Source organism: Halictus rubicundus, chromosome 4 (assembly GCF_050948215.1).
Source record: "Halictus rubicundus isolate RS-2024b chromosome 4, iyHalRubi1_principal, whole genome shotgun sequence".
NCBI classification, from domain to species: Eukaryota; Metazoa; Arthropoda; class Insecta; order Hymenoptera; family Halictidae; genus Halictus; species Halictus rubicundus.
In genome coordinates, this window is record NC_135152.1 from 4,584,017 (window position 1) to 4,656,105 (window position 72,089).

General features: G+C 42.8%; 2 long non-coding RNA genes across 3 annotated transcripts; one reads left to right on the top strand and one right to left on the bottom strand.

Annotated features, from left to right (window-relative positions):
* Positions 1-508: 508 nt before the first annotated feature.
* Positions 509-50,243, top strand: LOC143353254 (uncharacterized). Of its 2 annotated transcripts, XR_013082095.1 has the most exons (4): positions 8,523-8,646; positions 21,944-22,009; positions 46,552-46,722; positions 49,714-50,243. It is a non-coding gene; the product is annotated as an uncharacterized LOC143353254 (long non-coding RNA). The 2 variants fall into 2 exon arrangements; XR_013082096.1 differs by lacking the exons at positions 8,523-8,646; positions 49,714-50,243 and adding an exon at positions 509-1,050 and having other exon boundaries at positions 46,552-46,585.
* Positions 50,244-63,339: 13,096 nt separating this feature from the next.
* LOC143353879 (uncharacterized) lies at positions 63,340-68,313 on the bottom strand. Its single transcript, XR_013082221.1, has 5 exons — positions 67,739-68,313; positions 66,855-67,163; positions 66,428-66,500; positions 65,583-65,746; positions 63,340-64,407 (listed from the first exon to the last, which is right to left on the bottom strand). It is a non-coding gene; the product is annotated as an uncharacterized LOC143353879 (long non-coding RNA).
* Positions 68,314-72,089: the final 3,776 nt, after the last annotated feature.

Sequence of the window (72,089 nt, forward strand, 5' to 3'; positions counted from 1 at the left end):
AAAATCCTCCAGCTTACAAAATTAATTTTCCTTACAACTTACAACTTTAAAAATGAATTCACCGTTCCCAAAAAATCCGAAAAATTTCGAGGACCGTTCCCATCGTATCGCCGAGTCTACCTCATCAGGGTGGTTGGTTTCGTGCCACCCGTTATGCAGAGTCGATGAAGCGTGCCTGGTGGGGGTTTCTGATGGTCGCGTAGCCGCGCGCCGAAGCAAAAGGTTGCTGGACCAGGAACCATGTCTGGTGGGGGAAGAAGTGTCCATGGTGGGGATCCATGTTCCAAGAGCGGCTCCATGGTTCTGTGGATACCGGAGGGGGTTCGAAGCTCAGCAATCGCGTCGGCAGGAGGTCTGGTAGGGGTTGAAGGGTGGGGCGAGGAATCTGCGCGGTCGAACAACTGGTTCAGTGCGCGGCACGTCCCATCCAGAAACCATGAGCCCGGTTTCACCAACGTGGTCCATTATTATGCGGTCGAAAAGTAGCTGCGGAGTACATTGTCGGCGGTACGCAGGCGCGCACCTTTTCCTTTTGTGATCCACGCTCTTCGCCAGGACTTGCTTCCCTTTTTTCCCGCGCGCGACGATCACGAAAACTCACCCCTTAGAGGACACTTCACTGAGATCCCGTTACCTACCCTGCTTTCTTCTTCATCCCTTCACCCCCTTCTATCGCCGTGTCTTTTCATCAACGAGGGAACCGTCCTCCCGTTGTTCGGATTGTTCGGTTTTCGTTGGTCCCCAGTTCGGTTTTCGGGTTCGAGTGAGTGCCGCGAAAGTTGGTATATCGACAGTGATAATGGGGAGGTGGTTGGACGATAGCGGACGATAGTTAGCAGGGTAGCGGGATAGTTAGTTATGTAGGGCCACCCGAACCGGTGGGTAGCTTTGTTTGGTCTGCGAGACGTGAAATGGCCGGGACCGAAGTGTGAGTGAGAGCTACCCTTGTTTGAGGTGACACTTGGCTTCGCCGGTCCTTGTGGATCAACGACGCTGGGTTTCCAGATCTGAGGGACCACTGGGACTGCTGGCCGAGGATCGAGTGTTGAGGTAACTAATTTTATACCTACTGGGTTCGACGATTTTGGGCTCGGGTGGACAGTTGATTGTTGGGGTAACTGATTTTCAACCGGGTTCGACAGTTCTGGCCAGTGCTGGCTCACTAAGGGGTAGTTGAGTCCCTGATCGTGAGAATTTTGAACACTGCGTGTTGAGGTAACTAATTTTCAACTGGCTTCGATTATTCGAAGCATAGCAAGCTAGTTAAGGGGTAGTTGAGACCATAGTCGGGGTGGTTTTAGACACTGCGGGTCGAGGTGACTAATCGTTAACTGGATTAGATGATTCTAGACTGGGATAGCTGTATGAGAGGTAGTTTATGGGATAGTTACGTCCCGAACAACTAACTTAGCTAGCGAAGTTGTCAAATAAATTTCTTGTCAAAACAAACGAACAAAAACCGCATTTCTGAAGGTGCTAACTCTGATCCAGGAACGATTGATCGTTTTTTGAGAAATTTCGAAGCTAAACAGTTGGGGTCCCAAGCGAAGTGCCCAGTAACTAACTAACCGATCCAGTAAATTTACCAAGCAAATTTTTTTGTCGAAACAAAAGAAACAAAATATGTATTTCTGAGGCTACTAATCTCGAATCAGGAACGATGGATTGGTTTCTTGAGGAATTTCAAAGCTTAGAAATGAGAAATTCTGAAATAAATTCTTTCGTCGGAACAAACGAGCAAAACACGCGTTCCTGAAGCTACTAATTCCGGACCTCGATCGTTCGAAGTCTCCGGCTCGTATGTTCGCAAAGTTGACAGACTCGTCGCCTCGCCGACAGAGCGTACGCGCCACGTGTCCGGCCCCATACAATGTAATCGTATCATTAACGGGGTAGAGGCCGTTAATAATTTATACGAAGGTGCGAATTCTAACGCCAACAACGCCGGATGTACCCACGGCACCGGGGAAGGTCGAAGAAGCAAGCTTGACCGGTCCCAAAGCGTGTGGCCGGCCGCTGCACCACGGCGTTAGGTTTTCTCATTAGACCGTTTGCTTTAGCAATTAGGGAACAGTTCCGGAGATGGGATAGAGTCACTGTGCAAACCGTCCTCGTCGGATCTCTATACATAACGGAACGTGCTTTTTCCACCGATATGCCGCCGACTCTCACGCAAACGCACGTCCGTAGCTTTTCGAAAAAATGTCGTCAGACCGGAAGTGTCTTCTTTTGACTCCGCCGTATCTGCAACGAACGTCCACTAGAGTTCCTGTTACATAGTTTATACACGATATTTTTATATGGACCAATTTCTTTCTCGATCGGAACTCGTCTTGGGAATTAGTGACAGACAAAAGAGCGAGTGTTTCTGTATTTGTATGTACTGCGTTGAACATTTTATACAACCGTTGGAAGGATCGAGTTCAGTGTGATCTGTTTAGTATCGTTTAAATAAAATGAGGTTCTCCATTTCTCCAATTATTCGTAAATTTCAGATTCCTATTCAAAACGAAGCTCGTTTTATTTGAAAGCAAACTGAGGCTTGTGCGTATTTGCACGTTTCTCTTGTACAACGTGCAGGGGAACGAGTTATGCGAAAATACTGTAATAAAGTCGGGTTATGGATCATTGTAGTTTAAAGGTAGGGCCGTTATCCTGTGACACGAAACAACGAACGTTCCATTTAACTCGATAGAACCGAATAAAACAAGTTGAAGTAAGAATTTTTGTAGAAAAATTGAACGGACACTTTGCTCCGCAGATTCCGGTATCTTTAAGCATGTGGTCACTAGATAATTGGATTTAGTAGAATGAAACGATCTTTCGGAGACTATAGCGTGTTTTTGTATTTACAAAAATTACAATTCCGAACAGAATAAGATAAAATATGAATTTCCGAGCAATCCAAGAGCTTTCCACGTGTCCAGACATGAATCTCGAAGAGAGCACGCGCGTTTCGGTGTCGTTTTAATTGAAAACCTTGAACGAGAACGTTTTTAATCGAACAGGTGCGCCGAAAAAATGAGCAAGAGATTCTTTTCTCCGTAAAGAAAGCTCCACGGCGGTTCAGAAACTGGTTCCCCCGTCGAACGTGGTACTTTCTCGCAGCAATTACGAGGCGGCTAAATGCGTAATTACGATTAAGCATTACGCAAGCCGAGACCGATTGTCCGCGGCGAAGGATTTACGGCTGCGGCGGTGTCCGCGGCGCGGTGCGACGCGGCGGCCGCTCGTCTGCGAAATTCACCATAATAATTAATCGATGCCGAACGAGGAGGAAAAAAAGTCTCGTGTCTGACCTTCCCCGACGGAATTGCCCGTCGAAGAAACCCGACGACGAGAAGCCCGCCGCCATATCGAGCGATTTTATTGCCTCGTGACGTCAGCCCGTTGCTTCTGCTTATCTCCAAAACCGTATCTCTGCCTCGCTTTCCTCTCACTCTTTCTTTCGGTCTCGTTTCGCTCGGGTCTCTCGTTATCAACGCCGTCGATAGATTCGGCGGGCCGCGGAGCATTTAAACCGAAATGCATGAAATCTTTATTGCCCGGTGCAGCGCGGTGCAATAAATGATGTACTGCTTCGTGACGGGGATTATCTTCGATCGTTACACGCGAGTCCCACAGATACGCCGTTCGATGACTGTGCCCGTGTAGTTTCTCTTCTCTCTCTCTCTCTCTCTCTCTCTCTCTCTCCCTCTCCCTTCCGATTTTGCGAGCTGCCTTCCGAGCCGATAATGCTCGTTATCGGCGAACACGAGCGGCTATAGCTGCTCCGACGTTGCATTCGTAAATGACGAGCACGATAGCGCGTAGGTATTCTCGTCTTTACCTTTTTCCGAGCCCGTTTCGATATGCAACTCGATTTAACCCTCGGACTCCTGCGAGATCCAGACCCACGCCGATGATTCAGTTTTCTTTCGATATAAGCCGACGGCTCGGTACCAGCTTTCGTCGTATTTCGGATAGAGCAGAAGAAGAGGGAATTTTCTTATCTCGAAATAAAAAGCGTCATCTTATATCGGAATAAAATTGTACATGTTTACTTGCACTAACAATTACCCTTTCTTTTAAGTCTTACGATAACCATGCTAGTCTCGTTTAGATACAGCATACCAGAATGCAAAGTGTAGAGGTTCCCTCGTGTGCATGGATGTTCATTTTCTCTGCAATTGATGGCACTTTTCGAAGCCATTTTTAAATTTTGTAGAAAATCAAGGGTTCCTTTGGATATTTTATTGTAAGGGAAATTGAAGTAGAAATGGTAGGGATTATTAAAATACTTTTGCGGGAAGGTTTATGCGAGAAATTGGAATCGTAGGCTGATACGCAGCTCGTCTGTCGGTGGACCAACTCTCTAAAAATTTTAATTGATGTCTGCCTCTTCTTTTTTACTTTTAAATGTCAAATCTTTTGACATCCGACCTTCTCAATTGTCGTAGGAAAGCGACATTTTTATTGGCAACACAATAGATCTAGGGCCACATCTGTCATGGGCAATTAAGCTTTCGCATACCGTCGACCACGAACGACAGAGGTTAAACACCACGTCTCTGCTGTTTTAATAAAAATATGTAGCTGAGAAATTCATCCTTAAAGCGTCACAAAGCATAATATATTTTACCAGCAGAACAACCACCCTTCTCATCAATTATTCCAATTAACCAACCCTTTTACGTAGAACAACAAAGTTTCCACAGAAGCAATGCTTTATTAATGACAGACATTTATTTCTTTTCCCAACAATTGTAATGAGCTGAAATACAGCAAGGTTTTTTGACTCTTTAAATGTTTTCCAATAATTTTCATCGTAAATGCAGAAAATCCGCAGTACAGTAATAGCAAGTTTTTACTCAGATTTATCAGCTGTAAAGTGGCTTTAGATAATGGGGAACGAAACAGTTCCGTGTTCAATGTGTTAATCAATTTCTGCTGTAAAATATTTGGTCGAACCCCCGAAAAATTTGCGAATCTCGTTAGAACTTGCGGGATCCGAGTAGAAGTTAGTCACCGTGACTTTACGGGATGTTTTAGCACAGTGCTCGAGTCGGAGAGAAGCGGCAAAGGTGGAACGCGAACGAGGAAAATGTAATGCGGTGCCTCGACAGAGGAGAAATAAATAACGCGTCTAGCGTGTTTGTTAAATTTACCGTGACGTCTTCATCTTCTTGTCCGGGCATTATCAGGCTCTCTCGGGGTTAGAAGACAGTTCGTACGGAAAGTAACGTTCCCGCGGCGAACGACTTCCCGCAATTTGTTTACTCTGCTATTTTTCCGACGTTAAGTGGCCGGATGATTTGTGTACGTATACACGGGCCCCCGTTTAGTATTGGTAATATATTTGTAGCCTGAATCTCCTATAGGGTCATTCGCGGGGATTTAAAGTCAATAATCTTGTTACAACTCACTACCGTTCACTTTTAAGAGAACGGTATACATAACTCTGTGGGTAAGAGACACGATAAACCTTAAGTGTCGGTTTGCACGGTAATTCCTTCGTCCGTAACCATTATGAACGGTCGTTATCGCATTACCTATTGACCTTATGAACAGGTGAACGATGATTCTTGTTTCTCGTTCGCGAAACTCGAGTGTCGCGTAAATGGGGACACACAACCGCCGCTCGTGGCAACTGCCCGTTGCGTCACACATTTTATTTCCTTTGGCGACCGTGCAAACATGTTCGATTGTATTTCTCGATCCCGTAATTATAGTTCGACGCTGTGTTACTCATTAACAAAGACGTCTAACAAGACACGGATATTTGCGCACGGGCTACAAGAAACAATGCGAGCATTAACCCCTTGAGATGACTTCCCAGAGGCGTCGTCGGTTTCGTGCGTCAAATTTGTTTATTTCTAACCGTCTAAACTAAGATGTGTAATACCATGCCTGAAAATTGTACATTGAAGCAATACTACTCATTTTATTCCTCATCGACGCGTAATTAGAAAGTCGGATATAGTATGAAATTAACGTGGAATTAAATAAGTTGGATTTTTTCTGGTTACCGTGTTGTGTAACAAGAGAACTATTTTGTTGTATTTATTGTTCGTTAGAAACATACATTGAAGACTTTATCAGGAAAGAACAGTCAAAGGTGTCTAAACGCGCGCTGGGCCGAGCGCGTCTGTGCATGGCTGACCTATTCCACTTACAGTAAGTTAGCCCGCACCAGATCGTGCAAGCATTAATTTTCTCAGACCGTTTTACAAAAATTCGAGTCAAATTGCAATCGATAAACCATTATATGAATCAAGTTAATGTTTTACTGTAAATAAATTAAAAATCCACGGTCCAGCTAATAATGAATTCAGAATAACCACCGAGAGATTGATATTTCGTGTAAACTGAACATCGTACGATGCAAATTGGATATTTTGTCGCCTTCGAATAATGTAAAAGCACCAGCTCCTGCTTTATATTGATTAATGGAAAATAAAATTAATTAAATATCCACGGGGTCTAGCTAATAATGAATGCGCAATGATCACCGAGAGATTGATATTTCGTGTAAAGTGAACAGTGTACGATGCTAATTGGATATATTTCTCCCGTTTGCATAATGTAAACGAACGTTATACGGGTTAGTGTACAATAAAATAAATTAAAAATCCACGGTCTAGCTAATAATGAATGCACAAGAGGAATTGAATTTTCGTGTAAACTGCGCATCGTACGATGCAAATTGGATATTTTGTCCGCCTTTGAACAACGTAAACGAGCCAAGGTCCTTTATAGTCGTGGGTTAATGATGGTTTAATGAGACCCCGGCTCTTTGAGGAGGGATTGTCGGATTTATTGGCGATCAGTTTCTTCCGGTGTACGGCGGCCTCGTTGTAAACGCGGGGAACGTCTTTTGGGAACGCCATGAATGAATTAAGTATTGACTGAGCAAATGCAGTCGTCGATACTTAAACCGTTTTACGACTGTTTTCCTTTGCGTTTAGGATGCACGAAACGCCACGGTTTGCGTAAGGATCTTTCGGGCCCCGACTTTTACGGCGGACGACAAACAGGTATATTACTTGCCCACATAGTTCACACACCGGGAGTTCATGATTTTATGAATCCGAGGCTGTGTGTTGTCAGGCCTACTGTTACACCTTTAATTGCTCGTAAATCCTATATACGAGACAATTAATCTGTATGTGTAACATTTCCTCATAAAACAGGATATTAGCGCTCCGGAAGAATAGTGTATGCAAAGACGGGGGATTAAGTGCTATTCCCATGAATTATGCCTAATAAATCAAACGCTTTTGTCTACAATGCGACGATTTTGTATTCGACGCCGACAACCGTCGTCTCCGTAATAGCGGGAGTAATTGTCGTTCCGTTAATAAGTGTTCGAACAACAAGTGTTTACGATTGTTTTATTGAATGTTGGTCGCGGATAATCTTCGTGGCAATTCGCGAAAATTTACAACAGCTCAGCGGCTTCGGCAATGGGGGGAATAATTATCCACTTATAGATATTCACGCGAATCCCGTCGAGAAATGAAGGACGACATTTTTGCGTAATTTTAATCACCGGTTTTTACATTGCGCTGTGTATCGTTAACATTTTTTAAGCTCTTATCGCACGCTATAAATCCATACGTAGAGAATTTTGCAAAATAACTTTCCGTCGAGTTTGTATTTTTTTTTAAGCAATAATATGAGGAAGAAATTTTAATGAAGTTAAGACGACCCAAGTTCTATCCGTGATCAATAAATTGCAATTGTTTATGAATTTAGAATTGGAATGTTTGAGATACAAGAGAACCTGCATTCTAACAAAAATGAAGCTATTTTCATTTTCTTTTTGTCGCTAGGAATTTTCCGATTGACCAAATAAATTTAGTCTGCCTTCTGATTTTTATTAAACGATGCTTATGAAAATAGGAATTTGCATAAAGATTCGCAGTCTCTTGGTTAATACGAGCAATTTATTAGTACTCGGAAAATAATGATTTAGTTCAACAGAAATTGTAGCTGCGAGGTTAGTTTATAAATTACTAAGGGATGCTACAAATGTTTGAAATGTAAACACGATACATTAACAAAAACGTGCAAACATGAACATTTTCTTGATGATAAAGTAAATTTGATTCCGATTCCTACAAATTGAGAATTCGCATGATCGCCCGCAGTCCAGCGATTAATGAAACCAATGTATTATTACTCAGAGAATATTCATATATTTCAAGAGAAATATTTGCCGCAAGGTTTATTTATAAATCGATAAACTTACAGTGGAATGGTCGAAAGAACGAAGGGGATGTCCTGCAGCAACGGCCATGTTGAAATCCATGATGGCCGCTCTGATTTTTCATCATGGCGTCATGGCAGTCCCGCCAATGGCTCGCTAGATGCTTTCGTTCCCCTTCCACAGACCACTTACATCCCCACCTCTCTCATTTCTATCTTTCCCTACTCTATACTCAGTCGACCAATGAACGCTCTCTCACGGCGGCCATCATGGATCGCGTGCGCGCGCATACGACGTTCGTTGTCCTGGGAAAGGTGTTGGTTCCGTGGAACGAAGGTGTGCTCGAAACTTTTAGACGAAACAAGTTGAATTAAAGGTTGATTTCGAGCTGGAAAAGCTGACAGGATAAGCACAATGACTCGAGTTTTGATGCTGTTGAAAGACACGGATGACAGGTAATATGCATCTGTGGTTTTTAACAATTTTGTATTGCAATTGGGTCTGGCAATTCACTGTGGCCCAGTCGCATATATCAATACGGCGAATGAAACTTCATGAAAGATGGATTTTATGTTTGGATACATAGGGGTAATTATTTAAGCAATGTGTATTAATTATTTGTTGTTGAATGAATGGTCCGGGTTAGAATAGTAGACAGAGCTTGTTTGTAACCTTGTTGTTTCGGTCGATTGCCAGTTTTTTTGATTCTATTATACGGATTTTCTAGGTTGATAGAGTTTGTTGTTTAAGCAACTCTTGTAAACAGCTTGTCGTTATTCTATTAAGTAGTAAGCTAGCATTACAAGATAATCTGTAATCTCGTTTATTTGCTCATTTTGGGGTCCCCTGCACTTATGGGGCTTTCTACGTCGATATTACAGAGTTCTAAAATATCGACGACCAGGAACATTTGTAAGTTAAGTCTGAATTCGCACGTGAACCTTGGTGAGTTTTATTAAGTCCTGTCTCCGTTGTAATCCTCAAAAAATATTAGACAAGAAGGGAAATTGCAGATATTTTTTAATGTTATTTACACTTGGTATATTATTATCCTCAATTATTCTAGAATTGATTGAGAATCATGTCTTCATGGCTTTAGCAGTTCTTTTGTGATTAGTTTATGAAACAATGGATAACACAGGGAAACTAGAGTGTTATGTAGCATAGGATAAAAAAACAATTCTCAAATGTCGAATTACTGATAGTCGGAGTAGATTTTCGTAACTCCCGCTTTAATTCAATGATGGTAAGGTAGAGCGAATTTCCCGAGTGCATGTATCGACAGCAGGGGAGACCTTGATACCGACTGCACAGATAGGGATAGTTATGGCGTCTGCCACCAGTTGTGCTATGGGGTTTTCTTTGCTGGACTCGAAGGTACCCGCGCTACCACTATAAATACGCACAACGATTGCTTTTAATTATGTACACTAATTTTTTATACTGAAAACATTATTAAAAAAACCCATACATAGTTTTTACCATTATTTCGTTTTACCTTTTGATTTTGTTCTTGGGGTTTCAAAAATGAGCTTCAAGTGATTTCCAAGTAATTCCATTAATTTACAAAACAGTACAATTACTTCCAAATTTATTTCTTGTTAACCACGTTGTTCAAAATCGCAATTTTTCTTAGGAAAGATCAATTGTCAAGAAAATGTAAAAATTACAGAGAAATTTCAAATCTCCCGGGCTCGAAACAGTTCCTACGACCAAAATTTCATTTTAAAAAATTGTTAAAAAATATCCAGTAAGAGTACGTGAGAAATATTGTTGGAAATACGGCCTGGGGTTCGTAATTTTTATCAATGTTGAATCTTGCGGATACATACCATGGAAGCAAGGTGCAAGGCAACCGCGGCCATCGATTTCTGGTTACCTTGAAGACGCATGCGTGGTTAGGCCCTCGGCTCTCCTCCATTTGCGACTCTCGTTCCCTCGTCCTATCCAATCTTCTTCCCACCACCGCATGCTGCTACTCGAACGAACTTCCTCGGTGCAATCAGCCGCTCCGGGCTGAATTATGGTAGCCTCGATGGTGTCCTGATCAGCGATTAGATCCATCGCAGGATTAAACTGTGAAACGGGATTGTTACGACCGTGGGAGCTTATCTTCGTTCGCGGATTTTAGAGGGAATCCGATTGCTTGGATCTTCTTGGACAAATTCATACACCCCATGAACTAGGTTCGCTAGGAAATCGGACCATTCTGATCATTTTGTGGAATGATCAATTCAACAAGTACGCGAAGTTAGCTATTGTTGAAAGCACAGCGAGCAACATACTGGACTAGAGAGTATTTTAGTAAATATTTTATTTTATTGTTTATCTAAGATAAAGAAAGAACCCTAGATAGCTAAGCTACCACGAGTCGAAATAACAACGCTAATTTTTAAATATTAGAAATATAATTGTACTCTTTATATTCACAAAAATAGTTTACCTTGTAGGGAACAGGATTAATGAAATGGAAAAGCTATATTTGGTACGAAATTAATCAATTGAAACTTGAAACGTATATATTTAGCGAACAATCTCGTGGATCAAGAACCTCTTCGGGACACTCGAGTTTTGTAACAATTTCAGTAGATACTTAAGGATTGTTTAGAGAAGTCTCAGATTGAATTTTGAGATGCAAGAGAATCCTCTACCACGCCAGGGTAGAAAACGATCTAGAGTTAGGCTTGTAGCGTCAGCAGAGCCCTAACCCTCGGGGCGGTGCCGTCCGGAATTCGCATATTAAGTTCCGCCGTGGCCCCAGAAAATTTTGCAGAACATTTATTAAAACCGGGGATTGGCCCCCGTTCAAATAACGGTAATCCAGTTTTGTCGTTCCATTATCCGGCTATATTTATTCGCCCTTGGTGGCTGGTGGAATAGAAGAGAAGCCAGCGACTGGTCTAGCAAGTGAAACGGAACAGCATTGGGAGCCAGAAGAGGATCGAAACAGCCCTGGAGAGAAAGAGGACGATACGGAGGGAGTACAGAAGAGAGAGAGAGAGAAGATTAAGGGGTTGAGAGGGTGGGAGAACGTCGAGTTTTACGAACGCGCACAGATCTCCTCATCAGGCTCCCGCAGGATCCCGAATCCCGGCCTTGTGGGGGCTGGAAATTGCAGAGGGGGTTGAAGGGAAGGGGGAGGAGGCTGGTCGACCAGCACACAAATGAGGCAGCTTGATTCCAATTATTCAGTAAATTAAATACGAGAGAGGGGGCGGCCTTTACGGGCGTTCCCGCGTGGAGTTCCAACGTTATTGTACCGAAGGGTGGTTTTGATGGGGTTGCCCGGGGAAAGGGTTGAAACCACACGCTCTGCCATTGTATCGTGTCGCATGGGGTTCACAGGGGCCGAGCCCCTGTTATCTACAGTTAATACCCGGTGTCCCGAGGGGGTGGGTTTGCCAGCGGATCTGCGACATTTTCGATCGGGGTGCGCGCTTCACCCCCCGATGAAGCACAAAGGGGTTTGGACACACCGTGTACGCCATGATGTTTAAAATTAAATGGTGCTCGCCGGAGGGTCGGCGAATTGATCCTCTTTTTCGAGCGTTTTCTGCTCGCGTTATACTAGTTTTACGCTGCGTCCCGGCTCTAGAGATTGAGCTAAAAAATGCATAAAACCGGGGGTGCAGGATACGCCATTTTCTCTGCTATAGAGGAGAAGAGGGCGCAGAATACGTCCTCTGAATTAAATATTTTGGCGCTCCATTTACTTGGGAATAAATACAGTGTGTTGTATGTACTTGTTCATTTTAGGTGAACATTTTCTGTCTGTCTGAAAAGGGAGTGCAGAATGTTGCCACTGAATTAAACATTTCTAATCTCAGAGAAACAACATGTAACTTTCTGTGTTAATAAACGAATGTAATAAAATGGTATGCGTGAGCACTGACATGGGGATGTACACACTGTCAGTTTCTGAGTCGTAGAGATTTTCCAAGAGGTCGCACTGTTCGATTTACTGAAAAATACTGATCGTCTGTAACAGTATGTGCTTATTAATTTTGGCTAAATAGGCATTTCCGGTGATAATAAATAAATGCTGCGGAGCGGAGAGAGGAGGGACTAGATAGCTGAAATGAGAGTATTCCGTGGCGGTTAGGGGTCAAACGAGTTCCGGTTTACAAAACGGGAATATTAGTTCGTTCGCACAATCAACTGTACAGTAACGTTAATTCCTCAACTTCTTAACGATTCCGCCAAACAGTTCGAGCTGTTAATACTAACGACGGTAGCGTGTCACGCGATCGTTATTTTTCATAATGTTCCCCCGGCTAAACGATACTCGAACGAAATCTAGATGGCACCGATTTGCCAAGCATGTCTGTTGTGCCTCGCTGAATATCGAGCACCGGAAGACATTCCTGCTGTTTTATGAGACAAACTTCGAACAACCATCACCGACCTCGTCCAATTGCAATTTAATTTTACACCTTTCTCCAACCTTTTACAAACTCGCGCATTAGCATAAAAATCTGGAGCCTCGTTCCGCCGTAATGTATTCATTAGAGAAGAGCTTGCTGGTTTTTTTCTTTTACAAACACACGCCTTTGAAATCGAGGTGTGTTGCGAAAGAAACGGTCCTTGTTGGCTCGCTGAAGTTGTTAAGCACCCGCCAATTGGTAGATTTATATAGTCAGTTATTTGAGTTTATTTTCAGTGGCCCTAAAAAGCACGTGTTTTTTAATACCATTGCACTCTATTACATCGCATACAATCTGTAGAGAAAAATTCATAGACCTGAATTTGAACAAATCTGGGTTTCCAATAAGAATTTGAATGGACCAAAACTTCATCGAATTCGTCTTCAATATTTTTAAACGAGATCCATTTTCTGGGGGTAGAAATATTGTCTTTGAGGACGGCCATCGTTTTTTCGAGAATGGCCGATAAAATTGACGAAATCTACGGGGATTTTTCGATTGATTTTCCAGCGTGGGCGTGCAATGACGTCTTCCTCCGATCATACAGAAGTTCCACGGATCGCCGGTTAGCTTCTTTAATTCGTATTTTCTTTGGGGACCGCGCTCGGTCTTTTACGACCGCGTATTTCTCCTCCCTATCTCACGGTTCGGAGGCGAGTTTTCTCCTCTTCCCTTTCCCCTCCCAGGGTTCACGTCGACCATTTCCTTTTTTCTCTCTTTTTACCCTTTTTCTTTATTCTTACCCTGCCCTCTCTCTCTCTCTCTCTCTCTCTCTCTCTCTCTCTCTCTCTCTCTCTCGCCCCTTCTCTACACGTTCCTCTGTTCTCGCTCGCGCGCGTTTCTCCTTTTTCCAATTCCACTCGCGTCTCCACCTTCTTATCCTCGAACGCCCTTTCTCCATTCCACCGGCTCGTCGCCCCTTCTTGATCCCCCCTCAGCCCCCCCTTTCTCTGTTTCACCGACCAACGATTCCACGGTCAGGTATCTCTGCGACGACCAAGGTGAGAGGTTTCGACTCATCGTTGGCCGATGGGGGTTGGAAAGACGCGGACGAGATAGGAATATCGCTGAGTAGCCGGAAAGTTACTCGTATCCCGGCGATTCGATATCTCCGGGGCGGCTTGCGCGGTTTGCCGAATCATTTTTCACGTGACTCATGACTCGGCAACGCGCCCCCTGGTTGGACCTAGACGTTCGTTCAGTGTCCTCTTCGAAGTTACATACCACGAAAACGCCTTTTCTGGAAAATATAAATGCCCGTTGTTTCTCGTTTTTGTCGAGCGTTGCAGTTGGAGAAGATTTTAGTTTTCACAATTACGATCTTTGTAGAGATCTTATAGAGACTCTAACAGAATCTATCTAAAATCTGATTTGATTTCTCGGTATCTTTGCCCGTATTTATATTACTGAATTGTGATATTTTTTTTTGTTTTTGTTGATTCTGATGGAATCGCATTTTTCTGGGGCATTCTGTACAGGCTGGTTTTAGAAGACAAAGATAATAAAATAGAAAATAGTTAACCTTCACACATTTTGTCTGACTGTCACGTGTTTCTAATTTCCCTCCTTTCTACGAAGGTTACAACAGCTAACCCTCCAACCCTTATCCCTTATCCGCGACTCTCGACTCACCCCATTACTCAGCATCCTTCTTACGGAAACCACGCAAGCCCCTATTCTCGTTCAAAGTCGGAGGAAACGAGGCGGGTCCGATACTTGTAAAATACGATCGTCAGAAGCGACGTCCGGAGGGTGTTTACCATTCGAAGTTTCCACGTAATTGTATTCACATGGAGTGCAACGTGGCACACCATAGGGGATGCGATCATCGATGTCTGGGGTAGCTGAGGACACGTTATAGGCGGGAAAGAAGTTTATCATCCGTAACGCTTCCGGCGGAGCCCTGGAGACAAATGGTCCAAGACGGTCAGGGCCTGGGGAGGATGTCCGATGTCCTTGGGGAGAGGGGTGGATGTATTAGACTGGGCTCAACCCTTTGTATTCTGGTGATTTTGTAATTTGAACCTTTGGCACCCTGAAATCAATTTTTGCGGCCGCCTGGAAGTTGAAATTGTTGGATTTATTTATCGAATAATTTTGGACTTAGATAATTATGAATATGGATTAATGTAACTCTTAACGGTGCGAGTGATCTTTGAACCCCTTTTATGGATGAATACTTCTTGCATCTCCTCTGCAGCAAATGTTACAGAAAAATTTTATTTTGTTTCTTAGGAGTTCTACTTGAATTAAATAAAATTCTACTTGGTGGGAATCTTCCAACCTTATTTTTGGGCCATTGGCGATTTGAAGTAATTTTTTCGAGCTACCTAGAAGCTAAAATTTGTAGATTTATAATGGACATTTGTGTGCTTGAACATAGATTACCTTTCAACCCACATCCACAGGGCTGCACCAGAGCGTAATTCAGTCTATGAAGGATTCCATGCTTCGAAGACATTTCATCGGAGAGGCTGACTGGCAACCGGAGTTTCGTATTACAGCTAGGGCCGTTTCTAAAAATGGTCAGCGTCGCGTGAAACACGTTCAACCAGGATTCCGTTCTTTTCGTTCGGTTGTCGGGCGATAAACACTCGGATTATCTGCGTTCTGGACTCTCTCTCTCTCTCTCTCTCTTTTTCTCTTTCCTCTGTCGTTGGTTCTTCGCGAGATAGTCTTGCATTCCACCGGGGCCCGGTTGTGTAAATGCCAACAGACGCACACGGTAGGTTGGCACCATCGTATATTCGGAAGAATATCACCGGGGTTGCGCGGTTCTAGCGGCTGTAGGAGAGTGTTGTACGCCCACAAATCGACCTACACTGCTGCACAAAAGATATGTGGACAGTTCCGATTATTTAACATCCACTGGTCGAACGAAAGTGTTCACTTTTATAAACGAAAGCTGTTCGACGGGCCCTCGCCTTTCGGAACGTTCGCTTTGTTTGAATTGTGTGCTCATTATGTATATACTATTCGACTCTGTTATAGAAGTTCAATTGGCTGTAATCTGAAACGATAGAAAGGATTGAAGTGACTCGAACGGTTATGAAAAGAAATTTTATTACTGAATGACTCCTGTTTCTTGCAACGGATGCAGACAATTTTTAAGATTAAGATTACAAAGAATCGCAATCTAATGACGTGTACCGAGTTAGATGAGGCAGGAAAGAGGGTCTGAGGACATAGTAGTGATTGCGGTGCAACGATCGCTCGCGGAAACGAGGTTGCAGGAGCCGGTGCACCGGCTCACGGCCACACACGTCGCAACATTCTCGCCAGGCGTTTCCATACTTTTATCACCAACATGCTCTCTCCCTCTCTCACTCGGATTTTTCGAATATTCCATCAACGTACGGAAGTCGTATATTACGAGCGGAGAATGTGTACGAAGGCACCGAGCGTGCCTCGCATGCTACCGATTACTTTTTTCCTCGCCCTTTCGTCCTGCGCCGGGCGCAGGGCTAAACGAGCTACACCCGGCGAGAGAGGGACAAAGTAAGAGAGGGACAAAGAGAAAGATAGATAGATAGATAGAGAGAGAGAGAGAGAGAGAGCAAGGAGAGAGGTCCTTCGTCCTGCCCTCCCCTCTTCTCTCCCGGCTCCTGGCCCCTCCCTTACCAGGTTGCCCACCTCCCTCGCGAACCGGATTCTTCCTCTCCTTTCCCAGTTTTCGTCTACCTGAATTTTAATGTCGAATCGCTGAGCTGCCCCGAGCTTTTTACCTTCTTTCTCGACGGTTCCTCGTCCTTTTCTCCAAGGAAAGGACCACGGGAAAGATGGCCGACTACCGAGACGGTCGTTCGCTCGGGAATTTTCGGGTTTTTGGAAAGAGGAAGCCGGATCGATCCTTGCCTCTGCCTGCTCGACGCTGGTTGCTCGAATTTAACAGCATTTTAGCCAGACGGGTTTTATTTTTCTACTGATCGGTCGAAAAATTAAGAATTTTCATACAGAATATATACTTGGATTAATCGACTGTTAGACAAGCACTCCAAAAATTTCTGCAAAATTGTGAAATTTTTTTAATTTTGTAGACGCTTGACTGGGTTCACTGGGTTTAGAAATGTCGCGTTTTTAAAAAGAAAAAAAAATTGTGTACCCTCGTCGCAGTACCTATCCAAGTGAATGTCAAAGCTGTTTTGTTCCGTTTGTATAACGCAGAATAACGAGCGACACCGACGTATTTAAACTGTTAGTGCTGTTATTATAGTGTCTAATAGGATAAAATCGAGTCGTTTATCCGGCGATTAGCGATATGTATAGTCGAGATAAACACTGCCGTTCATTATCTTCCTCTAAATGGGAAGATATACATTCGAATCGGTTTTCTAAACAGTAGCCATTAGCCACGATCATTATCTCAGACTAGAAAAAGTAGAATCTACAATGACTTATAGTATTTTTTCAAATTTCATTGTGTCATTGCCGAAAATGGTGACGACAATAGTGTTCTTAGTAGGCAAAGGAGATTCGGAGAATGCTGGTAATTCGATGAATATGCTGTCAATATTTCTGCGGTTGAGAATGTCGATTGGAAATATTTTTACTGTTCGAAATTTTGATGGCCAACGATAAAAAGATCAATTCGTTGTCCTTGAAGCGTCTCCGTTAGCAATTTTAGACTGTTCCACACAATCTTCTCATCAATTGATCTTCGTCAATTGATCCGCAAATTGATATTCTCGAATCACCCTTCGTCGATAAGACCTTGATTAATTAGGCCGCCATGTAGGCGATCGTTTTCGGCATGATCAATCTTCGAGGTCACGGGCTGGCTCGCCTCGGCAGACACCTTTTACGGCCATCTTGCAAATTGCCCGAGCTCTGACGAAATGTCTACATTGTGTGCTGCCTCGCATATGTCACTGCAAAACGAACACTGAAGACAAACTTCTGAAAAAGACTCTTTGTTCTTAGTCAGGCTCAAAAACAATTGGCGTTTTCAAGCATTGTACAGGTCGATCAAGAAAGTTTTCTGCTTCTTTTAAGAAAAAGAGTCGAAATTATTTTCATTCCAAAAATCAGTGTTAGAGAAAACAGCTGTATTATTTTCCAATGGTTAAAATGATTGAGAAAAGAAATAGATGTCTTCTTGCACCTTGTAATTAATGCATAGACTGCGGGTGTTTATGCAATTTGCAATTTTTATAGACAAATTTGAAGAAAGTGGAATCGAATGAAATCCTATTCTTAGTGGGAACAGACTTTAAAGACCCAAAACGAATAAAAATTGTACCAAATCCGATCGAAATTTCTGCTCTAGCAGTTTTTGAAAATTTTCATAAAGGTAACACAGATCCACAGTCTAATCGATCGAGTCTGATTCGATATTATAGTACAAGGGGTTAATGTCACCTAGTATCACTCAGAAGATGAAACGCTAAAGTAGAAAAAGTCCAATATCCATAACGCAAAATGACTAACAGGAACAGTATACTCACCCTCATAACTTAACGTCCCCGATCGGAAAATTTGCAAATAGCGACAAATTGCTTCCACCCTTCCACACAAGGACAAAATGGCCGCCGAATCCAGCGACCGCGATGTATATCGTTCTAGGGGAGGTACTTTTATCGTCGGCAGCGAATCGAGCATCGTTCTCATCGCGGAAAATAAGCAACGAGATTAAACTTCCCCCTTCCCGCGGCCTCTCTCTCTCTCTCTCTAACTCGTTCTAATCTCGATGGGGTGTAAAGGGGTGGCCGTAGAAAAAGCAAACCGGGGTAGATATCTATGGCGAATGAGACGCCAGGCGCCGCCTACTGTCTCGCGGCGTCACGACGCGTTCGATTTACGAAGTCACGCAGAAAGATGATTGCTTCCTTCGGCGACATACTGCGACCGGAATTAAACACTGCTGCTTTGGGCAAGGACACATTTATACGGGTTCTATTTATTACGGGGCGGGTTGTCATCGTCCATGGGGGTTGCGGGGTGCATCGCTGAATTCACTAGGATATTTGTCGATTCGGTTTTTACGGGGCCTGGGAAACATCCCCTTTCGTTTCACGGTGAAGTGCATCGGTAATGGAATTGTTTTTCTGTGTTTCGTTAACATTTTACCTGCCGGCAATTTTCTAATATTTTTATAACCAGAGATCGGCAGCAATCGTCAATAAATTGGTTAAAAGCGATAGCAGTTTGATTCATAAGTTAACAAATTTGTAGAATTAATATAGCAACTTCTGATATTAATACTTAACAGAAAACTATTGAGCTTCTTTTGCACGCAGCTTAGCAATTAAATATCCTATTGACAGTAGGTAAAACGTTAAGTTTAGATGACTATGTTATTCCAATAAGAAACTTTTGTGGCAGCGTGCCGTCGGATGAATGGAAGAATGTTCTCTAATGTTCTTCTCTAAATGCTTCCAATAAGAAAATTATTGTTCCTTTATTAACATCGTTTACAAACATATTTTCCCTTCATCTGCTGTTTTACATCAATGTTAAAGTAAATACAATGGATACAAAGGAGCATGTTTTAACACCGTCTTCCGACGGACAGCGACCATTTTGTTACTCCAAAACAGACGAAGACACTTTTGTGAGCTAACATTTTTGTTGAACTATTATTAAACATCGTCTTTTATAATCCACATATATACCATGTTCATAATTTGAAACATTTCATTGCCATTTTTTACAGTTTCTTTTTATTATATGTTTATTCATACCTTCAGCTTTAAGTGTATTTTTAAATATTCTTTGTTCAACCATTTTTCCACATATATTTTTGCTAACTATTTTTTACATTTGTTGAAAGTCTAATTTTAACAAGCACAATAAAATAAGAATGTACTTTTCAATCCACGAAAATGCGTTAATTCACGGCATAGTTAAAAATTATTATAAATAAAATACTATTCGTCAGACGTTCTTTTATCGAGTCGATGTTCGCAGAACAATTGCCACACCATCTTCGACAGTTTCCAAGAAAAACCGACGCGTTTCGGAGCGTCAAACGATCCCGTCGGCGTGCGTTCCTGCAGTTCCGTCGGCGAGACGCATCGGAGCGCAAGGCTGCGTATAGTATTTCGTTCGAAGGTCGAGTGGACAATCGAGGCATGGTCGAAATGGTCGTAGAATTTTTTTCCCCATTCCGCAGAAGGTCTCCTTCCGTCAATACTCCAATTTTTTTTGGCATCCTCTCGGACATTAGCCGGGACCTAATAGAAGATCCAAGGCCGTGTCCTAACGATCGGCCCGATATTTTTTCTTCTGTTCTACTTGGTCTCTGCGTGTCTCCTCCGATGGCCATCTTTCAGTTTTCGTCCCGACATCGTCACGAGACGACGCGAATTCATCTTGATTTCGATTTTATCCTGCATAACACGCGTTGTCCGTCGGGGCGCCATTTTATCCGCTCGCGAGTGAACGTTGGGGAATGGCGAAGCAGTCAAAGGTGAATCGGAAACCGTCTTTTTATGAATAATTTATCAACAGTAATAACAGCGCTTTTATTCTATGAAAGGAACTATCGCCATTAATGAAACGAAATTAATTAGACGAACGATGTGCGTGAGTAAAATATAGTGAGATAAATGCGTATCCCGTGCAGGTTCAGCGATTTTATTATTAATCGTAATTTATATACTGCATAATATTGTAATCACGATTGTGTGCATGTAGAATCCACGCATATTCAAGTAAAGTTTTATTGAGTGATCATTGAGTAAATATTTAAAGCTTCCGTTCGAGTTTCTGTGTAGTTTTTTTTTTTTATAGCGTAGCAGACGTTTTGTAGTAGCAGTGAAAGGGTTTTAAGAGCTAGGATAATTTATTCATGGAATTTCGTTTGAGTTCAGCATTTTTGATTCTGCAATTGGACTGTGCGAGAAATAGTTGACGTTTTGTTCAGAGTGTTTTCTAAATGGCTAATGGGTCGACGTTGTGAAATTGTTAATGAGATTCCTGGCAATGAGATTGCTGTGTAAATATTGTTTTCTCGTCTAGAGTGTGCTCTTTTATCTTAATCTTTTGCAAACTCGTTTCTGAAGCTTGTTTCTTTTTCTGATACTTAGTATTTCAAATTGTGTTCAGAGAAAATTGGGTTTTTATAGGTAACTGAACATTCAGAAGAATTCTCTTAACAATTGGAACACTTTCATTACAATCTAAACACTTCCATTACATTTTAAACACTTCCATTAAAATGGAAACAGTGCCTCTCGCTGTCCTAATTCTAGAAACAACAGTCAGGTAGTTGAAAGAGATAATCGTTCAATAAATCGATAATATGTCGGTTAGTCACTTAGACTATTCTCAGAGTGCAAATACCACAGAAAAATGTTAACAAAAGTGATCCTTAAATCACTGTGGCCTTCGATTTAAGATTCGTTAGGGTACTCGTATTTCTAACCACTAACCCTATCGAATTTTTTTTTTAAATCTCAAAGAATAATTTATTTTACTGAGCATATCCCATTTCGAGAACAATATGCGGCACCAATAGAACATTCTTTAGAAATAACACCCTTCATACTTGATCCACGTAAAGAATACATCCCTACATAAATTAAAAACCCGTTATTCTAGGACATCATCGTGGTTTCCATTAATAAAATTTACGACATTAACGTACAATCCATAAACCGAAGATATAAAATAAAAATCGAAGAGTGGCAAACCTAATAATTAAATAGCAAACGTGTACAACAGCATCTTTAGTCTTCCAAAGCTCGATAGAAAAATACCTAAGAACGCGTTTAACGCAATTTTCTTAGAAACATAACGAAACCAATAAGTAATAAAGCAAACAAAATTTTCCTCAAATTCTGTGCTCTGTGAATCAGCTAATATTTGCACAAAGATGCTCAGCCCACTAATCATTAATTCACAGTCAATCCATACTCAGTACTGACTTTATAACTGCTTTCATCACAATTCCTGCAATTCAGTAACTCCACTAAACCAGCAACAATTTCATCATCGACGCGAGAGAGAAACAGGGAGAGTAATAAGTCTGCAAGAGAGCACGCCGTTAAATAAAATAATAAATCTCGGAATATATGAACAACTCTCTACTGAATCCTGTCGGCAAAGGGAGAGAAAGAGGGGAAGAGAGACTTATTTTCCGAATGTATAATTTCATTACCATATTCAACGTCAAAGTGTTTCTGCCTTTCCGCGCGTCGTTATTACAATATTCACGAAGCGGTGTAATGCAGTCGTCCCTGTTCGCGAAATTTTTACAGCACAGAACCGCGTACGTGAGAGCAGAGACAGAATTGCGAGAAAGAGAAAGAAAGAAAGAGAAAGAGAGGGAGAGAGAGAGGGAGAGAAAGAGAGAGAGAACTTAAACGCGTGTCATTTTTGTCCGCAGGTTTCCCCATGTGGCGAACAAGAATTATCACTATTCATTCACCGCCCCACCTACGGCCCATCGAAGGTGAGTACGTACACAATAAAGGATAATTTACAACTGGGTTCTCGCGCAAACTCAGTCGAAGAGAGCGAGAGAGAGGATGATACTTAATTGCGAAGGAACCCAGTCGAACGCAGGTTTAACGAACGTCTAACTAGTGAGAAACACGCGAGAAACGCCAGGACCAGGGGTTCGATAAATCGGCATTCGCAAATTGCCGGCTGTATTGTTAATTAATAAGCGCCGGGGCGTTTCCCGTGGCGAAATTGCTCCCAATTAATTAGCTCGGAAATATACTCGCGACCGTTTCTCTCACGATCGCGGACACTTGGCCGACGCTTTCGACTTTTTGCCAGCAAGTTCCCACAATTTGCCATTTCGTCGAAGTATTTGCGAACCAGTTTGGCGAGAGAGATTCTCTTCTCTTTGGGAGAGCTCTTGCGTTCCAAACTTGTGTTTTACCATGTTAATCTGTTAGTGAGCATCATGGTGGTGCTAATTAAATAACTAATATGGAAATACGTAGCTCGGCACATGATTCAAAGAAAAGGTAACGGTTAGACGATTTCACAAGTGTTTCAGATTTTCTTTTTTTCATCGAAATTGTCACTTTTAAGAGCTCCAGTACGAAAACCCGTTGCCCAGCGATTTTATCAATGGCGTAACTTAATAAGTAATATCAGCATAAATTAATTCATGGTCCTTTCAGACAAAATCACTTTGCTCGTTCAGTAGAATAAATTCTGTAAAGACGTGCATCTTCTTCCAACAAAATTTGTGTTCTAATTCAGTAAAAAACGTTTGAGATTAAAAAATGCTTTCTATGTGAAAATGGAGGTAACAAGGGCGAACTATCGAGGCGGAGCATCGAGTTAATTATTCAAATTTCGCGTTGAAGGGGTGTGTTTTCACCGGGTGTTGTCCATCGCGGGCAGATTAGGCACGTATCATGGTCCCGGATTCTGTAAACGAACGTTACCCAAGCACAGTGGCTCGGTATCGTCGCATCCCGCTACATGCCGCTCATTAAACGCAAATTTGTCGACGTCGTTCGTCGTAAATCTGTTTCGACGTAAACGCACTGCTCGCGCATTACGTCTCCGGCATGATTAACACCGCGTATCGTAAAATTCTAGCTGCAACATAGTGCGACGACAGCGTCGACTCTCCGTCGTTCCATGTCCGACGGCCTCGGATTGTTGCAACCGGGAACGGAAGCGACATCGTGCTGCCTTTTTCAGTTTCGGAAGCTCTTGCCATTTTTGCACCGCCTGTTGCCATTTTCATGTTTTGCTCGAGGCGTCGTAAAAATTAATTAGCATTTTGTGACACTCCTTTTCCGACTATTAAACGTTACCCCGAGAAAATAGTCGTTTCTTCGAAGAAAAAATTGATAAGAATTTTATAACAGTTTACATGCATGCTTTTCTGACAGATTTATTATACCGATTTATCTCTATTAAAGTCCTATGATTTATTAAGGATATGTTTGCAAGAAAATTGTACAGTAGTTTTCTTTTTATGAAATCGTGTTTAAAGAGCAATATTTTACTGCGAGTAGACTTTCATATCATTTAGTTAGATGTTATTTAACAAATACAATGAATTCTCGATATATGTCAGCAACACGGGTCTTGCTAGCGTCAAGTAGCATCCAGGAGACATACCCGAGCCGTGATATGTTTACATATTTTCATTAGAATTTTTTAGTTTCATAAAATGGTCCGATTTCGATTAACTGTATTCAATGTAGTGATTGTGCACGCTGCGATCGATTTGTCGAAGAGATCTTTTACGACCCAGATAGCATTAGACGCATCGGTATACTATGGAAATGTTTCCGGTATTGTCCCAACGTTTACGAAAATTTCGTTTTATTATCCGCGGGCAACGATGGGTATTACAGGGTTGTTCACACGTGGTTTGTTTGATGGGGCTATGAAATTCACGTGTTCTCCATCCCTTGTGGTTAATTCGACTAATACAGGCCCGCGTTGCTTCCATGCTATCTGTTTGCTATGCTTTGTTTCGTTTAGCACGATGTACTTAATTTGGGGAAGTTTCGCTAATTCCTACTTCACGCAAATAACGATAGCTGTAAACAATTAAGGAAATCCATGCCTGAACAATTCTAATGAATTACAAAATACCATAGGTCGTCCTAAAAAATTTCCTGAAATACTGTGAGACATATACTTTAATCCTAAATAGTTGAATGGCTGAAAACAATTTTAACAGAGTGTCAAATTCGGAATTATTTTGCAATCTTCTAGTAGAAATCAGTGCACAGAATATTTTTCTGTGATTTGGAAAACTTTAATGGACTGTTACAGGGTTTAGAAGGATATCTAAAATTTTTGGAGACGGGAATATGATTGGAAAAATAATATTTTGGGTTTCTAAAACGGATGGCTGGTCCAAAGATTTCCTGTGCGAGAATTCTCGAATCGAAAGTTCTTCCGACCCTTTGTGGTTCGATTTCCGACTGTCTGCTTCGGGGGGGGGGGGGGGGGGGGAGGCTACTATGTTCCCCCCTCGAGGCCGAAGGAGTGGAGCAAACAGGTCCGCGAAATCGAGCACATGTGCCTAACCGTAAATTTGCAGGGACACACCTTCAAGGGTTTAGGGTTCCAAATAAGGGCTGCTGGAATATCGTAATAGTCAGTGTGTTATGTTCTACGGGCGAGTCAGGTCGTGTCACGCGTGCCGGGATTTCGGATCTTTTTCTCTTCTTCTCTTCCTATGTGAAAGTTGTATAACAATATCCGAGGACCTCGATTTTTCGTGCAAGTTTTTCCTGTAACTCCAAGAAACCTTCTATTACGTGAAGTTCGGGAAACCGGGAGGAGGTAGAACGATGTCTGGCGATGGTAAAAATGGTACCCGAGGTAAACAAATACTGTTTCACTTTATTGAAGTGTCGTAGTTGGTGTTGGTTTAATTGGGAGCCCTGAAAAAAATTTGCAAAACGATCTATTTTTAAATTTAGTGAACTTAAAAAAAATGAGAGTTCATTATTTGTTAAAAAGTCAAAATGTTCGATCACCTTTCAACTTGTTTATATTCCAATTCAAAGCACTTGGTTGATGCTCATCCTTGTTTTCTTAGTAATCCGTAGATTGCAGATTTTATACATTCATGACAAAAATAAATATCTCAAACTCAAAACAGTAAAAATATCTAATAAAGAATTTAGTGACGCTGTTGTACCGTTTCCACCCCAATAAAATTATTAATAAGTTCAGAAAATGTTTACTTAAGGATTTACTTTGCATAAGGATTCGCAGTCTAACCAACCTTAATATCACAGAATAACAAAAATTGAGAGAATTGTTCTCCGCTCTCCTGGTTTTAATCAATTCGGCAAATCGAGTTATATTTTATTCTCAAGATCGAATCAGCCGATCCTGAAATTATAACCAGCCGAGAATGAACAAAAGCGAAACGTCGGACGACATCGGAGCCGTTCAAGCAAATATTTGTTTACCCCTAAATCATCGAGACGCGCAAGAAAGATCGTAATATCATCGAGGTAGTTCGAAAGTACCGTGATAAGCTGACGCGGCTTATTTATAGCCAGTCGTATCTTCTTCCCTCCTCGATTCATTAAATTAATCCCCCGTCGCCCCCTTCCCCCCACTCAGCGATATGACGCATCCAGGTATTATCCGCAAAAGCTGCGTGGAGTCTGTGCATTGCATGAACAACAAGATATAATCATCGAGAAAATGGTTTCCAGCGAACCACGGCCAATTAGGCATTTTAATACGTGGTTATTATCGAGCGTCGAATCGATGAATTCTCGATACAACGAATTTTCCCCTATATGGGAATCTACTAATTTAAATTCTTCTAATGTTCTTACCAGTTTGCGTTTCACCTATTTATTCTTGTCACGACTGCACAACATCCTAGCAGTCCATTAACAATAAATAACGTCCACAAACGAGACGAGAATATTTTTCTTCTCTATTCTTTACTTCGGTTCTAATGTTCTGAGTGTTCTTTGGCTGACTTTCTTACTCTCGTTAATAAATGCGTAGAATGCATAGTCCATTAACAATAAATAACGTCCACAAACGAGACGAGAACATTTTTGTGCCCCGCTCTGAAAAAAACGACATAACTCACAGACGTGTCTCGGACAAATTCTAGCTCATAAAATGGGAAAAAAATTTCAAGGTTTCCAAAATTTTTTGAAGGACTCTTGAGAGCATGTGGAAGGTTCCCGAAGGATCGTAGGGTCCTGCAGGATGTTCCTCGGAGAAAATGGCGGCGATCGAGGCGTGTTCAGGCTCTCGTCGGGCGATGTTCGGCGTCGAGTTCGGTAAATCGGTGCCAGCCGAGCCGACCGGCGATTGCAAAACTACTGATTTGTTGCATGCATCGCGTCGTAAAACCGGCTCGGGGAAAAAAAAATCCTCCGGCAGCGGCGCGCGCTGCCTTCCGATATTTACGAGCTAGCGTGTGCGCGATTGTATAAAATCCCGGTTTCGCGTACCCGAGCAAATTGCATTTTTCTTCTTTCCGCCTCTCCGGCGAACCGAGCGAGCGAAGGGAAACGGGTGTGTATGCGATACCTACTCTGTCTCTCTCTCTCTCTCTCTCTTTCTCTCGCATACGCTCATACTCGCTCGAGCCAACAACCCTCTCCGGTTTCCACCGTGTGTCTCGGTTTCGACGAATCCAACAGCTTACCGAGGCTTTTCATTGCTTCTTCGAGGGGAAGGAAGTGCTGAGACATCGGTCATGCGAGCTTTAATGCGTTAGTAAAAATTTTAACCCCACCCTGTTGTTTGCGATTACCCTGTGGAAATGCTTTCTCTGTTCTCTGTTTGGGGATGGATGTTCCTCCACGCCTTCGGAAGACATTTTTTCGTTTTACGGTTGGAACTATACTGATAGTGTGCGTCTTGGTCTTTGTATTGTTGATTTGAGTTTTTTTTTTGTTTATCTGGCAAGTTTAATTTCCAGCATCCACCTTACGCAATTTTCCCTTATACCATCTGTATAATCGTTCTTCCTTATTGTTCTCACGACGTGAAGCAAAAATGATAAATTGTCATTTGTTCGTTGTAGATGTTCTTTGTACGCTGGGGATATTAATTATTCGTATTTATTGATTATTGGGAACAATATTACATTTTATTCTTTGTGCAAGTACAGTCTCCCTTCAATGTATCTTAATTTTTGTATCTTTATATTTGTACATTTTATTTGCCCATTTTATTTGTCCATTTTATTTGTACATTTTATTTGCACATTTAATTTTTCCATTTTATGTGTCCATTTTATTTGTACATTTATTTCTGTGCTTTCTTCCGTTCTATATAAGGAAGATATTTGACTGGTTTTTATTATTGACAATATTATTTACAATTTGTCCTTCAAAGAATGAACAGAGTAGTCATGAATACAGATGTAACCATCGTCTAACATCACTTCGACTTTTTATGTCCTTTTCACGTAACTTGTATATTCATTTTCTTCCCTTTCCTGCTGCAGTGTAAGAAAGACAATTTATTTTTTCTATTCTTATTGACAATATTCATATTGACAACAAGAACGAACAGTAAAGTATGATGCAAAAATTAACCCAGTAATTCTATAGAACTTAAAACAGTTGCACAACAAAAAACATACGGAAAGAACGTAATTCATAGTCCATACAAAAATTGCACAGGGGGGTGTTCTAACGGGAAGCAACTTCGAAACACGCAGCAAAAATTCAGCCACCATTTTTCCAAAAATTAAGAGAGTTACATTGAAAATATGAAAGACAACTAGGTCCATAAAATATTTTCGAAAAATTAGCATAAAATGTATTGAACACCAAGGAAAACGGGCGGGAGCTTCACGGTCCACGCATTGACGGTGTCATCGACCCGTCCAATCACATTATCCACAGCAACATCCAATTTGTGGAATGGTCCGGAGCGGCGGAGTAGTTCGGAAAGATTAACATCCTTGGTGTAACTATGAGGAATGAGTTCTCCGTGTTGTGGATTTTCCGCGGCACGGTGGTGTTCTCCAGCCAGTAAAATGCTAGCCGGACCATGATCCCCCATTTCCGCGGACTGCGAGTATCGGAACGGAGAGCGGAAAGCAGAATTCCGTGGCGTGACACGCGTGTGCTCTCAGGGATAGAGAGTGTCGAGCAGCGGCGACCATTATTTACGGCCTTGTGCGCGCGCGAGAGATGCTGCTCGTTTTATAAAGGCGATAAAGGCGAGGCTCGCGTTGCGTTGCGTTGCGTTGCGTTGCGTTGCGTTCTGCTGCGTTGTCGCTGCGTGAGAAACCTAGTCGTTCGAACTGGTGCGCGGAGAGGTCTGTGAACGGATATTTGCTTCCTGGTATCCGATTAAGAAAAATTCAATTACTATCGCGCCCTCGAACAGAGGTTCAAAACTTTCCCTGGGGTAGAAAATTGATAGATTCTACTTGAACGTGCTGTATTCCTTGATGATCAGTCATAGCGAAGGGCGTACACGTAACCTCGAACACCTCGATGCAGTAATCTAGCCGAGAAGAATAAAAAGAAAATCGGCGAAGAAGAGACCGAAGAAGGCAATCCGTTCTGTCCACCGCTGAAAGCACATTCGTCGCGGGCATTCGCGCGTGTCCCGTGATCCCAGGGCCCTGCCCGTACCCACGGACGGCTATCATAAAGCCATTAACTTTATTATACCGAGTCATTAACTTAAATATTACGACTCACGTGTCGCGGGGCTTCGGCTCGGCTGATTTATCGTCGAGCGCCCGGCCAAGAGAGAGCCGGCTCCTCTCGGTTTTCTTGCCGTCTCTCACCAACGTTCACCTGTTCTGGGCCCTGTTCTCTTCTGGGCCAGTTCTTGCCCCGCTGGAAAGGAACCCTCCTCTGCTCGCTTCGTTGACCACTCAAGGATCCGTTTGCGTAATCTTCGAGCGTTACGAACATCGAGGGAAATCCTTTTAGAAGCAGAAATATCGCGCGACTTTTGCAACGCTTTCTTCAAACTTTTGATTTTAATGTGTTGCTTCTGTAATAAGATAAAGAAACGAGTAATCAGTATTGCTGATGATTTTGTCGGGAGAATGTTGCGTCGAAGAGTAGTAATTAAAGGTTTTATTTTTCGTCGACAGCTCACAGAAAAATTGTCCTCGACATTTCCAAGTAAATTCCTGTAAAGTAATGTTGAAGAGTGAAACCGCATTCTTCATTGTCATTTTTACGCATGGGTTGCCATTGTTAGAATGCGGGGTATAGTTGCGGAAAAATTTATTCGTACAGATTACAATCGCGACAGCCATGTCGTGCGTCCATCCTCGCTATGATGTGTTTATGAACTAAACGACAATAAATTATGTCCCAGTGCACGGTTACCGCGGTACGATCCAGGTTAGGTGTGTGGTACCTTCGTTTATGCGACCCAACAGTACTTGGAGCTTCCATTAGGTGTTACGATGATATATTGCGCATTTTTTGCGCATTATTAGGAGCATTATCCTAGTTACTGTGGTAATAAGATCGCTATCGGATTCAGGTAGATTGATCGGGGTCTAACCTTGTTGCTGCGAAAGTACTATGCATTTACGAAAGACGTAACTGAGCTTCTAATCACGACTGTACATTTTTATGCATTTAGAGGATGAATAGATGAAACGCAGAACAGTGAAAACAGATTTTCCTGAACCTGCAGAAAAATTTAAGGATGCATACTATTTTCAACGTGTTACTGTGCACTATGTGTGCATATATGAATTTGTAAATTTCTGTTATGCAGAACTACTTATCACTACCACTTCAATTATTGTTATTATTATTATTCTGAATAACAGCATTTTGAAGTTCTCTATGTATCGAATTAATGTTTACTCCAGCCGAGATGAATTTTCTGTATACTGCACGACTAACAATCTGAGTCACTATCAAAGTGTTAAAACGGAAAACAATAGAATAGAATTTCATTCTTGTTCTGTTATCGGCAACTAGAAAATTCTATTCAGAATTCTCCACGCTATAAAATGAAGATTTGAATACAGTTTGATACGTGCTCAGCTACAAGTAAGATTAGAATGTGAAGAATTCTCTGCTGCGTCTTCGTGTTTAGAAGCAACTGCGGGAAGATTCGAGAAACATCGCTATTTATTTGCAAAAACTTTCTCCATCGTTTTTCCCGGTAAAAACAAAGTCGGTCTGCAGAAAAATCCCCGCGGTCTGTTAACCTTTGCCGGATACCCGTCCATTACAGGCCGTTTCATTATCCTCTCGGTGAAACGCGGCCTTCTGCGCGACTCCCCATCGCGATCTCCATTTTTTTTTTCTGGAACCCAGACACGAGTATACCTCCAAGGTAGAGGAACGAGGAGGCCAAAGGAGAGGCCGAGAGACGTCTTATTTGAAACAATGTTGCCTCCTCCGCCCGTAAATCCTCATTTCAAATCCCGAAACTCATATAAAATCTCGCTGCGCCTGGCCCCGAACCCTTTCTACCCTTCCCGTCGACCTTCGTTCCGATTCCACGGCTCTCTCTTCTGTCTCTCTTTCTCTCGCTCTTTGACCGCCCTTGTAGAATACCGTCGTCCATTCCGTTCCCCTTTGATATATCGCCCGTACGGTTTTTGCGAAACGTTGCCACGGAATTCGAAACCCGAGAGAAGAAGAAGAAGCCGGCTGTGCGACCCCGAAGAGACCCTGCGAATACTCGATTCTCGATTTGAAGTATCGGATACACCCAAGACAGTTACAGACGGAAGTGTTATACGATGCTGCGTGCACAGTATCGTAACACTTCGCCCCGTAACATCGGTGCCGAAGGAAATTGAGGAATTTGTGTGTACTGTCTTTTACGGGAGATATTGTTGGAGTCGTTTGCTTTGAAGTATGCGTTCGACCCGAACTTGACCCTCCTTGAAATTTTTCTGACGTTTTGGAAATTTATTCAGCTTTACCAATATAGCTTAAGAAAACAGCATACGGTAGCAATTAATGTAGTCGATTTTGCATCAATATCCGAAATCTAGAAAATAATGAGAACTCGACGCTCATGGTGAAGACACTCTAGGATCGTCTAACAGTCAGGGATCTCTTAGCCAGTCTTCAAAATTGAATACAGTCGCAGGACACTATCAACCCTTTCATCATGAACCATCAAGCCTAGTAACCACACATAAATCAACGCACACTAGTGTCACCCAAGACCCCATCAAACTCCAGCAAAGACTCGGCACGATGAAGCTCCTAAATCTCTAGAGAAGTCAACTTCGATGCAGACATCTGCTCAGCTTGGAAAGGCGTAGTCGTACAAGCTCGACGCTGAAGAACAGTAAGAGGAGACGAAAGAGCGAGAGAGGATCCCAGGATTGATCCACGGTTCAACGGGCCTATAAGCATATAGATGGAGATTAAGATCGAAATAAGACCGAGAGACGGAGCCTCGATCCTTGGTGTGCGCAGACGAGGAGCAAGCTGGAAGAGGTCTGGGTTCATCCTTGTACCGAAGGAGCGAGGGAGAACGAGCTCGAGTCCGTAGAGGGGAACGAGCCGAAGAGAAAAATGGCGCAAGTGAGAGAGAAAGAGAGAGAGAGAGAGTGGGACCTAGGGGATGAGCCGAGAGAGGAGCAAGGAGTTGGAGAATGGAAGCTGAAGACCGAGGCTGCGTTGGTAGGAGGGTTCAACTTCGATCCGGGTTGGTGTGTGCGCGCCTGCAAGTATGGAAATGGAGAATATTACAGGCGACGCGTGTGAGTGTGCCGCTTCGAAGTTCAGAGAGAGAGAGAGGGAGAGAGAGAGAGAACAAGCGAGAGAGTGAGAGAACGATAAGGTGATCGGCCGATCGCGAGCGCATGCGCCCCAACATCTTTATGAACTCGTTATTATAGCAACCAACGGATAATCAAAGAGCGGTTCCTATGCACGCTCGACGCTCGTTGTTAACGGTCTACGCTCGCCTCTTCGGCTTCCTCTTCGATTCCCGCTGTGCTCGGCCTCTGACACTGTCTTCTTTCTTAGTTGCCTGTCTTCCGAGGCTTCTGAAAATTTACTGCAATTTTTTGGAATTCTTTTTGTTAGGCTATTTCCGATTTTGTTCACTGAGAGGCAAGTGCTACAGCCTTCGAGATATTGAGACTGGAATATTTATGTATTAGGTCATTTTATATGTTCAGACGGCATTTCTTGTTGCTTTTCAAGTATGGGGATGTCAATGTTTTTTTAGTAACTTTGTTTTAGCTTGATGTTTTATAAAAAATATGATTTATTCGACAACCGCAGCTATTCTTTGTCGTTCAAAATCACTTATAAATAGACTGTGACAAGTGTTCACCAAATGTTATTATTATAACAGAGATTTTAAACAGAGTTGTGCAGAATTACAATTGAATTACTCCAGGAATTAAAACTACAAAGTAATTGAATTACATTGTAATTCAATTGAGTTACAATGTAATTCGTAATTGCAATTGGAGTACAATGTAATTCGTAATTGCAATTGGAGTACAATGTAATTCGTAATTGCAATTGGAGTACAATTATAAAATACTCTGTAATTAAACAGCGTTACGTATTATGAACGAGGACGAGGAATAGGAAATACGCTGCATAGACAGCAAACAAGTATATGAAAGAAAAACATGAAAATATATCGCACTTCTTCAAAATTTTGGGCTATAATTTGTAGAGCTGTATATTAATTACATTGTATTTCAATTGCACATCTGATTATAATAATTAGTAATTGAATTAATTGAAAGGTTTGAATTATGTAATTCAGTTACGACGTAGTTGAATTACTATATCAATGAATTACAATGTAATTGAATTGGCACAACTCCGATTTTAAAGCGTGAAGCTTCTGCTTCGTAGGAAAGTTGCAGGTCACCCTGTCTAAAAAAAGGAATGAGACTGGTAAAAAATTCAAGATCATCGCTAATCTTCAAATTGGATGAACTCTTCAGAAAACCGGGTCTACCAAAAAAAAAAAAAACTGTGCTGCTTTTCAGCAACGCAACACACCCTAAAACAATGTTCAACCCTTTCGCTCGAGAAGGAGACACTCGGAGCACCTCAAGTTCGCCTAACCATCACCCCAAAGTGCAAATACATTCTCGAAACTGCATCTTCTCGAAACAGCTCCGAAACAAGTGCACTCCCGTCGTCAACGACCATGCCCACGGTACAGGAACTTTCCGATCGCACATTTCGACAGCGTAACACGAGACAGCGACGCAAGATGGCGTCGGGGCCGTTAAGGGAGCCCTTGATGAGGAAAGTTTTCATTACGCGGGGCATTTAAAATTAAGACGGTCCGCCTTGTCCCGGCACGGTTTCCTACCCCCCGAAGCATCCCGGTGAAATTCCTCGTCCTCTCGCATCCTTCAACCACCCCCTTGTCCCCCCGTTCTTTCCTCGACGTTCCTGCATCTTCTAACAACCCCCTCCCGCAAACTTCGTAGTCTGATGCTCCGGCAGCGGCCATGTTCTCAAGCAAAGGGGTAGGACGGGAGAGGATGCTGGGCGGAATTCCATTTGAAAACAGAAAGGTCCCACGTGTGAGGGGGGAAACGCGACGAGAGCAGCCGGCTTTCCAGGTATTCCCGTGTATTTCCGTGTACACGGCGTACTCGGAAATACCGTGGGGTGTCGTTGCTCGGCGTCCACGTCGTCGCCGCCGCGGAACCACCATGCATTTTTCACGTGGTGGCTGTCAGACGCCACCGGGTACACCCGTAGATAACATCTTGTTAAGGGGACGTCGCAGGCTGCCCGGGAAACTTTGGACCATTCTTTTGTTAAGGATGGTGGGGATGCGGTTGTGGCCGGGGAATGCTCGGGTCTGAAATTTTGGAATACATTGTTTTCGTTGTACATGCTGACAATTGTCAGGGGTGTGCATTAGAAATGTTCATTTCTGACATTTTCTTAACGAAGTTAGTAGTTATAGGATCAACGATAAGGTGTACTTCCTTGCTTTTGTTGTATGCGGCCGAAACGATTAGGGGTGTTCATTGGAAATGTTCATTCTTCGTGATTCTTAGTGTAATTGGTACGTACAGAATCAAGGAAAAACGTGGGTGTTTGGATTGTTCATTTTAAGTGTGCATTTCAATGTTCAATAACTTAGTAAAAAAAAATCGTAAAGCGACCATCGAGAGGTCATTTTAAAGGCGAGACTGCAATCTTCGAACCTACGTTGGTTTCATTCGTCATAAAAATGTTTTAACGACTGCACGAACGTTTGAATTTGCAAAATTTTTTAAACGAAAAAGCTCGCTTTCTCCCCCGTTAGATAGTATAAAATTTTCTCGAGAAAAACGAACAGTGGATTTCGAAAGTAAAGGGTTTGAGAATATTCTTTGAACATGCGAAATTTTTGAACGAAAATTTACTGTCCCTATAATTTTGCACGCCAGTGTGTATACTATCGAAGGGAGAATGAAAATTTCTGAATGACCACTATTCCAACCGATGCAGACAATTTTTCCAAAAAAATCCACAGTACACGAGTAACCACCGGTAGCAAAATCATCAACGCCTACCCACATCAACAGCCCAAACCAAGACTGAAACGCCTAAATGTATAGCGTCCCCGTTTCCCTGGTACAGTAATTGATTACACGCAGAGACGGAGGAAAGTGTATTGGTAAAAGACGCCGAGGATCTCTCTTTCTCTCTCCGCTAGGCGGAGGTAGTCGGGAGGGGGGGGGTGGGGGTGGCAGGATGCAGGCGAAGGAACCGAGCTATCTAATGGATGCGAATATATCGCCGTAATAAATTTCGCAAGAGCCGGTCGTGGAAGGGGCAAGGGTTCGCTCTCTCGGTCGGTCAGCTCGGCTGCTTCTCTCTTCGAAGGGCCTCTGGTGTTTCTTGGAGGAGGAAGGACGAAGAAAAGCCGAAGAAACGCGGTCGAACGAGCATCCTGCCGTGTGTCGGTCACGTTTCCGGTACGTGGCTGGTCGGCCATCTTGCCTGGGCCTCCACCAATCCCGCGTCGGATCCACGTGGAGGGGGCGAAAACTACCCCTTGGCAACAGCTCCACCCCTGGAACGGTTCCTCCGACGGATCAATAGCGAAATGCCACCCCAGAATGTATCTTTCGAAGGGGGAAACCTCGGGGCTTTACCCGAGGCGACTTTAAAACGCGCCTGTTCGAGTGGAAATTGTATCGCTCCGGGGAAATGTTGCTTAAGCGTGTTGCTGTTCTCTCTCTCTCACACTCTCTCTTGTTTCCCCCTTTCTTTACTCCTTTTCCTCAAGACACGGGGGTTGTTAAATTGTAATTCTCTTTGTCTGCGTGGTTCGTCCTCGTCGGGTTGAGGATTTGCGGATAAGGCGCGGGGGTGGAACCGCAGATGCTGCCAGGGGTCTTTGGCAGCCGGAGGAATCAAAGCCGCTCGAGAATTAAGACCGGGCTTGTTTGATGGCGTTTGCTGCCGCAGGCCCGATTTTATCCTCCCAGGAATGTCGGGGTTCCGTTTCAAATTTTCTCGCGTGAAATTCGGCGTGCCACCAGCTGCCAAGGGAAGAAGATCTGAGATTTTGTAATCTTCGATTAACAGGACGTTGGAGATATCAAGCCAGTTGTTTGTAGGTGTTGAGAGCTTGATCCTGGGCAAATATTGACGGTTCCTCTGACTTGAGATCCTTTTTCACCCCAACTTTTGTGTCCACAAATGATTAGACGCTTAGCACACCGGCTATTTTTAACGAGAACAGGGTGCACACTCTACATATCTTCTGCAGTTATGACGTGTATTTTTGGAAGTTGTGTTTCTTCGAAACGCGATGCTTACCCCCGCTTTCTAGTTCCATTTTTTCCCGTTAAAGTAACGTGAAGAGGGCACCGTAAATGTTATTTTTTCGTTTAATACGAAATACGTTATTGGACAGGTCACCCTATCTTAAGGAAAAAAGTGTTAAAACCAAGTTTTCCGAAATGGCATAGAAAATGATGGCCAATACTTCGACGATCATAAATAAACGTAAGTAACTTTCTCGTTGAAAAATAGATTTTCAAAAACGACCTAACACATTAGCTCAACCCCTCGCCTGAAAATGACATCTTTTCCCTGTGTAAACTAATATATTCAATAGCAAGTCAACCATTTTATATTGACTTTGAAGCGGTATACAGATCATTTTATTTAGACACAGTGCACATTTCAATCGGAAGCTTTGGAATAGAACGGTAAGGGGGGTTAAGTACTCCCAAAGCAGAAAAGAGTGCAACGGTTTCAAAAAGAAATCGGGGTCTTCGAAAAATGATGATTGTAGGATTAGAGAACGATTTGTTGATGCAGCACGTGGATGGAAATTTTCACGACGTCCAACGAGCGGAACGCGTCGCAATCCGTCGCGGCGAGTCGTCCGCATAATTTCTGATCGTTAAGCGTGTCCGCGAGTCGCGCGCGTCAGACACGCGGCGCAATCGGAACTAATGGCGAGGGCATTAGCGACGAATTGTCAGAGAGAGAGCTATACACGGACGATATAACGTTGAGAGACCATAAACTGCTCGTAGCCAACCTCCTCGTTGCGCACTTACGTTCTATGTAGGTATATCACACGGCTCGCACGCGCGCAGACTGTGTCATCCTTCGTTCGCCGCCGTTCGGCGTCGTTGTCCCGAGCGCCACGTTGTGTCCGTGCACGTCAAATATTCGTGGACACCTGTGCCACGCGTCTCGGACCCACAAATTACCATGGACTCCTCTCCCGACATCGTCAAGGTGTTTAATGATTTCCTGGCTGTTAGCCCGAGCTTGTACTACACGACGGACAATGCCGCGAATATGAAACCCCTCGAGACAGAGACGCTGCTGTCCCTTAAACGCGATTCATCGCTCGCTTTAACTCGATGCTAGTGTGTGGTACATGGTGGTTTGAGGTATTTATCAAGCCGTTAGAGTATTTATACATTTATGGCTGACAAGAATTTTTGAACATTCTTTTGGGTGGAGTTTGTAGTAAAGTAATCTTTTATTCACTGGATGACTTACTGGACAGACTAATAGAGAAAATAAACATATACTTTCTCCTTTCTTTTTATTTGTACAAGCGTACAGGTCGTACAGTTGTCTAATTCATTTTATCTAAAAAAGATCCGTGCAATATGAAGTATATAAACTTATGTTTCAAAAATAAATTTGATAGTAGATATTAATGGTAATCTTTTCTTTCTGGGTAGGAATTTTATATAAAAAACGATCTTTGCAGTATGAAGCATACAATAGATCACAACCATTTGCTACACTCGATGCACTAACGCGAAAATTAGTTTACAAGTCTGGAGAAATAATTCCGTCTGCCATTTCTGAGAGATGCGGCACCGGAATTAATTAAGCTTGGGGGATGATTGTACCTGTAACAACAAGTTGAAAATCGTAAATGGATAAAATCTACAGGTTCCTAGCAATCTTTTGGTTTTGGAATAAGTATAATGTTTCTGTTCGTAGGGGTAGAAATATTTAGCTTGTTGTCGAGCCATTTTGATCACGGGAGCGGAAGAGCCTGGATAAGGAATGTTTAATTCGCTTTAATTATTCGACGGTATCCACAACCGCCTTGTTTGCCGGTATGGTAGTAAAAGGGTGAAGGGGTCGTGGAGGGTCCTGGAGGTTGTTCGGACTGCAGAAGGTAGGAGAAACTCGGAGGTTGAGGATACTTTGGCCTCTGGGGGCCGCGGTCGATACCGCGTCTCCGCGAGGGAAGCAGTGTTGCCAACTGGCTTGTCTGGAATTTGCACTTTCTTACCAGGCTGGTCAGGCACCACCCTTTCTTTCTCGAACATCCGAATAAACAATCTTCAACGATGCGCTCCTTTCGCATCCTCAACCTTTTGACCGAATCTGGCAATTCCGATTATTGTATTGTACCTTGAGCACTTAAGATCAGACTTCAAATTCGACTATAGATCGTTCGTTTCAGTGTATTTGTGAATTTGTGAAGACTCGTAGAATGCAAGGAAACGTATAAACGAAAAAGAGCTAATAGTATTTTTATTTTATTTCTGAGAAGGTTTTCAGATGGCGAATTTTTTCTCCAATTCCAATTTCCTTGTAGCAACGTATGAAAATGCGAATTTGCATAAAATCCGCAATCCAAGCATAACGATGCTTTGTGAATTTCCTTTTACTTTATTTAATATAAAAATCGTAGCCAGCATCCGGACAGGATCACGACAGTTTTTCAGTGTCAAATGCCTCCGTTTCTCTCTTCATTCGTCACAATTAGACTGCGGATTTTATGCATTTATGACAAAAATGAGTAGGTGTAATTCGAAACAGTAAAAAGATTAAAAGAGTTTAACAATGTCGATATAATATTTTTAACATATAAAAATTATTAATGAGCAAAATCAATTTTAGTAGATTGCAATTGATGTATAGAAATTTTATTTTGCATAAAGATCCGCAGTCTAGTCACAATGCTCTATCGATTCGTTGCCGAAGAGACATTTTATTGCAACAATCTGTACGAATCGCTCGCCTCCAAATTGTTCGAGGTGAACAAGGTCCACGACCCGGTCCAGTTAATCTTTCCGTCCTGAAAAGCAATTGCCAGCCTGAACCCGCCAGTAACCGACGACAAATGCGGCAAATAGAAGCGGTAAATATCTTCTCGCATTCATGAATCTCTTCGCGAGGAGGGAAAACCGGAGGAAACATAGCTGAAGGGACGCGCTCGAAGCCGAGACGTTCCAAAACGACTTTACAACTGGCAGATTCCTCGGCGAGAATAAGAGAAAGAGAAAGAGAGCGCGCGTGAGAGAGAGAGAGAGGATCGTGTTGTCGACGAAATTCCTAGAGCACAGGATGACCGGTCGTATAAGTTATTTAAGCAGATCGTTGAAAAGCGGCCTCTCAGGGTCGCCTTTCGTCGCAAGGAGCGTTTATGGAAGCGGAAAAAGCTCCGTCGTGACCAATCCAAGGCGAAACATCGTTCAAGCGAAAGGTAAACACCCGATGTTTTTACCCTTTCCCCAAGGTTTCTTTTTTTTTGCGTATAACCTCGATGGAAAGCGAGGGAGGATCCGGTTCGAATAAGGTTTACGAGGTCATCGTGGTGAAACGGTGACGTTCTGAGCGTGCTGCTCGGTTTGCGACGACGAAAATATGCAGATTATAGCGTCTCGAGACGTCCCTATCGTCGGCAGGGGCGCAAGGCAATCCTACGGGGGGTTGTAAACTGGTATTGTTTTTTTTCTCCTCTCATTCAGTTGTAAACCGACCTTTCTTCGGTAATGGCGGGCGGAGAACCTTTGAAGGCAACCCTTCGAGGCCTTCGGACTCCTCTCGATGTTACGAAACTTTCTAATTGCCGGTGATCATCGGTTTTCGAAGCCGTTGGCTGGTCTCGGGGAATGAATTAGCCTTGCGACGGAATGAGAGGGTTACGGCCAGTCGCAGCATGTTGGAAATTTTTTTGAAATTTCTTCAGAGTTGTACAGGGACGTTGAACATGCAAATTTTGTATGTCGTTTAATCGTGTGCCTTTCTTGGTAGCTATGTTAGACAGAAAGAGGGGTGCAGACATTAGAGGGATGGAATGTTTGGTTTTTTAAACATTTTATTTTCATAATTTTATTTTTACAATTATTCTATGTGGAAGATTGTAGAATAGGTTACAATTTGGAAAGGTGGTTGTTGTTAGAGGAGTGACACGTTTTATTTTTCATCATTTTTCGATTTACAGTGTTTACTCAATATCTGTCCAAAACAAGGGTCTAGCCACGGACAAATATCGGCCAGGAGATACTATTCTTTGATTCACACGACCTTGCATTCCCCGGCGACCAAGATCTTTTGAGCTTCTTGGCCCCTCACGGGGTATACCCCGCGGTAGTGGGCATAATTCCGCGACATTTATCGGCCATGCCTCGGCGACATATATAGAGAATTCACTGTACTCTGTGTGGGAAATTGTGGAATTGACTACGTTATGGTAGCACTTGTTTGTAAAACTGTTTGTTCTTGTTGAAACGGTGGTTGTTACTGTAGGTACATCAGCCCGATCATGAGAAACGCCTTAACAACTTCCCGGCAGTAAGAAACCGTGCACATCACGAGTTAATCCAAGGATACAGGCATTCTCAGCCGATTGATCTCTCCCAGCCAACAATTCGATATAAAAATCGCTAGACCCAGTAACACGCCCAAAGATTTGATCGTGCGAAGAGGTGAAACTTCGGCAAGATTAATTAAGCAACGATAGGTAGGTGAGCCGTGAAATAAATTCACACGTGGTTCCCATCGGGGAAGACAGCATAATCGGTCGCAGTAAAAGCGCCGTAACGATCGTGGGAACGTGGAAAAAGTTGTCGTCGGTCGTCGGTCGTCGACGGAGGGAAACCGTCCGAGTGTGTTTCCTGAACATTTCGAATATTAGGGAAGCTCGGGGTCCGGGAGCACGTGCTCTAGCTCGTTCACTCTCAATTTCAATGTGTTTTTATTGCGCCTCTTAAATTCGCATTTATGAGCTCTTATGTTCCTCCTCCGGCCCCGTTTTCTGTCCTCGTTCTCGTGTTCCGAGCGCGAGTGGACCGATGCTTTGCGAATCGCTTTGAGAGGTCCCCGTGGATAGGATCGCGGAGTCGCGCGCGTGATTCAAATGGCCGACAATGGCGACGCATGTCGCACGGCAATCACGGCTACAAATACTTCAACTAGAGCCTCGGTCATGGTCTCGAAATCGGCTGGTGGCTCGAGCGATCGAGAGCCTTGCGTGACACTCATTTTCGCTACTGATCGGGTTATTAAGTGGCCATTGTTCTCGGGGATCTTTCGGCGACATTAGTTCTGGCCACGCGTGACCATGCTGGATATCGTTCTGATGCCGTGCAAATTAGGATCGTTGGCTGGTCGCTGGAATGCGCATTTGTTGCTCAAGAGGCTGTTCGTGTGAAATTCTTCATTGCAACGTTTAGTAGAGATTGAGAAATTTCGTGTAAGCGGAGTCTTTTTGCGCAATTGTTTGTTATCGATGTGTCTAAACAACAAACTTTATTGCTGACTGCTAGCATACCTCGTGTGCCGTGTATAATTAATAGAAAATTGACAAGAAAAGGCTAACACCTTTGCGCACCTAAATACACCTAGTATTTTGTAAACACTATTGGATTATTAGTATAGCGAATTATATGCATTTATGAGAAAATGGGTAGCAGAAATTTAAAATTTTCTGTCTCTACAAAATTAGAGACGTTATCAAATTTATAATTTTTTTGGTTTTTTTCCTGGTGGCTGCTGTGTATTTCAATTTTTATTTTGCAGAACATGTTTTAACATCCACTGTTGGTAAAATCGCAAAAGATTGTATCAGAATGATGATCTAGTAGGTAAACACCTCGCTTGCAGGATCATGTTTCTCGATGAAATCATCTCGGATCGTTCCTGGACACGAATTTTGGAGCAAAGGGTTAAAACAAAAAATCGTTTGAAAAGGATTTTACTGAATACGACCGCTTTATTGGACGCCCCGGTATACAGAAAGACAAGTCGAGGGTTCGCCATGGCTGAAGCCCGGTGCAGGTATCACGGTTTTATGCTTTCGTTTCAGAGGTTGTAAATTTATTGGTCCCGCAGCCTCTCACGGACTTTGTATCCGAACGGCCCTTTTGACGAACGATGATCAACGATAAATTGTGACTTTACAAACCTGCCGAGTGGCGTTATTTAAACGCGGTGGCCGTCTATTCGAGGCTGACCGCTCGCAGATTACGCTGCTATAAAATAATGAACATAAAACACGCGACGGATCGACGTGGCACCGGTCTCCGATCTTCTCTCGCGCACAATTAAGCGATCAGATCGGTTTTTTTCCTGTTGGAACGTTGGGAATTTCAGCTGCCGTAGACTCAACAAACATTTAGCAACATTTTTTTAACGTACGAGATCCTGTTCTGCCTAGATGATGCGGTCTTTGAAGCAGTCCGTGTGCATTTATTGCGACATTAATTGAAACGTTCCTGTGTAGGGAGAGATCGAACCATATTGAAAGTTATTCTGCTAATTAGGGATTAATAACGTGCAGAAGTATATCATAGGGCTAACGAGAATCCTCCGAAGCCTTCCACGTTTCGTACATTCTAAACAATTTAGTAGAGTTGTCGTTAGAGAAATTAATTTTTTAATCTCGATAAACAATAATAGGATGCTATTTTCCGATCTTACAAATGCATAAAGATCTACAGTCTAATTGTAATAAAACCATAGACGGATTATAGTGCTGTAAATTCGAAGTAAACTCGATTAAAATTCGAAATAAGATCGAACCAAGAAAGTTGCTCGTTTTCGTCCTAGTCCACAAAAATTGATCAGTCTTTGTGCTTTGATCTGGCGAATGTTGCAGAACAATAGCCAGGCTTGAAGTAGCATTTGCACAGGAGAAAAAGAGAAGAAGAGCGTTCGAGGAGAGCGGTGGTCGAGGATCGAAAATAAACGAGCGGCCATCGTGCGAGTCGCAGGGAACCTATTAAGATATCGTGGGCAGGACCTAAAACTCTCGAGGCGACCGGTCTCGAGCAGCCAATCGTCGGAATTAACATTAAAATCGGCGCGAGAGACCGGCTCCTTCGAAAATTCCCGCTCCGATCGCATCTCTCCCCGGACACCGGCGTATTAATTAAAGTATTTCACGTCACGTGGCGGCCCCGCACAAAGACCAATGAATATATTTGACATATTTATCGTTCTCCTTGCTCGAAAGAAAACGAGAACGCGAACCGAAAAAGGGATTCGAAAACGGCAAAAAATTTCCTCGGCAATTCGACTTTCGGTTCTATGTTGAAACTCCGTGAAGTTGATCTCGAGTGTAACTTATGATATTTTAATGTAACAATTTGGAATCTCAGAGCAAGAAAATAACAGAGTTGTTATTAATTATAAAGTTGTAGCCTGTGAGACTAAAATGACAATAGTCTACGTTAAGCCGACAACGTTTCTGTGATTATGAGGGTTGGAATAATGGTGCACTGAAGTCGGAGTAAAAGTTGGTGAAGAACTATTGCAAAGAAAGATGGTGCCGACAGATTTGTCTTCGGTGAGGATCAAAGTTCCGGTGGGAAGACTTCGGCGGGCAATAATAAGAGGTCTTGCAGAGCTCGCCTCGGATGAAGATATTGAGGCTTGATGGGCTAAAATGTCTGCGGAACGACGAAGACATAAACTCGATGCACATCTCCAGCGAGCAGTTTCTGGCCTGGCGAGCGCAACACACCTTTACAGGTGAAAGAGTCATTACAAGATACTCGGGCAAACAATAACGGCCGCCATTGCGAGCCCGACAACCTCCGACACCCGAGATTTGACTGAGTCTCACCTTGACATACTGAGAACCAACCAAACCTCATTTACACTTACCTAATCCTGATTATTAATCTAATAATTTTGATCGGGCCACACTAGTTTCTATCTTTTATAGACAAAATGCTTAAAATTATGAAAAAGTTGGGAAATAAGTAAAAATAAAACTCCTCTAATTCTTCGTATTACAATACAGAAAGTTTTTGTAAGACAAAATAGAACGCTTGCAGCGAAGATTGCGTTTTCTGACAAATTTTCCTGTCAGGAACTTGTTGATAATGGTAAAAATGATATCAGAAAAGATTTCTAATTCACAAAAGAAAATAGAAACAGGACTGTATCCACTCCCTACGAATATAAAATTGTTAATAAAAGCATGAGCACACAGAAGAAGAAATAACAAAAATTAGAAAACCAATGGGAAGAAAGTCGGACATCTTCTCCGACAGCACAAAGAATGATACCTAAATATAGCACCCTCTAGACTCTTTTTATCAACTTCACGGTTCTCCAAGATGGCCGCTACGGCTCCCTCACCCACGACCTCACCTCGGGACTACATGTTTACAGAATCTCAGAAGATAAACAGAGAGAAGCCTCCAGCATCGAGAAGCAGTTCGTCGCTTCTGCTCGAAATAAATAATTGAATCTCGCTCGGATAAAAACAATAGACATCTCTAATAAACGTTCGCGCGTTTCCCAGAATGTTTGCGCCTGTTGGGAAACGGGTGAGGTTATTTTTACGAGCGAGTACTGAGAGCGGATCGTGTAGAAGCTTTCTTGGCCGGGGCCCGGATTCGCCACGATACCGATGATGATTACAGATGTGGATGGGGATGATGACAAGGACGATGATGATAGAGGTAATGAGCGGCCTGGGGAACCTGCAGCGAAAGCCGAACGCCGACGGTTTCACAATGAACCACGGCCAGAGAGGGCTAAACGTTTCCGAGAGACGGAAGCGGGTTCAATCAATGCTTCTCGGGCTTTGTTCCTACTTGCACGGCTCGGTCCAGGGAAGATAATAGACGACGAAATAAAAGCTAGTGACTCAATCAGCCGGCGTTCTGCTCGGCAAATCCTCTGCTTCCAGTACTTTTTCCTTGATCCAAGTGCCGGAGCAATTAGAGATCTTGCGGATTGCTAGCATGGAGGTCGGGAAGTTGATTTCAGATTTTTTGGTTCCGTTGGATTGCAGAATTTGATTGAAATGAAATATTTCAGGGATTCTCGGGTCTCTTGAAAAGCTACTAGAATTGTTTGAAAGCCGATTTTTACCGTTTTGTTTCTAGGAAAAAATTGCAAATGCGAAATTTTTTAAATTCCGAACGATTCTCCTCGCAGCTCGAAACATTAAGTAATGTCTTCAATTAAACAGAAAGCGAGCAATTAGCATTTATATATAATTTAACATTTTAGCTGCATAGGTTCTATTCATTTCTTCTAAATCGAAATAAAATACCCCTAAAATGTTAATATTGCATGTCGACGTAGATCCAGTCAAATGGTGTCAGACTAGTCCTAAAAATCTCAAACAAAATTTGGTAAAAATTCGGGGCGTGCGGGTACCCGAAAATACGGGTCGGGTATATTTTTCGGGTTCAAGCGGGTTCCCGAAAGTTTCTCTGACACATAAATATTTTCAGGTACCGGTAATTTCGGGACAGTGGTCATAGTAAATGTAGCCATACATGAAGTAGAAATGAAGTTTATTTTCCTTGTTAGAAATTAGCGACGACGAAAACGTTCTAAGCACCCTAGCAATGGTACAAATCACAGTGCAAGAGCTCAATGTGAGATAAGACTTCGCTCGAATGCAGTCTAATAAAAGACCAGCTTGAAGACGATCTTCGATGAAGAATCTTAGACCAGTTAAAAAAACGTGGAGGGTAGCTGAGGATCTGTCATCGCTAGAGCCGGCGTTCGACAAAGGCGAAGGTTCGGTCACGTTGGCCGCAGGTGCTACACAGAAGGCAGTCCGCAGGTAGATACGGTGGCCGTCTGATTGGCCTGCTTCGACCGGGTTCCATCCTACGGTTTAGCGACGCTAGTGTGTTGAGGGCAAAGAGAGGCGGTCGTTGTTACGTGTCGCTCGCAACAAGACTCGTCTTGGTTGCGCGGCTCTTGTTCTCTTCAGGGTTCTCGCTCGAGCCAGCGAAGCAACCCGAAGAAAGAGAAAGAGAGGGAGAGCGCGAGAGAGACAGAGACAGAGAGAATGGGGGCACAAGAAAGAGAGAGCGAGAGAGAGAGAGAGAGAGAGAGAGGAGGCGAGAAGGAGGCCGCTACAGTTGGAGCATAGTAAATCCCGTTGGCCGGTGCCTACCGACGATCAGGCCTGGCGGCGGCGGCTGCACGCGTAGTGTAGACCTGCCAAGCTTTGGCAGCGAGCTAACTCGTCGTTAGCTCGTTCGGCGTGTGTATTTCCGTTCCGTTGCGTTCGCCAACGCGTGTATAGATCCTCCGAGTCTCTCGCTACTCGCACGCTATCCCAGCACCAGTCGAAACCTCGCCGACGCGATGCCACGCTGCTAGAATAGGCTCTTCAGCTTCTGAACGGACGCCATATCGGAACCCGCTGTTCCACGTGTGCGCGAGTACTCCGACACCTACTGGAGGACATGGACTCCTATCGGACCCTGATAGAGGTCCCTGACCTGGCATACTCGCCTCTCGGTTTCGTTCAACGAAATACCTTCGAGTTCTGCGAGGACAAAGCAAGTTCTATGTAAAGCGAGAACTTAGTTAGGGGATCGTTTACGCGTGTGCGCGAGTACTGTACATCGACTGGGGAACTCTTATTGGACCCCGGTTATGGTCTTCGACCTGCGATCGTTCTCGGGTTTGTCGAATATTTAGTAAGGACGCTCGAGATAGGGGACTGATTCTCTCATTGTGCTTGCGTGCGTGTACAACCGACATCGAATGAAGGACACACGGGAATCTCTTAAGCCCCATTCGTGGTCCTTGACCTGCCACTCTTGGTTCCCAGTTTAAACGAACATGGTTAAATTGTACAAGGACAGAGCTGCTGAAGCGAGTCTTCAGAGTTAGGGGATCGTTCGCGCGTCGCCTCGCCAGTGAGTGCCGGTTAACGATGATAGATATTGTGCGGTAGAGATTGAGATTGGATCGTGCAGTTTTGTCGACTGGTTTCTACGTGTTAGAGGGAGTCCGGTCTCTTGGTGTTGGTCCTGGCCCTGGCCCAGAGATAGATAGCAATTATCCGATGTGTCTGGCCGGGCACGTTCAGACCAACTCCGACTTGAACGTGCGTTGGATGTTTCAGCAGCTGGAAAACGGGACGGCATGGACTAGCCGCTCGGGTCGCGGAAACCCTTGGAAGGGAAAAGGGCAGCAGTATCCCCTCCCCGCGGCCTGCTACCGTCGCGACGCACGACGACGCGGCACCGACGCCGCTCCTCACCGACCTCTTCACCCTGATCCTCTCAGCCGGAAGGTGAGTGCATTCTGATTACCGTTAATTAACTTCTTTTCATCTTCGAGCTGGGTATTGGATAGAGCTACTTTGCTCTCTGTGTCCCGAAATTTGCTAATGTGGAAACAAGGAGAGGACAAGTCCCTCAAGCGCTTGCACTACCACTAATTTTACGGTTTCAGTGATTAGAACTTTTTTGCAATTGGTAATTTCCTACAAATAGGAGAAAATGTATATCTATTACAATAGCTGTATATTAACAACGCCAAAATAGAATTTTATTTCGGTTTTTGGGTCTAGTCATTTGTTTGGGACCACTCCATCAAAAATTTGATTAATGAAATAGTCAAATGATTTTTCAGTCACGATTATACGTAGAATAGCACGAGGTAATTAACCACGTCCCGACCTAGGTCCGGACCTTGAGTTTCCTTCTTCGGGATAATAAAGGATTATTATCAACCACCACTGTACTATTAGCATGTTTTATGACGTGAAACGAACATGCGCGTCGACACTTTCTCCTTGGAGGGACAAGGCGAAAGTGTTTCGTGGTTTTAAGAAAAGTAGGATTAATTAGACTTCGAAACGAATACTAGGTACAGTAAACACTGGTCATGGAACGATTTTCCACTGGATGGGAGGCAGCAGATGATGATGATAGTTCATCATCTCTTTGCATAAGTGTTGGACGAGTGTTCCGAAGAATGTCGACGTCCGGAAATCCTTAATCCCTTTTCTTTATGGTAAACTTGGTCTGGCTAGATTACCAAGACTACTTAAACAAGGAGAAAGTGGATAAAGACCGAGCAGCAGATGAACACCACTAGTGATCAGTATCGCTCACCTTAGTCTTTCAATTTCCTGTTATATTCAACGAATCTGGATTAATAATTAACATTGAAGCTACATCAGCCGGTTAAAATTACCTGTTTCAAATTCACAGTAAATCACATAAATTCCCTTACCGAAGCTCACGTTACGATGAAAATTGTATCCTATCATTTTTATAAGGCAACACATGGTAGTCACTTTTAGTGCTTGGTAAGCTTATTAACACTTTATCTACCGGAAGCCAATTGATAGGATTTTAAGAACACTGTTCTACATAATAATCCCAAACGAAAGTATTAGATTATTGTACTGGAGTAGAAGTCCAGACAAAATTTGGCGAAAAAATACGTGGGCGTTAAAAAATTATGAGATAATCCCGGTAGTGTTAAGATGTGAAAGTTAGCAAAAATTGACTATACAGCAGAGCCTTCGACAGGATTCTCGATGCGGAAATGTAATCCGGTCGGCGTAATCCCGCCACGTTTCTCGTTGCAAGCACGTCTTGCAGAAGAAAACGAAGAAGAAAAATAAGAATGAGAAGGAGAAGAAGAAGAAGTAGAAGAAGGAGGAATCCCTTGTCACGTTTCCATGAGGCGGTCCTCGTAATCCGTAGATTAACGGTCGGACACGTCGGTGTCGTTGCGCCCTTTCCCGGTTTAATGCGATCCACGGGTCTTTGTTTTATCATCGGCTATCAGCGGCCATATTTCAGCGAGCACAAGCGCGCGCGCGACTCTTCTCCTGCTCGCGTATGATCTTCATTAGGGCACCAGAATTCCCGCCACGAAGAGGCAATTTCATTAAACGGCTACGAAAGAAAGCCTCGTGTGTAGGGAACTATCAACATCAACGGACCAGTCCGTTTCTCTCGGCCACAGTCGGTCCCCTTCTCCTCTCCGTTTTACGACGCCTGGCATCGACGGTTTGCGCGCGTGTACGGCATTATTTCGTCCATCTTCATCGTATCCACGCAACTTCGCAAGCCCGCGTGTGCTCCCTCTCTCGCGAAAACCCCAGTTGTAAAAGATGGCGAATAACGCCGCTATCTAAATGACCCGCGGCTGATTACATGCTCGGACAAGCTCGCGAACCCGCGCGGCAATTATCCGCTCCACTGGAAGATACCTTATACCATCCTTTGTACGGTTTCTTCTTGGCCCGTTTCACGCGTGTTTCGTTAGCTTTTTTCGGGCCAGAATTAATTAATCGATGCTCGGGCTCCACCGTTAAACCCCTAGTTCCCCCGCTGTTTACGGAGTCTAGAGTCACGGCTGTTCGCGAGAAAGAAACTCGTGAAATTGCTACTCGTTGCCTCTAACTGGATCGACGGAAAGGGTAACGAGGATTGGAAGATTAGGATTACCATCTTCTTGTAGCTCTGCTGGATGGTAGCGAGAGTCCTCTTTGTTCTGAAAGAGGATTGCGTTTGTTTAAGTGGTTCGTAACCACCTGATTCAGTTTGTTCGGTGGGAAATTCACGGAAGATTACTATTCAATTACACTTGACCAATTTTATTCGCTTATAGTTAGTATAGCTTTGTACACTGGTAATTGATTATTCGGCGCGAGAATTCAATTGATAGTTCGAAGTAAGAGAAGACGAAGAAGATATTATCTCCAAGACCACGTTCCTTAGACTTCTTTTTCAGAGAAATACTCTCAAAATAGTCGCAGTAAATCTCTACTATGCTGAGGAACCATGGAATCCATCACACAATCTCGTTGGAAGCTTCAGTTATCAACGTTGTCAAAGTTAGGCATCCCCAAGTCTACGTTTTTCAGATTTTCCCGTTCACATAGATACGTTCAAAACCGTCTACAAAATTCTTCACTGAAAACCATTGGAAACCATTGGATCTACCACCCAATCAGGCTACAAGCCTCATTCATTAACTCCTCCCCCAACTCAGACGATTTAATTCTTAGTTCAAGGCAAAACAAGACAAACAGGCCCCCTTTTCTAACATCGTCTCCAACTGAACACCCTTCAGACTTCCCTACAGTCCCTCTTCCACGTGCACACACCCAAGACAATCCTAAAAATCCTCCACCCCTAAGAAACCATCAGCTCTGTCACCCAATCAGACTGGAAGCCTCGCTCACTAACTCATTCCACCGGAGAGCCCAATCTTCCTGACTCGTATCCAACACCACGAATCCTTTGTTCTCTTCCCACAGAAGCCATTAGAGACACATCTAGGGATCTAGCCTCACCTGGCAGTGGCCCATCGCCTAAAGTCTATTAGCAATCCCCAACTCCTTTGGACCACCTAAAAAGCATCCCATGAATTTCCGATCTGTTCAGGGATTGCCGAGGCTCGCAACATTTTGTCCGCCATTGAACCGTCTCCTTGCTACCAGTTGACCGTCTGGTTCATGGGATTGGATCTCGGACGGGTCTTCGGCCAGTCCTTGCCGGGATAAAGACGCAAAGCGTCGGCGCCGTTGGACTAAATAAAATTCAGAATTTATGGAAAACGAGGGGCGAAAGGTGGACGTCGGCGAAACCAGCTATGGGGAAAGAGAGGCTACGGAGGAGAGGATGGGTTCGGCTGGTGTCCGAGGCGGGTTGCAATCCCTCGGCCACTGCCAGAGAAGCGCCCCCGATGAATTTGAATAAAAATGGGACGCTGAAAGAGGCGGAATAGCCCCGAGGGGAAAAGGGGAGAGAATACGGAGAGAGGACGATGCTGTGCCAGTGGCATCATGGCAGGGGTGGTCGAACGGGTAGGCGGTTATGGCGCGTTGCGTTTCTGCTCGCATGAGAAAAATGGATACTCTGATGTACGTATGCGCGCCGTCGCCATATACGACTAACATGTTTTTACAACGTCGGTTTATGTTGTCGCGCTGAAAAGACCGATCGACAGGAGGAAGTCACTCGGCCTCCTCTGTATCCTCTTCTTTTTTTTTCAAGCCCTGAAACATGCACGCTGACCGATCGTTTTGGGGAAGCTCGCTCCTTTGTACGCTTGCATTTTTGGTGGAACGCAGCTCTGAGCGTTTTCCTTTTGTTTTCGCAAAGGTAGCCTTCGTTTCTGATTTATAGCTTCGTTTCATTTGAATAATGCTATTCTTGGCTTCGTTTACGAAATTCTTTTCTCAAATGTGCAGGTGTACCCTTGCTGGTGGAAGGACATCGTTTTGGGAAGGATGATCCTTTGATCCTTTCTATCCTAGCATTTTTCTTAGAATTATGCTCTGTTGACAGAAATATCGATTTCCTTTTGGCTCAATCAAATGAAATATACAATTTTCATTTTGCCTGATCGATGTAAATACCTCCTGTAGTGGAAGGATATGATTTTGGGAAAAATGTGATCACATAGGGGCGAAATTCCATGTCTTTCACCCTTAAGCTCTCATCTTGAAATGCTGATTGCTCGTAGCAACGTTAACCGATTTGGTATATTGTATAATTCTGTCGGATAAAAAAGTTGAAAAAATTGACTTTTTTCTTCGCAACTCCGATCAATAGCAGTTTTCTCGAACTTTCGGTTACCCGTCGCTTAGTAAACTGAGTCTTCTAACGTGTCAAGAACTCTCAACTCGTTTGGTTCGATTCGAAGGAAATTATGCGATGTCTAAATGTGGTTCTGTACTTTTTTCCAGGGGTTGTATTACGTAGACACAGTGGATAGAACGGGGATAAAATCGTTCCGAGTTCGATTACAAGCAGCCGTAATCCGAATTGGATTAATTATGTTTTCCAGGCCTCTCTCGGGCGCTTTCTGTTCCACAGTTTCTGACCGGAGCAATGAACAATAATCTCGTGCAGTAATCGAGCACAGTCTCGCTCTAATTGATAGCACGTAATAAACGAGAAGCGATTCGATTTTCTATAAATTTCCATTGCTGCCACGGGGTGGGGGAGGGGGAGGCGGTGAGCGCCTTGTGAAAACGCAGTGGGTCCGTCGGCACGAGAATTCTGTTCTATCGAAACTCTTCTATTTTCCTCGGACGTTATACGATCCTTCCGCCGGGGCTGATCATAAATCCGATCGCGATTTGACAAGCTCCTGTTCCTCGGTTCAATTTAGCTAATAGTTTAAGAGCAATATCCTCACCGGGATTTCTGTCGACGAACGTTCTATCGGGTCCGTGAAGTCTTCTGATAAATGTACTCTGCTAAAAAATGTACCACGAAGCCCATCTTGCGCTGAGAATTGATCTCCACCTTCACGACAATCCCCCAAAATTTTGTTCGAAACTGTGAATACATTAGTATCCTCAAAAGCACATATTAAAAGCACATGCTGCAGATTTTTATACAAAATAAACATTATCTGCATCATTATAACATTAGGAGCTACACAGATACTTATTCCTTTATTTGAGTATTTTAATGAGCCGAGAATAATGTAACAGTATTCTTAAATTATCTGTTCTGAGCGAACATGTCTACTGCAACCTTATTTCTGCTGCAATCTAATGTTTGCTGACTTAGTTGCTAGGATAAGGACTTAAACAATGAGTTCATTGTTAACTTGACAGAACGGTGAACCGAGGAACAGCAGAGGGGCTATTTATCGATCGGTTTGATCACGCCTCCGGGTTCAAGCGCCCCGAGAATTCACAAAGATGGAAACCTTCTGCTCAGAAGGAGCAGAAGCATGGCCGCCGTCGGACGAAGGCGTTCTCCCGCTTTCGATCCACGGCTCTCCTTTCTGCGTTCCTTTCACCCGGCATCCCCACTTCAAGGAATCACGTTTCGGTTCGCAGGGAATCCAGAACCCAGCCCAACCTAACCTACACCTCCGACCAATGTCTAAACTCGTGTGCCTTCCGAGGAATTTCTTCGTTGCCATATATTTCTTTCGATCCCTCGACTATTTTTACTCTTTCTCTCTTTTTCGAGTGAACATTTTTCTCTCATTTCCGAGCGAGAACGATCATTTTCAGTTAAAATGGTCCACAGGCCAATCCCTGTAAATGGCTTCAGTCTTCGACGCGGTCTCTTCTGAACGAGTAATTAATTGGTGACGGTTCCGAAAAAGGATTTTTATTAATCAACATATTGCTCGTTCAATTTAGTCGCCAGAGATTGAGTAATTGAACGGCAATTTCAATACTCCCGGTCAAAATTGAGAAACGCACATATACATTTTTAAACAATTTTTTTATGGAGTTACGAGAGAGTCTAGTGCACTCTATGAATGAAAAATTGATCGGAAAAAATCCAGTGCTCCGCGTCGCAAACCTTCGCGTCCGCAAGGGTCAAAGGGCAACGGGGCTCGCAATTCGTTGCTTTCGAGTACGATAAGGTTCCGTCCGTGTGCCTAATTTCCACGGGAGGCCATTTTCAAGGCTCGGTGTTGGAACTGTTCGTGGAACGACGCAAGACCAACGCGGAGAGATAACTCAAAATCAAACGACAGAAAAATTGATCTGAACAAATCCGGCGCTCCGCGTCGCAAACCTTCGCGTCCGCAAGGGTCAAAGGGCAACGGGGCTCGCAATTCGTTGCTTTCGAGTACGATAAGGGTCCGTCCGTGTGCCTAATTTCCACGGGAGGCCATTTTCAAGGCTCGGTGTTGGAGCAGTTCGTGGAACGCGCGACGCCAACGGGAAGAGATAGAAACGTTCCGGGCGAGGGGACACACATGTGGCTTCGAGAACCGGGGGACTCGGTTGTTACCGGTGTTGCCCACGCACACTGCAACCCGAGGACAGCCATTTTGAATTCCAGCAGGCTTTCTGCAGGGAACGAAACCCAGTCGAAGTCCAGAGGGGGGTAAGGGAGCAAGCCGAGGGAAACGAAGGGGAACGAGAAGAGAGGACAAGGAGATACGGGCGTGTGTCCTCGTCTTATTTTTCAGATGTCAAAGGACCGAGGCCACGAGGCAATATTGTTGATACTTGATGTTGCAGCCATGTTCCGGGGCCTCTCGGCCGCGCAGCCTCTCTGCAGCGGGAGATCCGTTTCTTTTTCTTGTGAGACGCGTTTTCTTCTCTTTCCAACGGTCTTTTGCCTTCGAATGAAACCTTCCGAGCTTTCTATGCAGTCTATATTTGATCAAATTATTGTTAGACCACTGCTGTTTACGCGATTTTATTCTTGCAAAATTGCATTCATTTTGCGAGGCTGTTCGAAGAGGTTGACAGTAATTTTTACTGTATTCTTTTGTCCTAGAAAAAAATCTTCTGATGCGTCCTTGCAGTGGTAAATTGTTTCGATTATGTAAATTTATTTTTCAAAAATTATATTCATCTTTTAAGACCTTTTAAGGAGGTCGAAGTTTATTTTTTACAGCGATCTTACAGTTCGGAAAGAAGCCGTCCAAGAAATTAATTAAATTATTGTTAGTCTACGTTTCGGTAAAATCTTCAGAGATCAGTTTAGAAATATTGACACCAATCAGAAATTAATTTTGTTCACGAACGGTGTTGCCCCAGTAAATTTTGCTAGGACTTTTATTGTTGTAACAATCGGCGAAGGAGTTACTCACGGTGTAAATAGTGTTCACGGTCCAGTTGTTACGTGTTTATTAGTACAAGGGAAAACAGTTGACCGATCGCTATTCATGTATACGAAGCACACAATTATCGAACCGCGGATCGGTTATGCAACTTTGAACTTGCATAGACAGTCTTGTAAAACCGGCGCAGTGAAAAACATCTGTGTCAACGAGCAAGCAGTTTGTTAAGTTAAACATAGCGCAAACACATCGATGGTTCTTGCGATATTTTTTCCACCGATTTCCGTGCGCTGTAAACATATAAAACCCGGAGTTTATGTAGCAATTATTCTGCACAATAACAGGAACAATAATCTTGCCGCGAGTAGCTACTTAGTCTTCATAAATCTTCCTTCTTACTCACCGAGATCGCTTTATTTATTGCCAGTATAATTCAATTGTTTCGGATAGACTCGCGCGACAGGAAAATTGTTGAAAACGTCCAGCAAAGAATTTCCGAAAAATTAATTTGTGAACAAAGATTATTTCGTTAGAAAACTGTTTCTATCGTTGTGTTAAGAACACACAGTTAAAAGGCGTACCTAGGGAAATAAAACTAGGATTTAATTAAGGTATAAACCGACGAATTCAAGTAAGGAAATTAATTAAATATTACAGGTATCATTAACTCGGTAGCTCTATCGAGTTACTATAATTAAAAGCTAATTGACACAGCGCCGATGGACGCATTTCTTCACGATTGTAAGAATCGTCCACTCACGCGATCAAGAGTGAAATATATAACAAACAAAGAGCTGTTCCAGCAGCCTAGAAATAAAGCAAAGCCTAAGTGCGTCTAATATTGGTAGGCACGTCGAGAATCTAGAATCGAAGCCACAACGTGGACACACACACACACAGAGACAAAAGAGGCGTCGTCTTCCGTGTCCGAAAATAGTCTGCAGCTTCCTCGAAATTTCCTAGAATGTTCGGAGTACCTTGCTCGATAATCCAATCAAAAATCAGGGAGGACATGCTGGGGTGTGACACCGCTATAAGTGTTTGGAAGCCTTAATGGCGGCCGTGATTCGGAGTATCTACAGACATTCACGAGAGAAACAGAGAGGAGGGCGTCTACTCAATCAACCGTACGAGCTGCAATATTCATAACTTACCGGGCGCATGATGTCGTAAAGCCGGCCGTGTTTTTACGGAACAGCCTCGAATTTATTCGAATTCCCCGGGCCCGGCCGCCATTTTCTGCGCCGAGTATTCCATTTCGACGAGCAAGTCTTTATCACGCCCGCCTCGCGTTCTTTTTTCTTCTTTCTTCTCTCGGCGTCTCTCGTCTTCGTTTCGCACAAAGAACGGTTACAATCGTTTCTTCCTCTTTCCTTTTCTCTCGCCATTTCGCCTCTAATAAGCTGCAGAATTTATTCTCTCCGCGCGAAAGACCTTCGAGTGGATTCCTCGTGGCGCTGAGCGGGCTTATTATGCGCACACGCTTCGCTTGTTAAACGTTCGACCGGTTCGTTAATCAGCTCGAATTTTTCATTCGAGAACGCCGCGGCTCCCTTCCTCTTTTCAGTCGAGGTTAGGTTCCTCGATCCTTCGGGCCCGAGATTGATCGTTTTTTCGCCTGCCATTTTTTGACTCGACGATTCGAACGGCTTGGAAACACCTGCTGTTGTCTCCGATCCTTCTGCTTAGGGGATTTCTAGACCAATTGTCCTTTTTGTGGATTATTATTTATTATTGCGACGCCTTCTTCGCAAATCTGGGTTTATGAATTCTTTTCTTAACTTTTATACTGAGATTTCTCTCCAGATACATTTTTAGAGCATTTGAAAATAGGGGACAATGGGTGTAATGCAAAGTAACCCTATTCTTTGGTGTTATGTATTGTTCTTGATACTCTGTAATTTATTTTGCAATTTCTGTCTTCAAGAAAAATTAAAGGTAACATTGGTCTCGATTGCCCAGACTGTATTTTATTATTGAATTTCTTTGCTGAATTATTTTATCATCCACTTCCATTCATTCGGAACTTTTATGTTAAAACAGTTTTCAAAAACGCTGAATGACGTGAATACCACAAAAGGGCAGCTATATTTTCATTTCAAAATTTATAAAAAAATATAAATTGCACAGAGAACCAGCCAATTTTCCCAAGGTTTTTCCACTACCTCTAGCTGTATAACTATCGAAGTTGTAGGAGGATCTTCTGTAGCCTGGGTTCTAACCCTTTTTTTCTGAGTATTGGCCTTGGTCATATTCTTAAGATTGTCCCTTTCATCTCAGAACGACCTTGAACAACTCTTTTTTTTTGACAATGGTTGATCATCTACGTTCATCCCCAGGTCCATTCAGTTCAATACGATCACTGTAGAACCTTTGGTAGAAGATAATTTTAGAAGCCAGTTTTCAGCAATTTCATCACGCGGGTTTTATGGAGCATGAATGGTCATTAAGCTTTCACCCGATCCATGCGAGGAGCTGATTGAAATATTTCAATTACGTATCTTGGGAACTTTTATTGCGAAATTAGGTGCCTTTCGAATTGAGCAACTTTTACAGCGTTTACTGACATTACATTTTTAGTATGCAATAAATTCTTAGAAAATATTTATACAGCCTACAAATTCAAGATACAGAGGAAGAACAGTCCCCTAAACAATTTGGTACTACAGACAAAAATTTATAACGCTGCAACGAAAACAGTTTTAGTGTTTGTACCGAAATTAAAGAATCACAAAATTTTGAAAACATAGTAGGGGGTGAATGAAGGTTGATAAAGGTAGGGGGTTGATTAACCCCTCGAACCCGACATCAGACGTCCCCGAAGGATAAGGGTAAAAGGTTGATGATTGCTCACATTCTCATTCAAAGAAAAACTAACACAGCTCAGAAAAATCAGGGCCCAAAAGGCACAAAGATCGCTCACTTTATTTTTCGATACCCAAGTTACTCCAGACCTCCTTCATATTTTTGAAAATGATCGAGCACGAAGACCCACCGGAAGCAGAGGTCGCGGTTCTCCTCGACAGTCGAATCCACCCGAAAAACCTGCACGATCCAAACAGGGTCCGCCTGTTTTCGAGCCACAGAGACGGATTATTTACTCAACGAGAATAGACTCTATATCAACTTCCTATGTTTGGGATCTCGCGAGCGCTCGCGCTCGCATAAAACCGGCGGATCGCTCGAGCGATATCTAAACATTGCAGTTTACGAGCAACGACAAGTTTACGTGGATGGCTCGTTATCCGGACGCCTTTTCCACGATTGCATCCTCATGTTGCACCGTTCCTTGCTGCTCCAACTGTCCTTGAAAATTGATCCTCCGATTCATACCACCGACATGAGCACCGTCATAACACGTACTTTCAGAACACTAAGAACAAAATTGTAGAAAATTGTACTTCAATACTTCATTCATAATTTTATTTTCCTCCATTTGCGTACTTGTTGTCTTTCCAAACTAAAATTTAATCCGAGAGCAAATGCTTGGACTACTGTGTTTGAATTATACACTTCGTGTTAATCACACATTAGTTATTGCAATTTGAAACAGCACGAAAATTAAAAGGACTTCAAAATGTCGACATACTATTTGGAACTTAATCGGATTATTAAAGAGAGAAACAAATTTCTATATGGCTCCGATTTCTTGCAAGTTTTATTTTGCATAAAAATCCGCAGTCTAAAATTATAGATTAATCTGATTTTGTTAAATTCATTCAAGGCATTGAAAGAAGATATTACATTTGAATTCAACTTCTGTTTGTCAGGACGCAATTTTTATTTTGTACAAAGAACCACAGTCTAGTCACAACCATATAATATTCGTTCCCGAATCGTCACAAAGGGTCTGTCGCTGTATTTTAAGTGTCTCGAAAAAGCGGATAAGATCTCGAACTAAAAAATAAGAACGGTTTCAGTAGGATGGTTTTCGCCACCACTAACCGGTAAATATTTATAGCGGCGGCGAGCCCGATACAGGTCTTTGATAAAGACTTTACTGTATCGTTTTTCGAGCACCGACGTTCGTTCGTTCGAAATGCAGAAGACGCGGACAGGCCCCGACCGTCGAGCTCGAGTTAATGGGTTTTCGAGTCGAAAGAACGATATCCGAACGTCCATCCCCAAATCTCGACTACGAATCAAATGGAGACGGCTTCCACGTGCATTTCTCGTATTGTAAATATACAGAATTTACGTTTATAACGGGTACTTAGGTTTGATTTACGCGGGTAGCTGGCCTGAGATACGGCTACGGTCTGGATCCATCGCGCCAGGACGTTGCTTGATGAGACAGAACTCGATTAAGACGCGAATATTTCGGTGCATCTGCCTCTTTCAAGAGGACCGACGGGGTGGGGAGTGCCACAGCCGTGATTGGTTCATTTATTAGCGCTCATATCGCGCACTCTTTGGGCCAGGAGCCATTTAGTCATCGTTGTTACAATTTGGTCGAATTTATTTGAACGATTAATATCTCTGCTTGGTCCTGAGATCATAGAATCTTGTCAAATTGTGAATGGTAGCCGTATTGAATAGCTAAAAAAGGAAATTGTGATTATTCATTGACAAGAGTCTGATTTTTATACAGGAGCCCCAGCATCGATGGTACAGCCGAGAAGGGGATGATTGTACATAAAAAAAACAACTCGAAAATGAAGAACAAAATTTTTTCATTCGAGGCTTCGTTGTCGAGAAAATCGACTTTGAATATTCAGCGAGTACGCATGTTATTCGATAGGAATCGTCTGACGCGTCTGATCACGACCAACCAATTCTACTTCCTGCGGATATCAAAGCACGCGAACCCGGCGGATCTATAAACTCAAACGAACATATTTTATTCTTTATTTTCCATTTGTTTTTTCATGTAGAATCAACCCCCCCCCCCCTTTCGGTTGTACCACCGATGCTGGGACACCCTGTGTTTGGATATTATTGAGATAGTTTTAGTCACATTTGCGCGAAGGTAAAGTGAAGGATTAAATGTTCAGAGATTTTTGGTTGTTTTAGTGCATGAGAGCATCGTCCATGAGTATTTTCTGCCGGTTAATGGGGCATGTAGAACAGAATGCACTGTTCAAGAACGCAGTGCCTCCGAGCAACAGAAGCCACTACTTGAAATTATGTCTTCCACTTGGCTGTAATTGATCGCAAAATTAACTCGTGACCAGATGGCTGGTTCCGTGAACGACTGCCTCGCCGATTATCGTTCTTGAATCCATTTCTGTCGCATCCAAACAACCATATCCATTCTCCTCTAGCCTCGCTACTCTAATTGTTATATTCTCGCTAGTTTTCTTCATTTTTTTTCAAAAGTGTTCGAGATTTTATTGATTTAAATTTTCTGTTGATTCGTCGCGAGTTTGGATGTTTTTTCATGTTTAATATCGCTTTGTGCAGTATAGAGGCCTTCGGAGGAACAAATGGTCTTGTTTTTCTTTTCCTCGATTGCTATACTTTTCCCAAGATATGTTTACGTCTACCGACCGAAATTTATGAACCCGTCCATTTTCTTCTCGGGCAAAATGACTCTTCATCTCGCTAGATCCGTTTTATTTATGCCACCTCACCCTTTCGGCATCCTCGAGCTAGATTTTATACGTTTCCCGTAATACGGATAATGAAATGGGATTGTTTCTATCTCGAGGCAACCTTATCGACCTTTCCCTTCTCTGCCTTATCGATTCTCGGCTATTGACCTTTCACCATGCTTCGTACGATGGCGCCACGATCGAGCCGCGACTAGGAACCCTCGTGAACTGCACCATACCCTCCCTTTTCCCATAGGGGTGGCTTTCACCAGAAAAATATTATGTTTATAAATTGAGACACCTTGTGAGCTCAGTCTATAGATTGAAGCTTCGTGTTAGGTAAAAAGAAAGTATGAGCTACCATACATGTATTTTATACTCCTCCTCATTATTTCTCTTGCTTAGCAGGGGTGGTTTTCCACAAAAAATTAGTTTTGATAAATCAAGAAACATCCGTTTCTTTGATTTCTAGATTCAGCAAGGTCTAAAGTGTCGTTTCAAGGCAAGAAAAGAATCATGAACAATCATGAACCCAATACTCCCCCTATCTTAATAGGGGTGGCATTTCACAAACGAGGTTCATAAACCCTTGAAATAACTTACTCTTCAGGATAGTTTTGAGATGCTGTGATACCTTTCGGAATTTCACTACAAGCTTCGATCAGACGGCCATTAAACCCAGAAACTCAGCAATCCAAACCTTCTTAATCCCGACCGGAAGCCAGAGTGGCGCTGCACGCACGGAATAGACAGCGATCGCGTCGTTCATCCTTTATATCCTTCATCTCCGTTTCTATCTCCGTTCCATTTACCTTCCAGAAAAAGATTCCATCGCGGTTCTTCATCTATTTTCCGTAACAATGAATCCACGCTCCCACCTCGAGCGTATACCCCCGTTCCAACCCCCGTACGTCTTGGGAAAGTCCCACCCCTCTAACTAAGTTGCTGGCAGGAAAAAATGCAAAGTAGTCGCCCGGGGGTTATTTATCGTCTCCTCTTTGCTTTAGGGCAGCTACTCGGCCTTGGAAATCTTGGCGCCCCGAGGTCACCGCCTGGAAATCTCATTTTCCCACCCCGAAACTCACCCCTCGAATTTTTTCCCTCCTTTTTCAACTATGGACGGCTCAGCGGGAGCTTCGATACGTTTTAGGCGAAGCTAAGCTTTGGATTTTTATGCATTTGTGGTTTATTTATTTTTAAAATATGGGAGATCAGTTATATTAAACAGAAATATGGGATTGTCTGGTAGTTGACAATGTAAATTTATTCTTTTTTTTTAGAGTATCACAATTTATCAAGATTTGTATGCTTGTTGTGTCAAATTTTATAGCATACAATAGAATTTTTTAGCACACCATCTATAACAGTAATAATTATAAACATTACTGTGTGAATTTTCATCTTCAAGGATAATGTCCTTCTCGTTTATTAATTTTTATGTCCAAGAGGTTGAACCACTCGTGCCTGTAGTTGATTATAGTTTTCTCTCTCGTTTTCACATAACATAGAACTGAATTTCTTAATAGCAAAGCTAATTACGATTTTATCGTGCGACTTTTTCTCATTTACTAATTTTTACGTTCAAGAAGAAACACTAATTCCTCCAGTTGATTATAGTTCTGTCTCCCCTAAATAATATGGGTATTTCTCGGCACACGAAAAACAGCAAGGCTAATTAGTATTTTATGAATTGCAGTTCCTGAATTTTTCTCTAGTAATTTGCAAGTTCAAGATACACTAATTCCTCCAGTTGATTACGGTTCAACCTCCTCTGTCGATGCAGCACGGCAAATAACGATGATAATTGGAATTTTATCGTGTGAACTTATGTTTGGTGGACGATCGCAGATACCGATACGATTTTTCCGATTTGCTAGAGACGTTCGCGAAGGACGAAGAGAGCGCCGAGGTCTGCGGTCGATTATGGTATCGCGAACACCGTCTCGATTTTCAGGCTCGTTTAATTATCTACCGGTTTCCGACGGGTTTTATCGCGGCCAACATAAAAATGGAAACCGAGCGTTATCCGTTTTGCGGTAAAAGCGAAGGGCGTCGAACGCAACAAGTGTGAAGATACGTTGTTTCGCTGCCCGGCCAGCGATGCCGTGCAACGGCCGTATGAATAAACTTACCAAGCACGCCTGCAGAAAAAAAGTTTTACGGACTTTTGATTTTTATTGTCGGACGCTCGACGAACAAATCGCGTCGAACGCTTTTTCACCGCGGCGTTGTCGATCCTCCGCTGCCTCGATCATCTCGAACCGTATACGTCACTTCTTAATCACTGGATCACGAATCTCGGTAATCTGCAAAAATCCTACAGCCAAGTTACCGTTTTTATACATCACCTCGTGAAAACCAACTTGAGAGAAATATTTCATTCGTATGGCAAAACTAAAAAAGAACATTCATTTTTATCGGTATACAATATTTTCTCATATTTTAGAAGTTTGTCCTTGCTACAAGTGCATAACGATATGCACTTTATTGTTCCCCTGAATTACTGTACATTTCTATTTGATTACTAGACCGAGGATTTTATGCAAGAAAGCAATATTTATTCAGCTCTCATTGAAAAATCCCCAATCTATCGTCCACTTAAAAAATGTTACAATTAAATAAAAATTTAGTTGTACGTCCTAACAATTTTCTTTTTGCTTTACAAGATTCTTAAAAATTTACCCCTACAAATAGAAATAAATTTCACTGTATTAAAGAGTAATTTAAAAATTCTATGAACTTGATTATTCTTCATAATCTCTTATTTAAACATTCCTGAAAAGCGTACGGGGATTGTAATGCATGGAATTGTTTGATATAGTGAATTGTGGAGGCCGAAAGAAATATTGAAAAATCGTGATTCTTGTGTATTCTGCACCAACGTGGAATTGTGTGTTGTTTGCGTTTTTCTGCTCACACAGTGAGATCTCCACGATCCTTCGAGTAAACTGTTCCACGCGGTACAGCTGAGCGGCAAATGTAGCGATCTAAACACGAATTCCCGGTATGTAAACGCAGACTTTCCTACGCGTCTGATGCAACGCGTATCTCGAAGGTATAAAAAGCACGTCGTCGAAACGTTTCGGGGCCTGAGCGCGCGAAATGTTTATCGCGCGAAAAAGAGGTGTCCTTCGAGACGCGCCGAACCTCTCGCAGACTTTACTCTTGCTTCTTAAACAACGAGCCTCGGAGAGCTAATCGCCCGTACGGTTTCGAGCCCGGCGCAAAACTTCAAACACGCCGCTCTTCGCTGGGAAGTCCCACCCCACAATTTTTTTTAACGCTGCTAAGATTCGGTAAAAAAAAATTAGAAGACTCTAGAAATTGGTGTTCGAAACTTGCGAATAACTGCTTGCGCAGAACGCGAGTTAAAATGAAAATTATATTCAGGATAATCAGGTTAATAGCTTCTCTATGTTAAGCAGACCTTAAAAATGTTAACAATTAGCATTACCACGGCTAGATACAATAAAAAATTATAAAACACTAGTAATACGTGCTCGAAACTTGCAAATCATTGCTGGTTACAGAACACGAGGTAAAGTGAAAATTATACATGCAGGCTAATCAGGTTAATAGCTTCGCTATCGGGTTAATAGCTGCTCTATGTTAAGTAGACCTTCATAAAATTTTTGACAAGAAAATTCGTGTTTATTTCGTAATTTTGCAAAAATTATTTCTAAAGGTGCAGTTTTAGAAAAATCCACTTTTCATCGAACTCTTATAATAGATCTCTGGTACTCAGCTTGTAAGTGCTTACTTAACTTTATGTTTTAAAGGTAAATTAATGCACTGCGTTCGTAAGTACCGTTCTATTATTTCCAACTTGTGAACATGATTAAAAAGGGAAATAAATGAAGTATAAATAAATAAAATAAAAATTGTCTGCGTCGATTTCAAGAAAGTCGAGCTACATAACAATTGATTTCCTCTCTTAACAATTTTAATAACTGGTACATAGTGTACCATTTTCGCCATGAATTCCTAAACTCCGCAGTCTAGTTATTGAAAAATAATATATTCTTTTGTACCACAATAAAAAGGAAAGAAAATCCCTTAAGCCTCAAAGAGATACCACTTCCATTCAAATGCTAATAGTGAATTCCCACAGACTTTTTCGTTTAAAAAATAACTAAAAGTATGTGCCAACGTTTAGCGTACACGCAATGGGAACACTCTAGACAATGAAACCGGCGTTCAAGAAATGATAATAAGATAACCGAAGACACAATCGAATGGAGTTGAAACACATAAGGTAGAAAATATGGCAGACGCCTTTTTGGCAATCTCGCAGCTCCCGCAATGCACAAAGGGCATTCAAATCGAGTCGATGGGCAGTCGTTTAAATCCGAGTGCGGCGGATTAAACTATTAAACCGTAGCTTTTTATTCAACGGAGCAGAGCCAGAACCCTCCCACTCGAGAAGTATCCGTGTGCTCTTAAAGCGATCGGCGGTTTCGTTTTAGGCTTCTCTTTCTCTTTCTCTCTTTCTCTCTCCCTCCACCGTCGCATACGCCGACGCGGATCGCTACACAATACGCGTTTTTATAATAGGCCCGCGTCGCGTGGGCGGGGCCGGCGCACTCGTAACTCGATTTGCATACACGTCTATGCGCATCGACGCACAAAGAACCACGGCTAAAACCGTCCGCGAGCCGTATCGCTGCTCGGGATTTCGAAGAACCGAGCCACACAGACCTCAAATATGTATATCGATCGAAACGAGAACCATCGATGCTGGAATTCGAGGAATATATTTCTATGGTTTCGCGAATGTTTATGGTTTGAACCTGGCACGCTGTTTTTCCGCTCGTCCTTTTGCAAGATTGATTTCTGAATTATGCCTGAGAAGTGTGGAGACACTTCTGATGACATTTGATCTCGCAACTGTTGGAGTTGGCTCCGGGGAAGCTGGTCTTCTGAAAATTAATACAGTGTTTTATTAATGCATGCGATTCTTGATGATTGATGATCGTGTTGTATACTTTCGGAACGATTTTGGTTGGAATTTTGTGGCAGAATGGATGTAGGAATAAATTTTAACGGGCACCACCTTGTTCGAGTCTATGAAGCAATTCATTCTTAGTTTCTTGGTTTCATAAATTGTTCCCAAATTGTTTAACCAATTTTTCCTCTGAACAGAAAAAGATCTTTATGGAAAAACAATTTATTCTACGTTTTTCGAGGCATCAACCCTTTTCATTTCAATTTGACACCATTTTTTAAGGCCATAGTCTTTAGCGTAAATTGGAGTGATATGATCATTGACGCCACCTGGAAAAGGGGTGCGATTTTTATGTGAAAATGCTTAGTTAAAAGTTAAATCTGTGTTTGGTTTCGTGATGGATAAAACCTTTTCCTATAAAATTATGTATGTAGACAAAATGGAGATTATCATAATTTTTGTGTTCATAGATCTCTTCGAGACTGTTTTAATGATCACTCGAGGTCAGTCAAAGTCATATTAGGTCATACAACGTTAAGCAAGGTCGTACAAGGTTATACAAGATCGTACATTATATTTTAATTCCAATACGAAATTTTTTAATCTAAATTTTCTGCACTCAATAAAATCTACTAAAAAGTCTCACAAGATAACGAAACAAAAAATTCTTAAAAATTGAATTTTAAACGAAGAATAAACTTCGAGAAAAGTGAACAAAGCATATTTCTCACGCATACGAGGGTTTTTGTTCTAATCCCGTTTTGAAAGCAAGTCCAGTCTGCGGGGGTGGAGAAGGGGTTGAATAATCGAGGGCTCCCGGCTCGTATAAAGTCTTATCTAAATTCTCGGTCGGATCGCGAGGTGAGATACAGCTGGAAAAAAGGAAACCGTGAGGAGGGAAAGGGGGCGGACGTCTGGGAAGTAGACATTTTACTTCCAAGATGGACGAACGTCGGAAAATGGGGAGAGAGAAGAGAATGTGGGGAAAATGGAAGGAAAAGCCCGAGTGGTCGGAGATTGGGGGATGGGCGGCTCGGCAGAGCCGGGGCTAGGAAGATAGCTAGGGTGGAACTCTCTCTCTCTCTCTCTCTCTCACTGGCTGACTCTCATTAAGCTAAATTGTCTCCGAGGATGAGCTTCCTTAATTACTTAGCCTGTCCGACGGCGCGCGCTCCTTCTCTGGCTTTCTCCGTGCTTGTCTCGCCTTTTATTTCGGATAGGAAATTTTATCCGCGCGCTCTCGGTCCTCGGGTCTGATCCCTGGAGGTGGACCAACACTCTTAAAACTCGAATCGTAATTACTCGAGAGTTTTCTGAAACGTTTAGAGCGGCGGTCGTAAAATTGGCGGATGGAAAAATCATTCGGTAGAGAGAGATAGGGAGGTTGGCGCACAATGAAAAATTAATGGACAGGTAAATGCTGATCGAAGTAAAACTTTACTAAAGGGAATCTGCGACAAGTCTTGTTCATAATACGGATCTTTATGCAAAATAAACGCGAATTGCAAGAAACGAAAACCACGTAGAAAGTTCTTTCTAAGTAAAATAAAAGGTATATCGACATTCCAAAGTTCTTTTAATCTTCCCAATTAGGTTTCAACCCTTTGCACTCGAAGCTATTTTAACTCGAAAACGAAACATTTTTTCCGACTTAAAATATTTCCCTTCTATAGATTTTTTTTCATGTTATACATACGAAAATAGTTCAATTTACTCGTGAAATACTGAAGTTTTTAGTAATTTATTGAATACAAACAAATGTAATAATGTAAAAAATATTTTTAATAATGATGCAGCAATTTTTAGTGGCGCCTTACAGTCGCCGTTCGAGTGCTAAGGGTTAATCATGAAAAATCGTGTCGAAAGCCTCCAATAAATAAACTGTTAAGCCCTAAATTTAATTAGATAAAGCAAGTTCTCAAAGCAACAAAGGCTCACTAAACAGATGAAATGTACAAACTGAATATAAATGTATAAGAATAAAACGAACTTACACGTGCAATACTAAATTTTCCAAACAATTCTTCGATTTCCGAACCACAGGTCTCCCAAATTTTTCCGGTGTTCCTAAAAGTAGAGCACAGTATAGTATTTCCACCCCCGAAAAAGCACAAATCGAAAATGCATGCGCGAAATTGGATGCACCGTGTTCCAGGGTTGCGACGAAAGGGGGATGCAGCATAGAATAGACGAGACGATGAAAGAGGGGGGTTGGGGGTACGAGGGGAGATTCGAGGAAGTAGGGGGTTGATAAGAGGTGGAGCCCCGGCAGACAGGGAGCCAGGGGCTGGGGAACTGCCTCTAAATATGCTAATACCCCCGACGTGGGGTAATGAGTTCCTCGCGCCACCACGATCCGCCGGACTGCTATGCATTTATATTCAGCCATAAACACAACTTAGATTACTATATGTAACGTACCGACCGCCCCGGGGTGCGCGACTTATTGGTCGCTCTCTGCCTTCAACCTCCGATCTCCTCCTCTTCCTCCTTCGCCTTTGTCCTGGCGACAAAGCTCGGGTCTTGTGTGATCTGAATCATTCTCAAGACCGGGAGCCAGACAAATATTCCGATGGGGGTTGGAGGTCGATTCCTCGAAACCGAGGCTTGAAGACGTGGCCGAGAGATTCGCTTTTGTTTAGCTCTGGGTGTGTTGTAAATTGCGCTTTGATCATGCGCTCGGTTTCGACGTTGTTGAGCATTGTTGACCGTTGTAGTTTTGGAGGTGTTCTGAAAGAATGTTGGTAGCTGTGAGGCAATTTTTTATGGCTTTTGAGAATATAGAAAATGGATTATTACATGTAGTTTTGTGAAATTTGAGAGGTCTCAGGAGGTTTCCAATTTTCGATTGTTTACGCATTCTTGATTATTTTCAATGTAGTGCGGAAGACAATTTCTTCGGAAATATACAAAAAGAAAGAAATTGTGTAGATTAATAGAATTGTTCTAATCGTCTCATGTTTTGTCTATTTTGACTGTTCTCGATTCCTCGTCCTATTCTTCATTATTTATTTGTAATTAGACTTGCGATTTTATGCATTTACGACTAGAATGAAACGGTCAAATGCAAAATTGTAATGACATTAGGATTCGAGGATTATTTTCGACTCCTTGAGATCAAGGGAAAACGCATTGTCGTTTAAATTGTATGGGCCAAGTTGAAGAAAATTGAATCAGGGAGGGTGAAAGAAGAGTAGGAGTTTGAGGATTAAGCATGTACCTTTGGAGATTATTTTGTCGATAAATTGTAAATTCTTTGAACCAGAATTGAGGGAGAGAATAGGATGAAGCAGAAGTTGAAGTACCACTCGGGAGATTATTTTGGAGTTGCTTCGAATAGAGTTTCGGTGGTACGTAGACGAGACTCGAGACAATTTCGGTGGGTGTTCGCGACATTCACGGAGAGAGGCACGGGTTTGGAACGGGTCTCGTAATTTCCGCAGGCTTGCAGCTCTATTCCTATATCCGGGCCGCCATCTGTCCCCCGTGCCTCGTCGTCCATCCCATTTTCAATTTCCACCACGTTTCCCGTTTCCTGCGACGACGACGGGGCACTCTCTGCCTGGCCTCTCTCCCATCGGGTTCCATCATGGTGGAAGCCTCGTTCCATTGGCCTAGCCGAAGCTGTCCGCTTCACGCTCGTTCACGCGAATGGCCTTCGAGGCGGAGAACCGCTCCGAGAAATCTCCATTCGATCCCGCAGCTCCTTCCTTCTTTCTGGGTGCCTGGAAAATTCGTTCGGTCAATCCACGTGAAATAAATTATAGAAACTCTCGATACACAGTTAATTAATTCCCCTAGCAATTTCCGTATCTCATCCGACACTAGATATACTAGACACTAATGATTCTTCAAAATAAACGTTTTCTGCAACAATTCCGGGAAACAAGAGCTACATACAAAATTTTTCTTCTTTTATGTAGAGTCATAAATGTTGGAAGTAGTATATCAATTCTTCCAAGTTCTTTCAACTTTTTCAACGTTCCATATTTCTATCGGCTGATTTTTGTCATTAGTGCAATCCGCAGTACATTAATGAGACGTGGCCTAATGAAGAGGTTCTAGAGGACCGGTGTGCACGAGACGATCTTTGCGCGAGACACGGTTTTTGAGCGATCGTCCGATTTCTTGCCGGAGATCGACGAGGTTGTAGAGTTTAGGGGATCGGAGCTTCGTTAATCCAGGCCACGCATCCGTTGATCAAAAAGAGAGGCTCTAGAGAAGTAAATCCGTGCGCGCGACGGATGCTGGTTGAAATAGGCGTCGGAGAAGCGTCAGGGACACGGGGCGCGTGGCACTGCGCCGACGACGGATCACGATGCCCCGGGAAAAACTAGACTAGGCGTTTTTATGGGCCATCAAATTACGCCGACCACCTCATAAAATGTTTAAGCGGGCTTCTGTGCAAGACACTCAACCCGCCGACCGGACTAATGTTCTTTGGCAAAAGTGCATTTTGCCTTTCACCGCCCCTTTCGATTCGGCACACCCGCGAATTCTGGGGGTGGTTTGATGTTTCAGTGCATGCTTCTTCTGCTTCCCCATATCAATTTTCTGGGCCCGAACGAACCCCTATTTATACACGTCGTCGTCCAATTCGCTCAAGTATCCTGACAACTCTATCCGTTCCTTTCACAATCAGCGTTATTAATAACAATTGTTTGCCACTTGATAGCGAAGTTCTCACTTTGCAGTGTAATCCAGCTAATTTCAGCGTTAACGGATTAACACTCAGTTGCTTCAACTTGTGCCGGTCACACCAATGACCACCGTGGTGGCGTTCAACGTGTTAAGTTCTTCTATTTATGTATGTTCCCTTCTGTTTCTACACTATTAAAATTATTTGTGAAATTTAAAATCATTTGCAGTCTCCATCATGCAAACGATTTCCGACTGAGCAAAAATTGTATGTCTCCATTGAACAATATTACGTAAACTCGTAACTAACAGAAGGAGTGCAACCTCAACAATCAATTACAAAACCATTTGGCCGATCAAACCGCTAACGATTCGAAACCCGACATTTCGCATTAACACACTCTTCATTTCCTCTGCTGGCATATCCTGCATCTTCCAACGCATATTCGTATATTAATAACTTCCTTCCTTTATTAATATCTCCATTCGCGTTTTATTCTATTTCGAACGACTCACCGTTCCTCGTGCTTCCACCTCCTTATTATCTTTCAACCTCAATAGTCTTTCTCTTTTACTAATAATATTCTTGTTTCATTACGCGCGTTCATTACTCGTGATGGTTCCGAGGAAGAGGTTACAGTTTTATTTTCTCTTTCTGCCAATATACACAGTTTTCCGTGTCTTTCCGCTCTCCTTCTGTCTACAGTATGCTAGACAGCTCTACCTTTCTCTCTCTTTCTCTCTCTCCCTCTCCATTTAACCATCTCCTGCCTTCCCTCGCTGACTCCTCCTCTGCCGCCGGGCTATGTATCCTGTATATCGACATAGTCTGCAGCTGGCGAGCGATTTTCCAGGTCGTATATATTACATAAGAAGCAAACCTTCCGTTGATTCGGTATCCCGGTCTCTCCGGGGTCATCGTTGAAGAGAGACGACACGAGCAAGGGGAGATAGAACCATAAAGATGTCGACTTGACTGCTGCTTCCCTGTAATTAAAACATTCCAATTTCATTTTATATCGCCGATACCGTATCTGCTATCTCTATCCGCGAATAATCCGCAGAGAGGAGCGCTGCGCTGAAATTCGCTCTACATAATTTATAAGATGCGCTCCGAGTACGGTGAACTTTCAAATCCATTTCCAAGATGTTTCTAGTTGAACTGCATTTGTTAATCCTTCGAAGGCTCGTGCATTTAATTCCTGAATTTTGTAATACCCTCCGTATGCTATGCCGGAATCATTCGTGACCCGTAGCGGTGGGGATAAGATGACGCTTTTTATTTCGAAATAGGAAAATTCCCTCTGGTTCTGCTTCATTCGAAATACGACGAAAACCAGTCCCGAGGGATCGCCTTATATCGAAAGAAAACTGAAATATTGGCGTGGGTCAGAAATGACTTCGGCATTGGCTTAAAACTCGCAGGAGTCCGAGGTTTAATTATTTGAATAACAAAAAATCAGAATAAAAAAATTTTTCTTTTCTCGTAGTGTCTATGACATTGATACACAATCCATCAGGTCAAAAAATTCCTTTTAACACGAAATCGGCCGAGAACTTTTGCACTAACCTAATTGTTATCCGAGAAAGTTGGTTTTTAAATATTTTAGAAATTTCTCGACTATAAAGAGTTGGTTGCTTTTGTACGTGTAGGGAACGGTTAATCTGCTTGTTAATGCTGGTCGAAGGAGATTAAACGATGAAGATTTGTGCAGTGTTTGGTTAACATTTTGGATCGGATACTCACGTTCCAATTTTTGATAATAGGGCTCCACGTCGGAGAATAGAAATCCCCACGTTGATTTCCGTTGAACACGCTGTCGACGGCCATGTCGGTTGCCAGACTAAGGTAAACGGTTCCTGGAGGACCTCGATAGCTTAATTAATGGAGAAGTCCGCAGGCAGTCGACGAATCCGGTTCCCAAACCTGACCCAGCCATTGGCTTCACCGATCCTTTTCCCGCCTACAGAAATCCGTAGAAAGGAACGCTATACACGGTGAGCTAAAATTTGGGCGCCTGCATCCTGAACGTATATCTAAAAATTGGACAATGCAACAAATTAATGATCCTCTAATATACAAATGACAACAATAAAAATTGGACGAAGAGAATGGAGACGAAGACGAAACATTTTTATTGAATAAATCAAGGATTCATGAATGAACTCCTAAGTGAACAATTCCAGTCCCCAGTGAACAATTTCATCTCTAAGTGATAAATTTCATTGCTAAGTAAACTTGATTCCTAAGTAAAGGAACATTTCTTTCTTATTAAACATAAAAGCAAACATCGACTCCTCCGTTAACTATGATTACTCGTCCAAATATTTGAAAAGCTCATTAGCACCCACTATCTCAAGTCGAATTTTGTTCTAGAGAATGCTTTAATCTCAATCTCAAACCGAACGCAGACCTAATCTACACCCATTAGCACTCGCTGATTTACAGCCCACTTTGCTGCAAAAATGTTTCACTCTCAATCCCGACGATTCTTTTTTCAAGAAGAGGATCCTTCTACCCAGAAGCTCACCTTGAATCGAGAAACTATCGTAAATAGAATATTGCGAAAAGAATTCGACTGCTAATGGGTGGATGATTCATTAACCCTCGCGAGGCGGATGCTGTTGATGATTTCAATGCAGTCTGGGCTAGACTCAATCAATCTTTTTCAAACAAAATTTCGTACAAATCGTTTAAGCTGGCTATTAGGAAATTAAACATAATGGTAATTTGGTACCATTTTATTCAACCTATTGAATTATTTGAATTGGCTACTGGAAAATTAGAAAACTTAAACTGAACGTTCGCAACTCGGGAATAAAATGGACCCCAATTTTGCTATGTAAATCTTGTTTAATTTTACCACAAATCTTCAATTGCCAAGAACGGAAGGTGAAAGGGAAAATTAAACGGATAATCTTGTTGGAGATGGAATATTGGAAATTAAAGAACCCTAGACACACTTTCGATGGAAACGAATCAATGGATCGAACAGCCCATCAGAAAATGGCCCACCA